Here is a 72089-nt window from a genome sequence, read left to right as displayed (position 1 = left end):
TGATGGCTGTCTATACGGTGTAAAATTTCGAGCCTTCGGCTCTTATCGGCTTCTATTTTCTGGACCACGCCTTTCAAACTTTCAATTTCCTTTGCAAATACAAGTAAGTTCTTTTCAAAAGTACTCAAAACTAAAGCTATTTCTTCTGGGTTATTCCTGCAGAAATGAGCAAACGTTTGATATTTATTCTCCGACAAAAACTTGAGGCAATTATTTAGACTTACAAAAATGTTTGACTCAAATTTGGCGATAGCCGAAACAAACTCGCTGAAATGTTTCTCATACTCTTCGTCACTCAAGTCCATGTTTGTAAAATGCGCCGAATCGTTTCTGAATTTCTTGATGGTTTCCATTTTCTCATCAAATTTTACGCACCTTTTTATCCCAAAAGGCGGATAAGTCGCAACTCTTTTGAAGAAGTCGTACAAAACTGTCGTATCACATTCAGTTAAACTTGGAATTCTATCAACAAACCGGTGTTTGAAATACTTCATGAAATCTTTCCTGCTATTCGGGTCGTTAGCAAAGGTTTCCCAATCTGTGGAATGAAATTCCATTAAGGTGTGGGTCATGAGATCGCGGGATAGTTGATCACACGTTCGGCGAACCAGGTAGGTAAGCCTCATCAGCTTTTCATCGCCTGCTGTCATCACGGCGGACGTCGATTCAGGTTTTCGATCAGAGCAAAAGGCCATTTTCAACAATCAGTTACCATAAAAATTTGTGACCATAAAAGAAAAATAAAGTAAAAATGTGGTCCTCAGAAACTTATACAAAAGGTTGATTTTAAAAGCAACATGTGCCATACACGTCCAGACACCGACTTTGAATTGAACATTTCTAAATTTGATTGCTTTCACGCCCATAAAATCTTTTCTCCAATACTGTAGAAATCATAATCAAGTTACTTCATATTGTGAACATAATTTGAATTTATAACAACAAATAATAAGTCTATTGAGTCTCAAATTCAAAATTTCATGCTTGCAAATCAACTCTTCATCAAAGTCATTCAAATGATTATGATGCTATTACTATTTTTGGAAACACACAGCTTGCACTGCAAGTTTAAAAGTCCAATTTGGATAGATAAACAAGTTGTTTGTACCTGTGATTGACTAATTTTGTCAAAAATAGCTGACGCAATTTTAGTACTATATTACAAAAAAAAACATAGCTGGCAGGTTGCCAGAAAATAGCCGCAATAGATTCGTAGATCGGCAGTCTCAAAAAACAGTAAAAAAGACTGACAAAAAATTCGTCTTTTCATTGAAGGCTGATCTGTTATATTTTGATTAAAAATCTGTATAAGTTATTGCAGCCTCTATTAGCTGATCTCAAATAACCTTCATTTAGAGTGACACACACCCATTTGACCTTATCTCTTTGAATTAAAGTAAATAAAAGTCAATTTTAAAGTGAGGAAGTCATTTTTGAGAGTGAGACCAAAAATTTAATCACGCGCATGAACAAAAAACTCGCTCCACTAAGAGCGAAAAATGACGTCACACAAGCAATTCAGTTAAAATTGCATGAACGAATGAACAAAAAGTGGCTGTGACGTCATATGGTCGTCCAAAAATCATGATGAAATAAAAAAAACATAGCAGAACAAGTCCTGAAATACAATTCAAAGAATTCGATGAAAAACTCAGACGTACTCTACCTGACCAGGAGATCAATTGAACAATGCCAGCCAGAACACAAACAAAATCATCAAATAATTGAGAAACTGAAAGAATCAAAACTGAACAAAAATATACTCAATGCTAAAACTCTTGAAGCTTTTAAACCTAGGGCAAAATTTTTTCTCTTTAAAAATACCTATTTCAAAAATATGTTCGAAACCAATTTTTGTTTCTGAAATTGGTCCAGTATTATATCAGCAAGACCTGAGAAATATTCATTGGCGCTTGAAGATCGATTAACTCGAAAATGACCAAAAAATTTAAGAAAAAAAATCAATTGCAAATTAAAGGGAAATGTTGCTGAAAATTATGATATAAATATCTTCAGAATCATTGCTGTGTCTCTAGAGGCTATCCAGTAACCCAATTCCAAGCTTTAAAAAACTCGTAGATCGATAGGCAATAATTTTTAGAAAAAAATCAAACTTCAAAAAAATAGAAATCCTTCTATTAAAATGTTGAAAGCCATTCAGTTGCCCCTAGCAACTATTTAATAACATACTATCAAACCCTGGAAGAGGTTACCTGGCTACTTAGGCGAGAAGAAATAAATAAAATACAAATGTTTTGAAAAAACTTGAAAAATTGCAAATTTTATCAAGAAACTTCTAAAAGTTAAAGGTTAAATTGTTGAAAACAAATGCATTGAAACTAAAAACCATGCAGTAACTTTTAATCAGAACGTGGAATATGTTTTTTCGCACTTGAGAATGGACAAATATCAAAAACCGACAAAAACATTAGGAAACCTTACAAAAATTGCAGACTTTAAAAAAAAATGCTAAAATTCGAGACATTAAAATGTTCAAAACCATTCCATTGTTACTAGAAGCTATGCAGTGTCCTATTAGCAAACTTCAAAGGAGATTACCTGGTCTCTGAATCTGGAAAAACTAGAAAAAAATACGAAAATTTTGAAAAGCCTGAAAAAATGAGAACTTTGTCAGAGAAAATTGCCAAATTTTTTATATTCAAAAAAGTTGAAACCTATTCCATGGCAACCAAAAACATTTCAGTAACTTATTAGCCAACCCCTGATCAGTTTTGCTGGCCGCTGGGACTCAAACAACTTCAATATTAAGAAAAAAAATCAAAAAATATCAAAAAAAAATTGCAAGTTTTGTCAAAAAATGCTAAAATTCATAATGACAAAAAGTTGAAAACCATTCAATTACCACTATAAACTAAGTAGCCATCTATCATCAAAACCTTTATCAAACCCTAAAAGCGGTTTCTTGACACCTAGGGCTAAGAAAAACTCCAAAAATGACATTTTCAAAAAACCTGAAAAAAATTGCAAAAATTAGTATCATTTTGCGTGTTTGTGTTTATGGTACCAAAACATATCGCTCATGAAATGGTCATAAAAAGCATCTTTGTTTCGAAACCGACCTTCATCAAGTTTTAAAAACTTCAGCATAAGACTAATCAAACAAAAAACTCAAAAAAATCACAAAAAAAACATGAAAATTGCACCATTTTGAGACCAAAAACTCCTAAAAATGACCTTTTAACTTCAAATTAAGGCCATCCCAGCAGCTGCACCACTATAAGCACTCACAGGACTACTAAAGCCCAATTTGGGCTTCTAATGAAACTTGATGCCCGCTGGGCTTCACCTGTTTATCCCGTTCTGAAAGATCAAAGTCATTGAAAAATGTGTGAACACATCTTAAAAAAAAACACAGCGCACCAAAACCATTCAAATTCTTTGAATTGTAAAAACCACGAGAAGGCCAATAATAGCCCCAGCTATCGCTGTGCGGCTATTAAAAAAGAAAAACATTGTTAATTCCTTTGAGTATGAACTATAAAATACAGAACATAGTTTAAAGGCAATGTAGTGTTAAGAAGTATAAATGAAACAAACGTCACATATTGTGAAAGTTTAAAATTGTATAAAGTTTACAATGTTCTAAAATATCGACAAATTAAAAGATCAATTATAATTGAGAAAAATTTTAAAAAAATGCTAATTCTACTATTAACATTTTCGAGAAAAGAGAAAATTTTAAAAAATGCTAATCCTCCAATTAAGATTTTATAGTAGAATAAATGACGCCCTAAAATTAACTCAAATTAAAATTGAACTTGAAAAATTTGAGATAATATTTCAATTCAGAAACCGTTGGGTCTTTTAGAAACTCATTCCAGAATTGATTTTCTATTGCAGTTTTGAGAGCCCGCTTTTTAGGGATATTCCGCCTCAAGGCGAGAGGTAAATCGTTATACCAGTCAATTGCTTTTTTTGAAAAACAGTTTTGCACTATATTTGTTTTTTTTCAAATGACAGCCTGTTTGTACGGTCATTCATTTTAGCACTTAGGGTGGCTAACTTGAGTTCATCGAAAGTTGGTAGATCTGCTTTTAGAAGCTTTATAAAATATATAATAACCTGATACTTTGAGGTATTCTACTGGTAAGCTTTTGTGTTTGACCTTGAGATCAGTGGCCCTGTCAAATTTGGTTCTATTGAAACATGCCTTTAATCCCCAGTTAAGTTGTTTATTTTGAGTAACTGGAAGTGATTTTTTAAGACCTGAGAACAGAACAATTGGGTAACGCAGATGACTTAAAACCAGAGCGTTCAGTAAAGCAGATCTAGTTTTTTCTGGAAATATATTTTTGATGGAGTAAATGACCTTTATGCCAACAGCCATTTTTCTTAGTACATTTTTTATTTCATCGAAAGAAAGATTACAGTCAATATGAACTCCCAAGTATTTCACAACTTTTTTCTCGAGAACTGTACATCCGTTAACAACTATTTTATTCGATTTTGTTCCTTTTAGGAGCTCCAAACATAACGAATGCGGTTTTGATTTCATTTACATTTAACTCATTTTTCCTGAAATTAGCTATACATTTTTCAAGATGTAACTTTGATTCAGAAATTGTTTTTCCACTGCAAAAGACAAAAGTATCATCAGCGTACTAGATTATATTAGAATTCACATCAGTATCATCATTCATATCATTTACATATATGTTGAAAACCAGTGGGCCTAGCACAGTACCCTGTGGTACTCAACGGCTAAGTGCTATCCAATTTGATTCATACTTCGAGAATTTGACTTTTTGAACACGGTTTTCTAGATAAGATTTTAGAATTGCATTTGATTGTTCACTAAAACCTAAAAGTTTAGTTTTGTGCAGAAGAGTAGGATGTGATATCGAATCAAAAGCTTTTGATAGGTCTAAAAAAGCTCCTGTGACGATGTTTTTTTTAATTGAGATCATATCTGATTTTTTTCAGTGCAATATAAAAGAGCATCTGTAGTTGACACTTTTTTTCTGTATCCAAACTGTGCTGTTGCAAGCAACTTATTTTTCTCTAAATAAGCTAATATTTGATCTCGAAGAAGGATTTCGAAAATTTTAGCTGGAGCTCCAGTAAGCGAAATTGGTCGATAATTTATCGGATCTTCCGGATAATCTTTCTTGAAAGAGGCAACAATTGCGCACGCTTAAGGTCGTCAGGAAAGCGTTGTTCAGTTAAGAATTGTTTAAACAAAAAACAGAGGTTCAGCTATGTGTTCTCTTGCATCTTTTAAAGCCCAAGCTGGAATGAGTGATGGACACAACGGTTTTTTAACAAGGATAAAACACGAAAAGAAATATACAAAACTGTACTTATGTAGGAGTGTTTATAAAAAGCCATCAAGACGCTTAACGTTGTCCGAGAACTTCGGCAAAGTTTCTTTCTCTTATGCAGTATTTTACGAGAAATTTTAGGAAGACAACAAAAATCTCCTCTCCCAATTTTGCGAAAAGAGAATCATTCTTAAATCTAATTAATTAGTGCTTAAAAAATTCGAAATTCTACTGAGTATGTTTTTTTAATACACAGAACTTCAAAAATCTTACTTGACACGGCCGAGGTAAACAAATTTTATTTATTTTTGCCGTCTCAAGTCTACTGCTTTCTTTTGAACAGTTAAAAAAACCGAGTGAAAATGTGTCAAAGGAAAAAAGCATGTTCGACAGATTGCCGAAGGAGCTGCGAGACAGAGTTAGGTACCGTAGAAAACAAAAAGCAACAGGAATCGAGCTGCAATCATCAATTGTCGATGCAATCTAAAAAAAAACTAAAGAAAAATTCAATTTTCTTCAAAATGACATTTTTCGACAAATATTCAAATTCCGTATTTCACTTTATTCCCAAATTTTTTAACTAACCTTATCAAGCCGTTGTTATTCATCGATCTTGAAAAAAATGATGAAGTCATTAAGGAAATGAGATATTGATTAATGCTCAAGAAAAAGAAAAACACAACTCATCCAAAAACGCACAACTAATGGACGTACCAAAAAAATGACAGGCAAGTAAAGGCACTTGACGAGCAGCATGAAAGAATGAACAAAACCTCAATTGAAAAAATGTATATCGAAACATGAGCATCAAACGATAAAAAGAAAAATCCAGGAGCACCACAATATACGCATGCGAAACTCATACCTTCGCATCTACTAAAACGATCACTTGATCAAATCTACACATCGTAAATTTTTCCGAGCCGCAAAAGAAACGAGAGTTGATATTGTTGGCGCCACTTCAAATCAGCAACAAGAGTCATCAGATAGCAAGAAAAAACTTTTTAAACAGAAAAAACTTCGAATTTGTCAAGCCCCAAAATGGTCAAAACAGAAAAACTTTACAAGTTGGGACCGAAAATTTGTACAACCCCCTAATTTTGGGAAGGGAAAACCTGAGCAACCCGAAGATGTGGCACACGTCTAGGAAAACCTTTAAGCTATTCATGGACTCAACGAACGTTATAGCATCAGACCCACAATTGTGGCTATTAGCAATTATATGGTGCAAAACTGACATTTTTTGATATTTTGTTCTTTATTGTCAATATTCTTAAAATGTTAATTTTATGATCCTTTAGGTGTTTATTTATGGTCGAATCCCATACATTTGAGGCATTTACAGTTACGTACGTATCGGCCTTGCTTATGTCAACAAAAGCAAATATTGCAGTAAATTGACATTCACTATGTAGCAATGGATCTAAATCCCATACTTGATTAACCAATCAGAAACGAGCAGCAATGATCTTTTAAATGATATTTACATGATTATTTACTTTAACCGAACTGTTTGAATAGTGAAACCATATTGTATTTAGAACCATTAGAAACTATCGACAAGAGCAGTTGGCTCTCAGAATAGACTAAAACTTGATTCTTCATCACTTTCAGTCTATTATTCTAAGTTTTGTTAGATCTTAAGATCTGTAGAGTTTAAAATAGTTGAGCTTTCTTATAAGAGTTTAGCAACAATACTAGCAATTAGCTGAACCCTTAAAAACTTCAGCACGAGATTCAACATAGATTATCACTGAGGATTTTCTTCACTTCAATCAACAAAAATTAAAATTACAGTCCTTTAAACGTCCGAGCGACTAATTATTTCCAAGAAATCATTAGACAATTGTAATTTCAGAGCACGGATTTAACTTCAATTCCGCTGATAATCTTGAGCAGCCGCAATATTTGGTCCGCCGACCCGGACAACAACGACAGTGACACGAACAGCAACGATTCTTCAATTCAAACATGTGCACCAAAGCACAACCAGTAACGATGGCCGGCACAAGTTTCCCAGTAGACACGGGAAAACAGTTGATTGGAACTTGAGTGGTCAACTCAAGACGTTAGAGAAAGAGCAAGATGACCTACTCAAGATATTCTCCAGACACACCACCGAGCTAGCAGACTACCTGAAGTGCCTATCGATGCTTCTTCGAGACGTACAGCAACTTAGAAAACAGACAGCAGCAGAGTTTACTGTTAAAACCATAAAATTTTGAAAATTTCGACAATGACATCACGCGTACGTTAGAAGAAAAAAGTAAAGTTTTGATATGGGTAGTTGACAAAGTACCATTTCTCCGAGACATTGGACGTTGTCGCACAGGCGTTTCTGACTGTCGGAAAGACACAATGCGAGCATTCAAATAGTGGAAGCCGCTGCTCCCATTCTGATTGAACTGTCAAAATTGAAGAACTTGAAAGAAGAAAAATTAAGCGACTCCGAAAAAGAGATTGTGTAATCAGCTGGAACAGCTAGAAGAAAAACTAGATGAGGTTTACGCAGAATGCAACCGAATAATAAAGCCAGAAGCTTGCACCCAAGGGTTTTGTGGATCTCAGTGATACTAGGAGCAACTATTGAGACCTGATCAAGCTGTCCGGGCACATCAAGGATTGTGGAAACCAAACATCCTTAGTGGCGTCCACATCGAGTAGCAAAAATGATCAAAACAAACATTGATTGACGACTATAAAGACGCTTCCAATGCAAGCCGAGAAACTGAAGGTTTCTTCTCAGAAGTCGCTACCAACAGGAGTAGAGAAGAACTTAGTGTTGCCAAGTCCCGCTCTTCGGAACAACGTGAAGTTGAGCATATGGTACTTGAAATCTTGATGGTTAAGCAAGAAGCTGAGAAAAATTGAGACCAGCAAATCCAAATAGAAAATGAAAGTGAAGAAACTGAACTACGTCGACGGCAAGAAGAATTACGTTTAAAGCAGCAACAACAAGAACAGGAATTACGTCTAAAGTTGTAACAGCAAGAAGGCGGACTAAGCCTGCGACAGCATGAGCGAGCTCTAGAAAATTAACGAAAAATGAAGCCGGCGAAGAACAAACACTTCTAAAGCTCAAGAGCATCTGGATCAGTGGCAGATGAGACACAAAGTCCTTGTCGAGGACTCCAAGAAGAAACCAAGAATCATCCATAAAATCATCCATAAATTAATCAGAGTAACGGACTCGCAAGCGCCATTGACAAATTCGACGTATTAGCAGCAAAGAACGTCAGTAGAGCAAAACAGAAACAGGAGTCCCATTTACAACTCTCGAAACAGATGTGCCGAGAATAGAAATAGGAGCACAATGAAACAAACCACTCCCCAAGTCATTTACCAACAAGTACAGAGTGGTGGTGCCAGTGGCTTGCCAAAAGTAAAGCTCTCTGAATTTTCAGACCAGAGTGCTCAAGTCTTTTTGATGTTGTTCATCAACAACAAATCAGCGATACTGAAAAGATGCAATACCTGAAGACCACTCTCACCTGAAGCGAAAGAAGCATTATCTGGCATGGGACTCAGCTCAAAATCGCACTGTCAGCAGTATGGCAGATTAGATATCATAGTTAATGCTCAATGCAAGAAAAAACATACTCATCCTCCAGTTTGGCGCGACGATTCTACGAGCATTGTAAAATTTGCAAATGTGGTAACAAACGTGGTAAACATTTTAACTCAACTGGGATATACATCCGACCTAGAATCAGGAGGACTAAGTTCAACAACAATAAAACTTTCTCCGTAACTTAAAGAACAGTTGTTGCAGCACAAGCAGGATCGTCAACTACTGAGAGGCAAAATGATTGTTTTCAAAGAGTGGCCTGCCTTCAAAGCATAAAATCATGAGAACTTGTTAGCACAGACCAACTCGTTGTTTGACGAAAATCAATTTCAAAGCCGTGATAAATGGAAGACGAGTACTTTCGCTTCAAACGCTGAGAATTCAAGAAATACTAAGAATCCTGAGTGTCCAAGGATGGACAACACCCTATTTGGACCTGTGATGTGAAAAGTTCAAATCAAAGAAAGTAAATGAACGAAGAGATGATGTTCAGAAGTTCCGACTGTGTTTCAATTGTTTGAGAACAGGTCACCTGTCGAAGTACTGCAAAAGCAGGACATGTAGTGTACCCAACCGTGGAAGGCGACACGAAAGACTTGTACACAGCGACTTACCCGAAGAAGGATACTACAACGAATGTATCAGATGCTACAACGGCAGTAGCAACTAACATCCCTCAAGGAGGACTCCCAGTGGTGCGGATTAATCTGACAAACAGAGACTTAAGCCTAAATGAATTAGTAATGTGTGATTTGGGTTCCTCAATCTCACTTGTAGATAGGTCAGTGTATCTAAATATCAACTTAAGGCCGCAAAGCGTCCTTATCAGTAGCAGAGATGCATGGCTCACAGTATGTCAAGACTGAAATAGTGCCGATAGTTGTTTCAGCTCATGAGAAGTCTCGACCGTTGACAACAATGCAATTCTATGAGCACGAGAAACTGAGGCTGGGTGATCAGATTCTGGAGGCGCAAGAGTTGAAAGACTTATCTACAATTGAGGAACTTGCCAAATCAGACAAAATCTAAACGAGGTTCAAGTGATTCTTGGACAAGATTGTTACGATATCCCTCATCCCTACGATTTCACAAAATCAGAAGACAAAACTGCACTTTGGGCAGTGAAATCAAAGAATGGCTGCGTCTTAAGTGGTCCATTACCAGCGACGCAAATTCCAACAGAAACATCAATTGAAGACGATAAATAAGCAAACCAGTTGAGTAACTGGTGGGATATCGAGTCCTATGCCTCAAAAAGCGATGTCAGTTGTCATTCAAAAGTTGATCAAGGAGCAATCCAGACGTTGGAGCAAAGAAAGCGACTCACCTGTAAGACACGAACTTGGGCTTCTGCGGCGAGAGGATGAAGTGAAGTTTCCGAACAACTTCTACTCTGCAATGGGGCAGCTCAAGTCCCTGGAACGACGCCTGCAGAACACTGCTAAAGAAGCGCTACCAAGAAACCATTGACACAGATGGCAATGCTGGATACGTTCGGAAAGATGATCAAATTGAACTGAGGGAAACCCCATACAAACTGCGATGGTATTTGCCACATCGTGTCACTAATCCACATAAAGCTGAAAACTTCAACCCTACCAAGGTGTAGCCCTCAACGAAAAACTTCTATGTGGACCGCACCAGTTACAGAGTCTGATCGGAACTATTTTTGGCTTCCGAGAACACCAAATACTGCTTTCAGCCGACATATAAGCAATGTTTCTTCAAGTTGCTGTCCCATGAGTTAGGCTTTGCACCATGTGTTGAAAGATAATGCAGTTAACGACAAAGTCTCGTCAGAACGGTTCAGCAAAACCTCTACATGAACAACTTCCTTAATTCAATCAGAACTCCTCAAGAAGCAATTGAAACCTACCAGAAAGTCAGAAATCCTCAGCAAAGGAGATTCAAATTGAAGCAAGGGAAGCTGAAATGAAAACTTTGGAAGCTGGAACACAATCATCTTCAATCCTTGGACTAAACAGGAATGTGGACCCAGAGAGTCTCATTGTCTGTCGCGGAACTGAGCAAGAAGTTCCAGCAAAAATAACTCAGAATTGTCCTATCGTTTGTCTAAGCAGTGTTCGACCCCTTGGTATATGTCCACCATACAAAAGCGATTTCTACTTAACAGCATTTGGGCAGCAATGGTACAAGCATGGGACAAAGAGTTGTCAGCGGACAACTTTAAAATGATCATTGATTGGTGCTCTGAGTTAAGAGAAATAAAGACAATGTCAATAAACATATTTTAATTCAAAAATGGATGCACAAAATTGAGACTTTACATCTTTCCAGATGCATCTGCAAGATGAAGCGACGTTAAGACAGACCTATATGATAGCGAAACATCGTATAGCATCCACCAGACACATGACAATACCGAAGTTAGAACTCCAGGCCGCAGTTTACGGAATTGGTCTCAGAAAGCAGATACTTGGCGAACTTGTCAGAATTGACAAAATCTATCGTTCGACAGACTCATCAACGGTCCTACAGTGGCTATAAGCAGCGCACAAGGAAAACAAACGTTCATTGCGAACATAGCAGCGGAAATATTAGAAAACTCATCGATGAATCAATGGAAACCCTGCCGACATCGGAACCCGAGGAAAGTACATTGAACGAATACGGGAGTCTGTGAAGTTAAACGGGCCGAAATGGCTACAAACAGATAAAGATAAGTGGCCAAAGCCGTGGTGTTAAGAGAACGACGTCAATCGTGGGCAAGCTATCAGTTCTGTAGCAACAGAACAACAAGCTAAGCAACCTTCTGACTGGAACCGCTACAGCAGCTTCAACAGAATCAGAAAACTTATCGCCTACTTCATGAGGTTCAAGACGAAGCAGAAGGGACCTCTCAAAGCAGACGAGATCCACCAAGCAGAGCAAACACTGTTTTGACTTGTTGAAATCAAAGGCTTCCTGAATTTCTCAAAAATAATAACAAGCAGCAAAGAAATCTCGAAAAAAATGAACATCGCCAAACTGTCACCCTTCGAAGATGAAGGAACAATTCGAGTGAAAAGTTGACTGAAGCATTCGAACCATGATTACCATGCCAAACATCCAATACTGTCAACTGCGAAGCATCCTGTTGTACAACTTCTGTTGGCTTTCAAATCAAAGGCTTCCTGAATTTTTCAAAAATAATAACAAGCAGCAAAGAAATCTCGAAAAAATGAACATCGCCAAACTGTCACCCTTCGAAGATGAAGGGACAATTCGAGTGAAAAGTTGACTGAAGCATTCGAACCATGATTACCATGCCAAACATCCAATACTGTCAACTGCGAAGCATCCTGTTGTACAACATCGCAACAACCTACATGAAGGCACAGACTACGCGAGAAACATCCTTCAGCCAGAGTTCTGGATTGTTGGATTCAGAACTGCATTACGAAAAATCAAGCCGAGATGTATCAAATGCCGACAAAGGAACGTTCCCATTCACTAATACCCGAGTCGATTACTTCGGACCCATCGAAGTGAAGTTCCTACGACGTACCTTGAAGAGATGGTGTTGCCTCTTCCCTTGTCTAACAACAAGAGCAGAACACATCGAAGTCGCACAGTCGTTGGACACGGAGTCATGTCTAGCTTCAGTTACAATATTCATTGCAAGGCGCGGCTACCCAAGTACCATCATCAGTGACAACGGCACGAATTTGGCTGGAGCAGTCAAAGAACTGAAGGCATTTCCGGACAAATGGGAAAAAGCTAAGATTGAAAGTGACTTAGCGCAGAAAAAGAAAGTTTGGAAGTTAAACCCTCCCGGAGCCCCACTTTGGTGGAATTTGGTAAAGACTGGTTCAAAATTGCAAGAAGGTCATGAATGCAATCTTGGACAACCGAAGCCTCACAGACGCGGTACTCAGCACAACAATGTGTCTCGTAGAGCCAACTCTCAACGCAATGGCCCTGACAGCAGTAAGTGATGACCCAAAAGACTTGACAGCAATCACGCCTATATGGACAGCACACAAGAAAACGCTAGTGCCCCATTCATGCAATCCAGCGAGCGCTTCAATGACTTGAGGAAATCCTTCAAAATGGCTCAAGCATATACCGATAAGATCTGGAAAAGATGTACTCGTGAATATCTATCTCCCCAATGGAACCACAGATCGAAGGGGTCAAAAGGAGATGTGGAAATACTGAAAGAAAGAGAACTTGTTTGGATGGCAGATGATTCAATAAAAGGATGTGAATACAAAATGGGACGAGTCATCCAAGTCTTCATAGGCGACGATGGCGTCGTACGATCAGCGAGTCAAAAAGACACATGGCGAATTCAACAGAACCGTAGTGAAATTGGTGTCAGTATTCTGAGATAGCGTTTCCCAGACCAAAACAGGACCGGCGGTGTTGGCGCCACCTCAAATTGGCAACAAGAGTGATCAGACAGCAAGAAATAACTTTTAAAACTGAAAAACTTAGAATTTGTCAAAACTCAAAAATGGCCATGGCAGAATGCGGCATCGGAGCCATGACGGACACAGTACCTTGTCTCATGTTTAAAGGATGGACAGCAGCTGAAATATCTTGGGAGGAGAAACGTCAATCAACTGAAAATTAAAAGGATCTATTCTGTTTCGGCCCCCAGTGTTTTTATGACCACCAGTTATTAATTATGTGTTGTTATATAGCGCGTTAATATGTACAAATAATGCACGTCCACCTGGGGGTCAAAAAACATATATTCCCACTATGCACTATGCTAGGGGCGAAACAGAATATATCCAATTAAAGAGTTAAAATGTGTTCACAAAATATGTGTGATTTGACATTTGAACGAGATCTACAAAATAATTGACCAATCCGAGTCGTTGGGGATAACAATTATTTTCTGGAGATGGTTTAATTTCAGTCGCTCTTGTCAGGATGTCCATTATTGGTGCAATTTTCTGAAGAAAGATTCAGCGAAATTTCAATTAGAACTATTCCAAGAATTTGAGAAATACTGTATTAGGCATGGTCAAATAATGAGTCCGCATAGGAAAAATTCTGATTCTATTTCAGATTGTGTTTTAATAGGGGGAAATGTCGATTGCAGACATTCCAGCAAGAAAGGGATCAAAAATTCAGTACAGATTTTTCGGCTCAAAAGAGCATTCCAGCGTACATGCGGGTGGTTACGAATTCAAGGACAATTTTATTTGTCGAAAAGGGATGAAAAAAGACCTTGGGTTGTACTCCAAGATGGATATAGAACGTGCATAATATAGTCGTCAACGGTGGCCAGCTTTGTCACCTCGGCATGGGGGGGCATGAAAAACATTCATATACCAAAGGGCAGCGAATGATAAAAGGCATGAAGCTGTCTCCAATCATTCAAGTTTTATCACTCGAATCACGTTCACGGCCTGATATGAAGCAAAAAGAACAGCGCGCTGAAAAAAGAAATCAATGGGTGGAAATTACAGAATCGAGGCTAAACAGTAAAAAAGTTAGAAATAATTATTCCGAAAAAAAACGTACACAAAGATCGCGCAATTAGCAGAAGCCGCTTGGAATAATTAGCGTTAAAGCAAGAAATTAATTAACACAAAATGACTGACACTTTTAATAACAAAAAGCCAAACACAATCAGATCAAAACAGAATGATCTTTTCCAAATTTAAATCATTGTGTGACTAGATATTCTGAACCAATCGGGTTGAATATTATCTTGTAACCATCGCTGCTGAGCAATTTCTCAATTAGGACCACGTTAAGTTCTCTAATCAAACCGATCAGTTTTGGATTACATGGATAATTTTAGCACTAGAATAATGCACTTTCTGCTGAAAAATTGTAAACAAGGATGACATTCGAAGCAATCTTCCCTTCTCTATAAATTGAGTGTCTTCGAAAAAATCGAGCTAAACTTTTCTCAGTTCAACCCGTGAGACTTCCAGATCGATCACTAACACTTACAGATATCGCTGTGGCTCTAGAAGGTAAATTACAATCTTTTCAGCACTTTGTTCACTTGATATCGCTCGCAATAGATGTTTGATAAATGAACAATAGAGCACCATTGAAGCAGCGAGATACTAAACACGACTGTCGAACAAGACGATGCCAACTCAAAATGTTTCTTGTTCGGATTAGAAAAGAAACGAATATTGATTGCTTTTAGATTGGTTAACATCATTGGAAACATCAGCTAATCCTATTTCTCCAGATCATTCATGAAGTAATAGATAGTCATGAAGATTGACTTGTTTCACATGTCTCACGTGTTTCACGTAAGAAGAAAGTTATTGACAGCTTTGATTCAGAGAAAGCTGCTCTTTATCGAATTGCAATCAGTCGGGCTTCAAGATGTTTTAACGTCGACCAACAGAACACAAAGAATAAGAAGTCTTTGCAGCAACGTTTTTATTCGCACTGCAGCAAGGTTTTTATTCAAACTTTTTCAAAAAAACTGCAAAAACGTAGATTTAAGATTAATTTTTCTATCTACATATTCTCCAATTGTGAAACTGTATAGAACTTTAAAGCAAAGTATGTTTTTAAAAACAAATGTGTTTTTTAAAAGTGTTTAAAAAGTTTTTTTTAAAGCAGGAGTTTAAAGACTGCGTTCAAAGCTGTAGAAAAAATGTAGGGAGGTCACGCTTTGTAATAAGGGGCAAAAAGATGGAGGGGGACAAAATGTCTGGTTCGGAGGGTCCAAACCTACCTTAATTTAAAATTACCCTTCAATCCATGAAGTTCCGCTTCCTCACCAGTTTGGAGCGTGATGATCTGTAAGAAGTACACAGGTACTTTATGCCATAATACTTTACCAATTTATCATGCTTCTCAAACTCAAATCACTCGAACACAATAAAATTTTAGAAAATGGTACAACGGTTAAGCAAAAACTTACGCATAAGAACGATACACCAGTCTAAAATAATTAATTAGCCCTTCGATCAAGAGCAAATAGATATAAAATTTTCCAAAAAAGGATTAAAAAATTCACATTATAACAGACAATAAATACTCAAACATGATCCCTTTTCCGTATTTGTCTTCATAATCGTAAGATCTGATGATCTCTATTCTCAAAAAATATAAATCTTAGAACATTTTCTATGTAGCTACAGAATTTATCAGTTCAACAACCGAGTATAAACCCTCATTGCGGTTAACAAACTAAAAAAAACAATATTTGAGTTTTGCTGAAAATTTTATTTTTTGGGCATTACGTCAGCAAATTGTGTCTGACAATAATGTCACTAAAGGCTTAAAATGATATAGAAAATAAAAACTGCTCAAAAAGAAAAAAATTTAGAGTATTTTTTATTTGAGTTTTTGTAATCGGCCGCTAATCGAAAAAACGGGTTAAGTTCTAGAAGAAGAATTAATTCCTCATTAAAAGTATTAACATCAAATAACTACAAAAAACAAACACAAACAGAGAGGACAGATAACGGTGCAATAATGCTCACTAGAGTTCTGCCCTAAGAAACATCATGAATTACTAATACTTAGCGTTTGCGATTATCAAGTTATGAGCAAAAATCATAATAAACAGATAATGGAAAAAGAAATTGACAATGAAATTGAAGAAACTTAGTTACACTAATTTCAAACATGAGAACAATAAATTTAACAGGAGAAAGCCGCCAGCACTTGGAGCCAGAGGAACCAAACGCTGCCTCGCTTTGTTGAAAATTTGTAATATCAAAATTTGACAAGTAATTGCTTTTTCATCTGAAAACCTGTTTTACTCTCGGAAATTTTGCTATTTGACCCCAGATATGAAACCTCGACATTAGCAAAGCTAGTGCCGCAACAATTTTAAGTTGAGTTTGTAGCTACTATTATTCAAAAATAAAATCGACAAGTTCCCAGTTACCTAATATGCAATCATCCCGTATTTTATGAACAAAACCTTGGAAATTGGAGCGATTCAATAGCATTCGTTGGCAGAATATATCATTAGCTACCAATAAATTTTAAAGTTTAGCATCTCTGCAGAAAGAGATTGTCTTTGAAACAGTATTTTTTGATGGAATAATTAAAAGACATTTCTCTGACTGTCTTTTTGTACGCAGCGGAGACCTATGCTGATAAATAATATTTAAATGTTCTTCACAACGCAAACCAGAAACCGATCTTAAAACGAACTTAATAAGTTCATAGGCATAAAGCTGATGAATAGTCAAGATGCTATTTGACTCCAAAAAAGATTGGACACTCTCGTAGTTTTTCATGAAATAAATCAGTCTAATTATCTTCTTTTGCAGAATATAAAGAGGGTCCAGCAACTTTTGGACACTGATCCGAAGATGAGCAAACCATATTGAATGAGTGGCTTGATATTTGTTTGATACTAGCGTAGTAAAATCTTCCTAGGAAATAATGTCTTAACTTACTTACTATTTGACCTTGCACTCGTAACTTTTTGCGTACAGAAGCGATATGATAATCAAACTTAAACCTATTGTCTATATTTTCACCAAGATATTTAACACAAGATTAGGATTGAAGGGCAAACTTGAGCAACTTAGTAGAACTGGAGCCTCTTTTAAAGTTGAAAAAGACTGTTTTCTTATCATTAAGATATAGTATTATTTGCCAGCCATATTGACTGAGGCAGCTTAAATCTTTCTCAAGAGAAGGCAAGTCACAGGCCATGCCGCATATATTTGTATCATCAGCAAAAAGAAACACTTCACTGACACTACGACAGCTGGGTAAATCGTTCATATAGATGAGAAATAAAAGACGAACAAGAATAGACCCTTGAGGTACACCACATGAAACCCATTAGAAAATCTCCTTTCACTTAACACACTGCTGTCGATTCGATAGATAGCTACGCATCCAATTGAAACAAGGACCCCCTAAACCATATGATCTGAATTTACTAAGAAGAAATGACTGATCAATGGTGTCAAAGGCTTTTTCAAGATCTAGGAGATCTAAGTTGTGAATGAGAGCAACCTACATCACGCACAAATCAAGAAACCAAGCCTCAAAAGGTTATTCAAAAAAAAACAAAGCATACCACAAAAATTGCTCAAGCAATAGATTCCATAGAAGCTAGTTTGCGAGAAATAGAAGTACATTTTCTAAGGGATAAACCCTTCAGCCTCCCGTTCTGTTAATTCGGCGATGATTTTATTGTTGAGATGCCAGTCTTTACAAGCAATATCTTTATGTCTGTCTATACTCAACGGAATAAGAGAAACGGGAAAATGGTGTTCCACCATTTTGTATCACGAGCGTTTACTAAAATAAAGCTACAAAACTGCACTTTAGAACATTTTCCTCTGGCTTATCTTTGCACACTTTTTCGTATGAAGGGCACATGAACTGCAAGGAATTTAGTTTGAGGGCAATTAAAAAAGTCCATAGACTCGAATATTTCTTTTTTTTGCGCTGTAATGGGGATACATGCTATGAACGTGTTATTTTGAAAGCTTTCAAAACTAAATAAAAAGAAAAAGTTAATTTCAAAATCTCCAATATCATGAAACACTCGTCCATAAAGTTGGCATCAAAGTTTACATTAAAAACTAAAATCGCATCCATTGTAATTATAATTGAGGTGTATTTCAACTGCTCATATTTTCAGACAAATTTGACTTAATATAGTCAGTTTTTGTTCACAATTGCCTATTGTTATTGCTTTAAAACTACCTAGAACCACTAGCAAATCAAAATTATCCAAAGAAACCAATAATCAATTTATAGCACCAAATTTTACGGACTGCACCTGCAATTTGCATATGACACCTGAATATAGCACTTGTGGTTTGTAGCACCTATAAAATATTGCAATGTACAATAATGCTAAAATGATAGTATTGGAAGCGATTAAGGCTGCAAGTTCTATAGCATAAAACAAAACAATTGATTACGTTTTGGGTAACACTGCTCCAAAGGTTATAGGACAATTTTCCCAAGTCAAAAACCCAATGCCATAATACCAAACTTAGTACTTTTCATCATTTCGTTCGATAATCCGATTACAAATTAGAGATAAATTGACCTCATTTCTGTTTGTGGTACTTTATCAAGTCCTATGGTTCCAAGAGATGTATTACTTACTGCTCAAATAGTATTGTTGAAAAAACAAAGTAAAACAGAGGCAAACGATCAATACTCAATAATAATTTTATCAACAGTTAAATCATGGTCAAACTAGATAAAACAGAGCCAAAAGATCAATACTCAATAATTTTATCAACAGTTAAATCATGGTCAAACTAGATATTCTGAACACTTGTGGTTCGACTTTTTGTCCTCTTATTCGAGAAGATGCAATTTCCCAAAGAGGACCGTCATCAAAATTACTGATCAAATTGAACAACTCTGGTTTCATCGACATTTTCAGTACCAGGAATATACACCTCCACCTAAAATATTGCAATGAGTGATGTGAGTCAAGAATTTCTCTGCAGCAGTCTAAAATTGTAGCAGCTTCCACAAAATTTTGCTCAATATCAGCTGGGTCCAAATCATAGGATGGACTATTGCTATCGATCGCTAATATCTTCAAAGATGGCTGTGACTGTAGAAACGGAATCGCAAACTTTTCAATGCTGTCTTTATTGGACGCTTCTTTGTCGTGTACATTTTTGTATACAAAAGTTTCTAATTGAAACTTCATGTCATGAATACACATAGCCAAATTATTTATTTCATCTTCTAGTCCCCTTTCACGTTCTAACATTATGTGCTTGATAAATGGGAGATGAAGCACGTATTTTAGCATGGAGGTATCTAATTTGACGATCTCACACGACTGTGGCAACTCGAAAATATTGTCGTTCGGGTTATAACCTTTCGAAATACTGATTGATTTCAGGTTTGTAAATATCGTCGGGAACATGAGCTTCTCTTGCTCTTCGAGATCACTTATTAAGCAATAAATTTCCAGATGCTGAATATTTCCGCATGTGATAGAACGTACAGAATTAAAAAACGAACCTTTAAGTATTCCTACTGTGAGCGTAACTAAACTTCTACATGACTTTATTTCTTTCCAGATACTAGGTCTCATCTCTGGCACGCCAAACTGTACCAAGTTTCTAAATTCAAGAAAAACATTTCTCATTAATCCAGAGGGCAGCTCTTCTGGAAAATCAACTCTCGAATCAAACATTATTCTTTTCAGACAGTGTGACTTAGACACGAACATTGGCACATAATTATGAATGAAGTCGAAAGAAAGTCGCAAATCAATAACAACTTCTGAAGAAAGCAACCAGGAAATGCCGGCTATTATTCTATTGTAATCACGAAAATTTTGGATCTCATCGACAAAAAGATGTTTTACTTTTGGGGAAAAGACCACGGCATATGTTCTCATCATAGGTATTATTTTGTCATGTAGGCGCTGCCATTGGGCATCCTTATTGCCCAGAATTAGCATCCGATCGCATCTCCACGATGATTTCTTCTTCGCCCATTTCAGAAATTTTTTAAGACAATAAGTATCAGTATAATACCATGACCGAAAATTGAAGAGAATCGCGAGGTGAAATCTGAGAAAACTGTTCTTGACGAGATAATTCATCAGCTTGCAAGTAAGTCCGAGATTCAAGAGGTCCTTCACTCTCCCTAAGATAAAAGTGCAACAAGGCCAATATAAGCTATCCAAGGAAAATTGACAAATGCGCTCAATGATTTCAGGGGGTAAATTGTAGAGATTTATGCTCTTCACAGCCTGAGCCATTCTGATTATCTAAAAAATTCATTTTTTTCTGCCAAGCAAGAACGCTAATATTGCCCAATGAGAACATCGTAATAATCTATGCAAACAAACTACTCAATCAGAGATCTTCCTAAAATTATAGTGGACAGAAATACCAAATAACCGCTACCTGTTTATCCCGTTTTTGAGGACCAAAAGTCAAAAGAGTCAGACAAAAATCGGTCAAGCAAAAAATCGCATAAAACAGACCACATGACTAATATTATCGCTACAAACTCTGTTTGAGAGCAATTAAAAAGGAGCCAACCCAGTTTAACAAAAATACCTTTCTCCGTACAATAGATGGCTTCAAAACATGTCTCATTTGCAAGACAAAAACCTGCAACACATTCAGCTTCTAATCAAGCGCTGAAAGATTGTCAGAAAGGTCGATATTAAGTAACAGAAAAAAATGGCAGGCAATTAATTTCCTTAGATCTCTTATGGAATCTTAGTTAATCGAAAATTCTTTGCAGTTCAAATAAAGAACAGATCTAGTTGTCAATTGGACTCATCTTCGACTCACACAATCAAGTTTTTAATGTTGAGGTTTCGTCCTTATGACCGCCCGGATCTTGCAGTTTGGTAGTTGAATTCAGTCTCGCCGCTCATTGGGTGAGACCACAGTGTAATGAAAATACTGATTGCCTTTTTACTGCTTTGTTGATTTTGAACCCTGAGCACTTCGTTAGCTAGTGGAACAAACAATGCCGCTTCCAGAACAATTTCCTTCCTGTGCGCCATATTCGCTCTTCTGTTGTATGGTTACAACAACGGAGTCAAGGTCACGTCGAATGCAGCCGGCCTAAATTCTTGCCAAGATGGAAAATAGATGTCGCCCGGCCTTGAGTTGGTGTCAGTTATAAGGTTCTTGTTTTCTAAGACGCCGACGAGCTGCGGAGCAAGCCAATATAACTATCGCGAAATCTATTGTGCCTGGCTATTTTACCATCACTCCCGTGACATGAAACAGCGTGGTCAACATGTAAATCCAGAATCCCGGTATTGCCATACGGAAATTGTCACTCTGCATTATAGACAGGTACACCCCATCGGCACTTTGCACTGACCCGAAAATCTTGCACAGTCAAATGCAGAACGAGAGCGGATATTGGTGGTGTTGATAACCAGGCTCCCAAATAACAAAGACAGAGATTGAACTTCCGCTTTTTTTGGTAAAAACAAGATCCTAGTGAAATACGACCACTGTTTACCATAATCATGCGTTCCAACAGCTGTGTGTGCGCGGTAGTGGGGCGGCATATGACTGTTTTGAGTGGAGTCTGAAATAGACGATCTTGACGAGCGAGGTGGTGTTCTATCTTGGCTAAATCTTAAATCAAAAGGGAAATTTTTTGTAGTATCTGGTCCTTGCTGTAACGTTCTGATATGGCGTTCCTCGCACATCAGAACCAAATCCACATTCAACCTATAATATAAGATAGTACTTCGTTACTTTCCAACAACAATAACAGCGCAAACGCATAAGATAAAATGTTTAAGCGCCTTTTGTATAATAAGATTTGATAAAGAGTAGAGACTGACCATGACGAATTTCATGTTACCTTAATTATAATAAAAAGCTCAATATTAAAAAAAATCCCAAAAGAACGGCTAAACTAGGGCACAAATTTATGTTGGAAAAATTGCTTGCCGGGAATGAAAATTCAAACAATCAAAGTTACGCACAGTAGGGTTCTGAACTGTAGTTCCTCTGGTTCCTCAAATCTGCCAAACAATCAACTTAAAAAACATTACCTACTAATGTCGAGCGAAATGCTCTCAAACGACAGGCAAGCCCACGGGTTTCGGTTGCAACGAGGTGTCAGCAGGGTTAAGGGTAAGTGGTGGCGGTGGTTGAAGTGTGTTTGTGCTTGGGAGGGGGTGGGTGGAAACTGCCCTTGACAATATGTCTCAAAAAATCGGTGAATTACATACTTAGGAGTCTAGTAAGCTTTTAGGCTCTAAATTATTCAATGCACTTAGGGCACTCTGTTCACCCCGCTTTTGAGGACGAAAAATCAGAAGTGTCGGACGAAAAATCGATCAAAAAAGACCACAGGACTAATAATTACTACAAACTTTGTTTCATAGCAGTTAGAAAGTACCAACCCAGCTTTCAACAAAGCACCTTTATCCCTACACAAGCTGGCTGCGTAGAACTGTCTGATATGAAATATAGCATTTTTTGACTCGACTGTCATGGTTCAAGCCAAAATGTTATAAAGCAAATTCGGCCGGGGGATAAAAAGAACACTTCCATTCCCACCTAGTTACAATTTATTTAAAAGGCCTATATTCATGTCACTACTTACTATAAATTTATTATTTTTACTAGCTCAAACAAGGGCCAACAAGAATCTAGATGAAAGGACCTAATTGAGATCTGCTTTCTGGTCAGCTAATGATACCAAAAGACGAGTAGTTACAATTTACAAACTGTCGTATAATATGGCTTTTTATTTCTGACGCAGCATTTTCTGTTCTAGGGCATTTAGCTGACCGCGTAGATTATTGCAGCCTTCAAAATTTTTGACAATTGAGCGTCCAAGTCTTTAGAAACCAAAAATAGGTTAATCTTTTCCATTTGAGGACGTTTTCTATAGACAAGGAGAAACATTTGTTTTAAAGGTCTCGCGTTGAATCCATCTTTTTACGACCACGCTCCAATTTATTTGTCTCTACAGTTGAAATCAATATTTTGTCTACAGAAGAATTTTAATGGTTCAATATGAAAGCTTCTAGAAGTGATGACAGGACGCCGTGCATCATGTATGGTTTTCGAAGTGCATCATTTTCGAAGTGCATCATGTATGGTTTTCATTCAACACGCCATTTTTTTCAGGTGTCTTACTTCTTGAAAATTTAAGTTCAATTCAACTTGAAAATTTAACTAAATTTAAATAAAGTTGTACTGCTAGGTTTTTGACAAACATTATATCCGATTAATTTTAAGTTTTCTAATCAAACTTTATGGTCAATAGAGTCAAAAGCTTTAGATAAATTCAAGAGTGCAGCTGAAACAAGATTGCTTTTTTCAGTGTGATGTCTTGTAAATTCGGTTGTGCATACTAAGGCATCAGTTGTTGAGCGAATTTTTTACTGAAACCCAACTGGGTTCTACTCAGTGACCTGAATTCGTTCAAGAACTCATCAATTTGTTCAAGAACTCATCGATTTGTTCTTTTAATGAAAAGTCAATGACCTTACATACATATGGGGTATATGATGAGCCTATGACTATCCGGTTCCTCCGGATCACTTATCTTGTGAATTGGGTTAACATGAGTAGCTTTGGGCATTTCTGGAAAGATTGACTATAAAACTATCCTTTTATTATGAAGCACATATGTTTGCTGGCGGCTGATCCACCGTGCTCCAAAGCCCAAGGCCGAATACGTGACGACCCTAGGGGTTTCCATTTGCCTATTTTATTGAGGCTACGGATACATTCTTACTCAGATGAATTGAAGCTTTTTTCGTGATTTGAGTGACTCGAATTTTGCGTGTTTTTTTGTCTTTGTTTTGGCTGAGTTACGGATTTTTTAAATTTTTCTTCTGCAATTGTTGGATGAAGAGAGTAAAGACTTCAAAAATTGACAAAAATCGCCACTGGAATACGGAGAAAACTTTGCCTTTAAGTTTCTGAAGGCTTGATATTTAATTTTTTTAAAAAGAATTGCATTTAGTTTCTAGAATTTTACTTTTAGTTTTCAAGATTTCTTAAGTGAAATCTTGTAATGTGTGTTTGGAAGATCTTGTAAAATAGGATTTATGGTTCCCTATGAGAATTTTTTCCCGGAGCCTCTTATCCAAGGATACTCGGAGACAAAAATTTTGAAAACCTATTAAGCTGTTGAAAAGGGTCATTACATCGGTAGAGGTCTGCCAAGCAACTTTAAATATTATGTTTGAATTCTTCTTTGTGAAAAGACTGGTCCTAAATCTATTGGTGCTCAACACCGTTTCCTGATCGGATGTTGTCTTTTATTATGGATACTTGAGCAAAATGATCTGATGACAGGGGGTGTCAAATAAAAAAAGTTTTCTGAAGGTCAGAATACGAAAACACAGCCAATAAGAGTAAAACTACAACTCTTTACACAAATGTGTTTACCTTCAGTTTTATTGTCATCAGTTAAACCCCAAGGAGAAAGAACCGTTTCTAATTTTTCTTTCTCACTTTTGTAGAAACAGTATGCTATAATCGTCAACCAGAATTGTACTCTTCTAGTGACAGCAGTATTAATAATTAACGCCAATAGCACTAGAAACAAGTTCATTTAAGTTTTATTCGGAGACGATGGTATCCTTAGACGACCCTTTCATTTTGGTTATATTTCTACACATAAGCTCTCAGGTCCTCCGAGAATTTATTAAGATCTGTTCTAACTTGGGCGAAAGCATTTTTGGTAATAGTAACATCCCTTCTTTCAGTGTTCAGTGGCTCTCAAAGCTCCCATTACATCAATAGCATGCAAAACGATCCTTTAAGGTATTGTAGAGTTCATAAAGATTAATTTCTGAAGGCCAGGTTTCAGTGAAACATTATTGTATTAGCAGGTAATTCTTTCAAGTGTATGCAGGCTATGCTTTTTATTAAAGACTTCTGCAGCTTAAAAGTCTTCATTTTGTTCAGTTAACAGATACTCTCATTATCATTCTAGGATAGAATTGACCCAGCCTGATCGATCGAAATAAACAAATTATCGGGGTTGCATCCCTATATCTGTAGAGTTCAGCAATTCAGATAATTAAAATTAAAAATACATTGGTTTCGAGGTATTGAAATAACTAGCACAAGGCTGCAATTGATTCCTTAGTATAGCATGAGGAAAATTTACAGCTTCTTGGAAAGGCTGATATCTATTCACAAGACTGAAGTTTGCATGAGGAGCTTTATAAGTAGGCCTACATCGTAGTTTATTATTAGGAGCAGCGACAGATGAATGAACTTTTGTAGCTATGAGTCCGTTCGAGGACAATAGATGTGATAACAGCCAATTTTTCAGCAATGGAACCTCGTGTTGATTATCGAAGTGTACATTGTCAACGTAAAGGTAATTCTAACAATGGTTGTCAACAGAACTATCAGCATTTTTAAGATAAGCATTTAACGGCAAAATTTGTAACTGAAAAATGTAAACTTTTCTTGAAGCAGTGCATTAATTTCATTGATTATTTTTTTTTCCACGTAGTGGCCAAGAGTTTTCGAAGGGTTAATCTAGTAGAAAAGGAATCTCGATTAAATTCTTGAATACATAACAAGTCAGTGAGCTGCATGTATTCTCCAAAGCTTGCTTCGAAGTCGTTTCGTAGACGAGCTCATGTAAATCTGTATGCCAATACCAGTGTGGATTGGGGCATCGTGCTATAATTTTCCTATTATGCCGCTTCTAATCACCAAATTTAGGTTTGTCTTTTCAATCCCATTTTGTGATCAATCTTACTTGTTCTGTGTAGAAGGTTTGAGTTGATTCGCCCCCTTCTGAATATTATTTTTTTATTATTTTTTTTTTGTACTGCACATACCAGATTGTTGTTAAGCACTTTGTCAGCCCGTTTAGTAACGTTTTGAATAAAATTAACTTTTACCTGTAATTTTGTCCAAAACTTCGACATAAATTTTGTTTAATTCTTGCTCATTTAGCATCATGGAAGTGCGTTCCTTGAAAATCGCCATGGTTCTGGTTTTAGTATTAGAGCTGAATGTATTGATAGAGATTTTTTGGATTACAATTGTTTTTTCATGAGAACTCAAAAATTGCATACGTTTAAATTATTAGATACGAGGTCAAAATTTCAAGGTTATTTTAAGTTGCACATGAAATTTTACGTTAGATGACGTAAGAAAGAAGCGACTCTTTTGAATAAAAGTTCGAAACAAGCGCAGTGGATCTAATAATGGAATAACAGGCGCGGTGGCTCTAATGCCGGGATATTTGAGCCACAGCGCCGATAATCAAACTACTCTCAGCACGACTTCGTCCAATGAGGCCAGCATTTATATAAATTTATACCGAATGAGTGCTTCGGCACACAGACGAGAAGCAACATTCGTTTTCGTAAATAAATTTATCGAGGTATATTCCGCAAGCAGGCAAAAAGCATAGCAAAGTTCTCGACAAAAAAAACCAGAGCAGTAAACGTTGCCACGGGTTGAGCAATTCCAGTTGCGCGCTTCCAGTTTGCGCAACTGAGACCCGGATAAGGCCCCCAAAAACAAATATGGAGATGATACAACAGATGAATACACAGGGTTCATTTTACAGCTCATCAATTTTCACGACAATTTGCAATCGTTTGATCAATTTATTTCGTTCTAGTAAACTTAACGTAAGTTTTAAACTACTGAAGGCGGAGTACGAGTATAATGGTATAACTTTTCTGTCTCACAAGTAATTCAAAACTTGCTCACTTGGTTTAAGATTCGGAGACAATTTTTGACCCCATCATTTGTAAAATAAAGGGCTAACTTACCTTTGATGTTGTACATTATGCGTGGAGCTGTTATACAATTCCACTCAAATATGTGGAACTTAAACTTTAAGTTAAATTTGTCTACTAGTCTTCTTGTTCTCGGTACTAGTCATGCACAAAGTCCTTCACAAATAACGAAGTCGAAGCAAATTGACAAACAATGAGTGAAACCCTTTCGGGAGTTAAGAGTGACAACGCTCTATAATGGACGGGACCAATGACAAAACGTGAGCCCTCAAATCTCGCATTCAGAAAACAGTATGGGTTTATTGAACAATATCGGTATAAGAAACTAAAGCTGCGATAAAACTCACACTAGCGGAAAAAGTCCCAATATTTTTAATTGCTCTCAAAGGAAGTTTGTATACTGTTTGTATCAACATTCGTTCGAGAGCAATTCACACAACGTCGGTTGATTACCTTTATGAGAAATAGAACAGTGAACACAGTAGTTGAGTGAAAACTCTACAAATAATTCAAAAAGAAACGAAGAAAACCTATAAAATTTGCAAAAGAGAGTCAAAACCAAATACACAATTTAACAGAAAGAGGTCACATGAAAAATAAATATACACGCCAATTAACACTTTATTTCCGCTATCATTATCAAGATAAAGAGACAATTCCATGGCACAAACACCAGACGTAAGAATCAACAAGAAGGCGCGCTTGTTCTGTGCGTGCCACAAAATGTTCTGGCAATCGCATTTGACAGCTTAAGATATATCATATTAATTTAGATCAAAAAGACATTGCAGAAACGTTTGTTCTAGCATCAAAATAATGTTTTTCTGAAGCTGCTACGAACAACTTTGTAATTTGGCCGAAGTTTGAAAAACAAAATAATTTAGTTTTCAGAGGAATAAAACACCTGAGTATCCATCAGACCATTGGACAGCTGCTCAGTCATTCAAAGCACTACACTCTTAAAGTTTTATTTTGTTTTTTAAGCACAAAACGATAGAAGCACCGAACAAACAATTGGTCAAGCGAAAAATCGCACAAAAGACATATAATATAATTGCTACTATATATAATTGCTACTAATTAATATAATTGCTACAAAACTTCCTTTGAGAGCAACTAAAAAGGACAGACCCTGAAAAATAGCCTTTGAGAGGCTAAGGTTGAATGTCAGTTTATCATAAGATATCGAAGTTAAAACAAAAGGAAACAGGTGAAAACATTACAATTACATTTAACAAAGCGCCCTCGCAAATCTAGGACCAAATGAAGCACGTTGTTACATCGAGCCCAAATTGATAAAGAGCCTTAAGTGAACAACAGCAAACCAGGGCATAAATCAACCACCGTTCGTATGCACAGATAAAAAAGCCGTTTTTCAATTAATTACGTTTGCTATCAAGCAACACGTTTCAGTACGCTTGTATCTTTTCGAAGCAATTCGTCGTAATGAAAGTGTTGTTAAAAACAAAAAAAAATCAGTGAAGTTGAAATAGCATGAGAAAACTAGCATGACTGTTGGACTATATTGGACAAAATTAAGGCTATATTCTGTTGAATCCAAAGCGATTTTCTCATTTTGGTCAACATAAATACTTAGTAACTATTATTAGTACGTGATTATCATAAAAGGAGAGAAACTAAAGTCAAGTTTGAATTGCCTCAATATCACCAAATCATCATTCCTTCGTTTTCTTGAAATACCAAAATCGAATCGATTAAAGCAAAGAGCTCAAGACGAGTACGCTACCAAATTTGGTTTGCCAGTTTGTGAATCTTACGATAACCGTATCAATTGAGAGAGCGCAGGGCACCGAATAACGTGTTTCAAACCCGGAAAGCAATGCATTCAGAGATTCTGAGGATACAGTTATCTCCATCTAATCTTACCAACAGATCAGAATGGACATGCAGTATTAATATAGCTCGAAAAGCCACCAAACATCAGTTGAAAATCAGCTGAAATTCGTTAAGTTTGTCGTAATAAACTGTCCAACGGCGCGTATTGAAGCAAAATGCCTTTAGCGTTAAATTACTTGATATCGTCTCTTGTTTCTGTAAAAACAATTTAGTGATTGTACAGTTTAAATAACTTGAAAACAGAATTAGCTTTAATATTCTCAAATTTTTTCTGAGGTACAAAGTTGCCAGGTACGAAAAACTTCTGCAAAGCATTAGGTTAGTTCCTCCAACTGGCTTCAATCAAGCCTATCATCGCTTCAACATTGGTTTTATTCAGACCAATTGAAAAACAAAGATTTTTATTAAATTAACTCTAAATTTAATTTTTAAATCTGAGTATAAATTTGTTATGTTGTTTTTCGAAGACCCTTTAGTCAAAACAGTTCCCTTCTTTTTCGTTTGATATGTATAACCGTGTTGTTCACTGCCAAGTTTGCTCAAGTTAATACTACTAAAGGACATATTTAAAACTGAAGCTTTTCCCATAAGATCGGGTAAAAAATAGAAAACTTAGCCCCACCAACACAGTTTACCAAGTGCTGTTTATACTTCCCTTCGACAGTGAACCTAACCAACATTCATAAACCTGTGAAAGGCATTTGGGGTTAAGGAGATAGCAATCAAAAACCTATAACTTAGCGACTCATTGGTTATTTGAAAATATATCTTTTCTTAAATCAAGCGAAGCAATTTCTTGAACAACAAAGCTGAACGTTTAGTTCTTGTGACTAATTGAGTATAAAGTAACGCAACGGTTATCTACAGTAACGGACAGATTTGAAACCGCAGACGCGAACAGGGTGGTGTAAAGTTTTCCTTGTATTTGATGGGAGAGCAGCCGTTACAAAGGTAATTGAGCACATGCATTATTGAGAATATTCGGTGTTAGATGCATTTCAAATATTGAAACCATACAAATATGCTTTCCCATAAAATTGCTAGGCTACTATGTAGGTTATGTCGCATAAAAAGTCATTTAAATTTCAACCACTAATTTCCTTGTTGTTAACCTACAAATACTCGCATTCGCAGGTATGCCTTCACTAAATTGGTTTGAATTTTGCAGACAAGAATAATTGTGACGAGAGCAGCGGGAGGGAGGCTATAATGGAATTACCCAAAAAAGATATTATGCTGTATTATCAAACACGTGCTGATCGGTCAGATTCATGAAGCGACACAACACACGCGACATTTATCACTATAAATAAAAGGTATTAAAACATTAAGGATTCTTGAACCTCGAAGGGGTAATTCTCATACTGATTGTAGTCTTTCTGTTAATCCCATGTTAGGAAGTGCATGCAAACCATAGAAGGCAGCTCTCACGCGGTCAAGGACTTCTCCTGCAACGACATAGGACATGAGACAATGAACATTGCACTTGGCATTTATGGCTCAACAACCTAGCATAACACTAAACATGAAATATCTTGAAACATTGCAAGAAAAATAAAACACAACTAACTGACTAAACGTCGAAAGAATTGCTCTCGAACTAGTGGGAGCTTTAATCAATTGCAGCTTGCTTCAGTCGGGTGGGGGGGAGCCTAAATGGAACCGCGAAGTACAATAGTGGGCTTCAAATAACCACATTAGCGGTTAACATATACCACTATTAAGATTTAAAGTGAAAAATGGCATTAGTTTCTGCGCACTTTTCATTTGACTTTCAGTATTAAACTTCCGCCAATTGAGTTCAGCTGCTTGAAATTGTGATTCAGAGAGAATTTTAGATCACGCGAAACGCAAAAAGTCAAGGGCGTAAAAGTCACTCGAAAAGTCAAAATCGTCAAGCAAAAATTTTGCATAGAAAAGACACACACGTTTACAATAATTGCTATGAACTTCGTTCAAGAGCAATTAATTACAGATGATAGCACAAATGCGGTAATTTTGGGGCCTTTTCCAAGCTAGCTTCCGACTTCCTATTCTTCAATGATAGTTTCTTCAGAGAAACATGAGATCATTATCATAAGATATGAAAAAGCCAAAAACCATTAAAGAGAAAGTTGTCTCAAATGTGGTTTGTTTCACGTTTTTCAACTAATGTTCAGTTTGCATTTGCTTTTAACATTAAAGATGTGAATATAGTGAAATTTTGTATCAACTTACTTTTTCTTGTGAAACTTGGAAGGAGTCCATCAACTTTACATTGCTGTATTTTGAAAGTTAAAACTGTGTATTATCTTAATTTAATAGGAAACCCAGAAATTTTTGGGGGAAACATGTGGGCACACCAAAAAATTTAGTATTCATATTTCCTAAAAAAGACAAGAGCTTAGCACAGGTGTGATCACTTTCAATACTCTAAAATGCACACAACTGGACTTCTTTCTAGTTCCTCTTGCTTCAGGCACTTAAAAGAGGCGAAATAATCCCAGTGTCACTCAATGAATTTTCGCTACTGAAACAAAATGATCTACATTTTAAACAGAAATTTAATAGTGAAAAGAGAAACTAGAACATTCCTGACTTAATTGGCTATCAAATAATTAAGAGACAGAAAACTTTCAAACATAGCTGGCAGATTACAAGAAAATAGCCGCAATAGATTTGTAGATCGGCAGTCTAAAAAAACAGTAAAAAAGGTAACAGTTTTCATTGAAGGCTGATCTGTTATATTTTGAATAAAAATCTGTATAAGTAATTGCTGCCTCTATTAGCTGATCTCAAATAACCTTCATTTAGAGTGACACACCCCCATTTGACCTTATCTCTTTGAATTAAAAAAATAAAAGCCAATTTTAAAGTGAGGAAGTCATTTTTGAGAGTGAGGTAAGTCAAGTGTGACCAAAAATTTAATCACGCGCATGAACAAAAAAACTCGCTCCACTAAGAGCGAAAAATGACGTCACACATGCAATTCAGTTAAAATTGCATGAACGAATGAACAAAGTGGCTGTGACGTCATATGGTCGTAACAAAAATCATGACGACGAAATAAAAACATAGCAGGACAAGTCCTGTCGTACAATTCAAAGAATTTTCATTGACTAAACAGAAAACTAGACCAAACACAGACTATGAATGGATTGTTAAAACCATTTAGAAAAAAATCCGATCCACAAAATCGACAAAACTATAAAAATCAAAGTGAAATTGCCGCATGTGAACAAAAAACCACTAGCGAGAAAGCGAATTTTTGTTCAAACACCGTTTTCTCACTCTATTTTAAAATTGGAGCAAAAAAATTTCAAGCCGCAAAACCACTCGCTTTTTCGCTCCACTTCCTGTTTCGGCGTGACCAAAATCACTACTCCAATTTGACTTCGAAAATCATGAAAATGTGTGAACAGATCTTAAAAAGAAAGACAGCGCCCCAATACAATTCAAATTCTTTGAATTGTAAAAAACCAAGAGAAGGCCAATAATAGCCCCAGCTATCTCTGTGCGGCTATTAAAAACATACACATCGTTCAATAAACAACCAAAGAGACGCGATAATGCCAAGCTAGAGGGCCGATGAAATTTGTTGATAATAGGACTACTAGAAAGGATAAAAATAAAAATCAAACAACAAACATTATTTACGACCAAAACTATAATGTATAATATAATAACCAAATCTATTAAAAAATCATAACAAAATCAAACTCGCGTCAGATAAAAACCAAAACAGTTTAACCTTTACTTCATTAGAAAAGATATGGGAACTGTCCCAATGCGACTGGTTAACAGGTCGACAAAAAAGAGCAAACAGGTGCAAAGTTCAGAATTTTTTTCCATTTTAAACAATTAATTTGATAGTTATTAATTTCATTAGATATCAACTGAAACCACTAAAATGTTGATTTATATCTACATAGGATGCAGTTGAGAAATGTCATTTTCCAATGTTCGATTGCGCAAAATTTCAAAGCCAATGGGACCAACGATAAATGTAATAGTTTAAAAAGAAAACAAAAATCTTTTGAAATGTACAATACAAATAAATATCTAACATTAAGAAATCTCGTAGTAACAAAGCCGAGAAACAAACGTTTGATGCTAAAACAGTTATACATTATAGCTCACTGGGTTGTGACCTGTGTTTACAGAGACTGAGCTATGAATCGACCAAAAACCAATTTAGACGAAGCTCAAAAAGCCAAATTTATTTTTGAAAACAATTGCAACAAAAATTGACCGATTAAGTTTTAACACCTCAGGAAGCAAAGTGGGCCTGTTAATGAGGCTAAGTCACGAGCCCACAAAAAAAACACTCAGAAAGAAGACAAAACTTCAAACAATTTTAAAACATGACACTGTTCAAGGCAATATAATTATAAGGTGTTACCTGCAAGAACTGTAAATAGTTATTTTCCCTTCATCTTAACATCAACTAGTCTTCTTTTTAAAAGGACTACTTAGACATGACAACAAAGAAACCCGAAAATTGAACAGTATAGAAAACTCGAAATATTTTTATGAAACTAAATGGTCGAAGCAGTCAGTCACAACGTTTAACCAAGCGCGCAAAAAAATTTGAATCAAAAAAGTAATTGAGACTTCTAATGAGTGCGATTGAGTTATATGGTGACGAAAATAAAAGCAAAAAGGACAGATGAAAAAAATCTTGTTTTTAATTTAATTTGAACAAACAGCTATAAACTGGAACTTTCAACTAGCTTGAGTTATACGTTGTGGGGACGCAATTAAGATCTATCGCTACTTGGTATATGGCTTACAACAATGAAAAGAAAGACAAACTTGAGCAAAATCAAAAATCCAAATTTTTGCTAGATAACTGTCTCAGTCCAAAAAGCATAAACTATTCAACAAAAACAATTAAAATATTCAGATACGCCTTTTTCCAACGCTGTGCATTTTCCCAACTATACTTTTTTCCTTCCACTGGATTTGTCAAAAATTTGATAATTTGGCAAGGAAACAAAATGAACATAAAATATGCAATTATGCTCAAAAGTAAGGGCGTAGTATCAAAACAAAAGAGACCATTAGTTAAACACAAAACCGTTACGGACATTAAATTAAAACCCAAACGAAATCGTTTTCTGCCTGTTTTTACCGAGACTGCGCCCGGAGTTGAGAGAAATAAGATAAAATAGTGGCAAAGTTCAAAGATTAACCAATATTTTCTTTAAACAAATAGATATTAATAACAACTTAAAGAAGTATTTAAATTCAATTATACATCCTAAAAACTGGATCTTTTACTGTGGACAATAAGTCATTGGGCTACAAAAAAGAAAACAAATGAAAGCAAAATTCAAGAAGTACATAAAAAAATTTTTACGAAAACAACTGGTCAGAGCCATAAAAATCATAAGCGCAACTCTAAAACCGTAATATAATCTCGCTGGGCCTCTTTTGTTGTAAATAGTATCTGCCATTAAGTGAGCCTTGTTTAGAAACTTGTAAGTAAAAAAAAACTTACAAAAATCATTTAAATATCGGAAAATTTTTTGGAAAGGTCGCGCCACATTAAAATCTAAAAAAATTTATCGTAAGAATCCATGGTGAGATCAAGAACAGCCAGATATTAATGAGCGTCTAAAAAACCATTCAATTGTTGAAATGGTTGCGAAATAGATTAATTCTATACAAAATTTTTGAGTGTCAAAAAATAAGGCATTTTGTATATCGACTTTAAATTTGCAAAAAATTGGCAAAAATAGAATTCCAGAAGACTCTTAAAGCCAGCGGGAGCACAGCTAGGTCTTTTCTGAGATTAAGAAGAGTATGGCCGCATTTTAAAGGTTTCTACTTCCAGCAAATTTAAAGCAAGTGAGCTAAAAGTATTTTTTCGACGGAAAAATTCTCGAATTTTGAAAAATTTAGCATAAATTCTAGACAAAAAAACTCGGATCGAACAATTCAGCAACCCTCCTCTATCTTCAGAGATAAAATCAATAACACTACAGGTAACAAGTTTAACATATTTTAGCAATATTGACGAAAATTTGGTCAAAAATGTGAAAAAAAAGCTGAATTACGTCTAATATTCACAAACTTTAAACCTCGATAACTCCCTATAAAAAACGAAAATTGAAAAAATCTTTAATTCCATGTTCTACGCTGGACGGGCTTTCTAATGATACCACTCACAACTCGATCGGCCAACGATTATCATATCGATCGGCCAAAATTGTTTGAACAAAAAAAACCCATTTGAGTATATAGTTCCTCCTCCCTCACAGAGGGGTCGGAACAATTACAAGTTCCCGATTGCCTCAGACACCTGATAGTAATTTCCGATCCATAAATGTCTTTTAGACAAGACTATACACATTTTTTTAAAGACTTACCATTTTTGCAAAGGCTTCAGACATCTACATTGATCATTGCTTCTTCATGAGAACAGAGGACTTTGTTAAACTGCTCTGCCTTTGTAGGTTTTTGACTGTTGTATGAAGCGTGCAGTCCTGTAAGATGTCAGCTCCGGATCAATCACTTCAGATCATTTTGATTACCAAGCTATACTCTCATGTAAGAAAATTAACTTTCAGTGGTATATTAGGCACTGCTTCGAAAGGTCTCGTTTCAATTGCTGTCTTCAAAATCTGAGTCGAATAATCTTCAGAGGTATGTTGAGCATTCCATGAGCCGTCTTTTTATATCAAACCTGAATCCATCTGTTTTCACATCATTTGAACCTATTACATCAGCAACACAAAATAAACGTTATTAATAATTAAATAACTAAATATTAATAACTAAATAAGGAAGTGTTATTTATTATCATAAAAGTTGTGTCACTTACCGATGAAAAAATGTAAACGATCGCTTCATAGAAACATCTCTGATTATATTTCAACATAAATCTTTGTCGCCCAAGGGACATAGTACCCTGAGCCTGATACGAGGGCACATGTGAGCTAGCGCGAGGCACAACACACGAGGCGGGCTAGGATTTATATTCTAGCGTATTTAGAAATTCCAAGGGTAAAAAATTATGCGCTCTTTCTCGACACATGAGAAAGTCAAGTGATTTTTTATAGCGAGAGGCTAGCTAGTGCTCTGACCTACTTGAAATATTGAGAAAACAGGCACTGGTAGCTTACCATATACCCCAATGTAAAGTTGATGATTTCTATCCAAATTCCACAAGATAAAGAAAGTTGTCTAAAAATGTTTGTTTTCACGTTTGTTAACTTTTTATTGTTCAAACATGTAAAATACTCAGAATATAACCCTAAGGTTAGATATCTACTGTTAAAATAAATTAATCAGTATAGTTATATAATATTAAAATTTTGGCTGTTCGTTTTCATAGGTAAAAATAGGATTTGAAGGCTATTTGTCTATTAACGGGAACATTTTTGTGCTGGTCGAGCAAAAACTTGGTTAATACGTTTTTCAAGCAAATTTTTAATGAAGAGGGCAATTTGTTCCATTTTTCAACGCTTTTCAAGATCAAAGATTTGTTACTCCACTTCGTTCTCTTTTTTATGATAATTTGATTTGTTCTCTTGTTCTGTCTAGCGTTATGGCGACTAGTAAACATTTGAAAAATTTCGGATGTTTCAGTGTCTTATATCTGTTTGTAGCTTTATTAGGCTCACTTTTGAGATGAACAATTCGGCTGGCAGGATACAATCCTTAGTGAAAAGATCAATGGAGTGGTCAAACTTTTGTCGAAAAACACCAAACTTTTATTTTCCATTTAATTTGCCTGTTTATGCGATTTATGTTTTTTGCTGCAAGAGTTTGAAGGAATACTCCACTGAAAGAGACAACAACTGACTTGAAAACATTAATTCTTACTTTCGAAGGAATTTGATTTCTTACAAGATAAAAAGAGCGAATTGCATTAGCCATTTTACTTAAAACTGTGTTCACGTGATTTTCAAAGGATAAGTTTGAATCAACTTGTACTCCCAGATAACGACAAGTATGAACTTGTTTGATAACTTCACCTTTAAAAGTAAACTCTGGATCCAAATTAGTATGATTTATAAAGAATAACATCTGTTTAATCGGCATTTAAAGTGAGTTGATTCTCTCTCAGGAATTTGTCTGTTTGTTCTAATATATTTTCAATTTTTTTGTGGAATATTTTCATTACTTTCAATTTTGCACATAATACTAGTGTCATCCGCAAATTGAACATCACTTTCACCTTCCAGTTTTTCAGGAAAATCGTTGACATACAACAAAAATAAGAGGTCCTAACAGTTCTTTGTGGAACACCATGGTTTCAGTTTGCATGATTATATTCAGTTTGCATCTGCGTTAGAACATTAAAAGAGAGATGTGAATATAGTGAAATTTTGCATCAACTTACTTTTTCTTGTGAAACTTGGAAGGAGTCCCTCAACTTCACATTGCTGTATTTGGTAAGTTACTACTGTGTATTATCTTAATAGGAAACCCAGAAACTGTAGGGGCAATGATGTAAAAACTATCTTCAAAACTTGATTGCAATGTTGAGTAATATTGCGTCAATAAAAAACTTATAGTAGCGTACTTTTGACATTCCGTATCGATTGTGTTTGTGTTGTTTACGTGCGTTTCAATGATTTAAATGCAACCTCATTGACTAAGTAAGTTAATCTGCCTCAGAAATTTAGTACCTGAATATTTTCACCCTTGATTCTCTAAGTTGCATGCCACATCGTTTGCAATTACACTCCGAAGTCCCTTTTATGAGTATCTCGTGCAACATAGCGTGGCCAAAAAGAGTGGCGGAATTTTGTGGTCGTATCAGCACGGTGGCGTAATTTATACAAACTTTGTAATCGCACCAAGACTTGATTATATAAAATTTACCACCCGTTTGCCAGCGCCCTCTAAGCTTTTCCCAAAGTTCGGTTTCGGTGTGTCGTTTAATGACTTCTTCAGATGGCAACAACAATCGTGCGGAAACATTCGCGAATACCTTGAAGATCTCTGTACCGCTGATGTACCTGTATTGATTCTTGCAAGCTACGACAGCTGAGCTCTTCATTTGGTCTCATATGGTCAAATTACATCGAGTAACTTGTTGATTAATGCCATCGCGCTCTTTCAATCTATCAGCCCGGTCAAAAAGTATCACAAAAAGTAGCAGCCTGATTCCTGCTTCAATTTTCAGGCTTTCGTGAGGTACAACTTCTGCTTTTGAACTTCGACAATGCACATAATCTTTTTAAGCTCTTCCTTTTGAAGGACCAAATGCATTCCAACCGACTGCTATTGATATTCTTTAGTAGTTTGATGCTTATACTTGGACGAATTTTGGTGACATCATTTGGACGAATCTGAACCAACAAACCCTTAATTAATTGGCCAGAGACTAATTTCACAACACAAAGCGAAAAGTAAGGAATGCTCCCATAATTTTCAGTTATTTAGCAACTGACCTTGAGAGGGAATATGTTCAAAACGTTAACGCTGTGAAGACTCAAATTAGCTTAAAAAATTGTGTAAAAAATAAGAGGAAAACTTGATTAAAGTCGCCTTAAATAGTCAGTCCCATAAAGTTGCAACGTTATCGGACGTTTCAAAGGTCAAAGTTCAAATTTAAAGCATGCAGAGATCAGCAATTCGTTGTTCATTTGCAGGTCGGGAGTTTTTCGAACATTCGCTTGCGTTGCAATTTTATGGGACTGACTAGACTCTTGTTGAGACATACTTAAGTGTCTGGATTTATAGTCTGTCCCATAAAGTTGAAATAAGCGAACGTTCGAAAAACGTGCAATTGAGCATCAATGTGGTTATTTGAATATCAACGTTTTTTCTAATAAGCATTCATTCATCAATTTTTTCTACATGTTTTAAAATTGAACTTTGAACTCTAACCTGTGGCTTTTGAAACATACGCTTATAACTCTATGGGACACGCTATATCTTTTTTTATCTCTTTTTTAAAAAATGAGAAAACACAGTTCTAAAAATTTTATTAGGAAAGTTATAAAACGTTATAAAATGGACAATATGTACATTAGAACTGAAAATATACAAAAGGTAAAATGATGCTAATCAATTTTGAATGATCTTGATAGAAAAGTTCGTTTGTAGGCGATTTCCCAATAAAAAGGCTAATCTATTCTGTTTCGGCATCTTAGTGGGCATATATCTTTTACGCATCCCCCCCCCCCACCCCCAGGCGCACGTGCTAATTTTTTACATAGTAACGTGCTATATATAAACACATAAATTGTAAAGGAGTGGGGGCATAAAAAACACCGGGGTGAGGGCAGAATAGATCCAAAAAAGCAACTTTCTCGTGACAGTAGATTTGAGAAATCTGCTACAAAAAATATTTGTACTTCTGATATGTAATTAACCAACTGATAGAGAAAATTTGAAGTATATACAACGGAAAACAATCTTCAATAATTTGAGCAATATTTAAAAACAAAAAGTTATATAAAATCTTAGCAACATCGAAATGTTAATACTACTTATCATTCCAGGCATCTATTACTTGGAACGATAACCAAAGTTGATAAAACGTTGAAATGCTTCTTAGTTTGCCACGAAAGATATGCCAGGTTACAATGTTACTTTAATCGCAACCCAGTTCGTTTTGAAATACAAAAAGCAGATAAAGAGAATTGGGAAAATTGACAGATATGTTAATGATGTGCTAACTCAGCGGCTACGCTAAGCCTTAAAAACAATAGATATTTATAATCATGATACGTCGGAAAGAAATGAGTCCTTTTTTACACATCGAAATCGTCATTGTCGTCGTTCGCAACTGGAGTGTAGTTAGCTGGAGGCGGTGGAGGAGGAGGCAACTGAGGCCTATAATCAATCTCCCTTTTAGTTGACGATGTAATCGAAGGCTGCTGGCGATACTCAGGCTGAAACGGTTGCGGCGATGACTGATTCCTGAACCCATTGGTCGGATTTCTTTGTCCGTCATCGGATCGTTGCACGCTTCCTGTTTCTGACGGCGGGGCGTCAAAGTTTCGTTGTAATGGTCGCTTTTGACTTCCGTAGCGACTTCCCACAGCTCCAGACATTTGAGATTTCATTGTTCCGGAGTAATTATTCAAAGTCGGAGCAGTGCTTGGAGGTGGCTGCATTGGATATTCCGAATCATCTTTGGACAGTTCCTTGATCATAACCCAAGAAGCGATAGCCCCGATAATTTCACAAATTGAACTGATCCCTAAAAATCCAACAATTATCCCGATAAACATCCAAGATAGTTTATTCACTGCAGCTCTGCATCCTTGTGTATAATACAATGATGGATCACTCATTTGTTGACAAGAAGGTTCCACAGGCTCTGTAGTTGCGTAAGCTATGCAACAGCTCCTAGGAATCAGCTGGTTTTGATCACCATTTTCGAAAAACGGGGTGAACTTCCAATCACCTGGTCCATCAGATCCGCAACATTCTCGTTTCTTCTGGAAGAAATCCCAGGAATCCGTAATTTCTTGAAACTCTTCTTGGTTATACTGTCGCATGATTTCGTAGATTTGATCATTGACGTCTTCTTGTGCTCGGAACTCCAGTACGAATGCCACGATGATGCAAATTATGTTAAGAACAAACGCCACCACGATTACAGCAATCGATATTTTGAGCAATTTCAGATCCTCCTGTAATAGCAAATTGTTTAGAAACAAAGAAAATCAACTATAGAATTTTTTTGACCATATTATTTAAGTATTAGGTGGGCTAAAGTAACCAGAAAATCAAACTTAGCTGGCAGACTGCCAGAAAAAAAGCGGCGATAGCCTCGTAGACCCGCAGTCTCAAAAAGCAAAAGAAAAAATAGCTGGCACACTACAAGTAAAAGCCGCGATGTCTTCGTAGTTTAAAACATAGCAACCAGATCGCCAGAAAATAGCCACAAAAGCCTCGCAGATCTGCTGTCTCAAAAAGATAGTAAAAGAAAGAGACGAAAAAAGATATTTCTTTCTATTAAATGCACAGATATTATATTTTTAGTGCAAATCTTTATACCTTATTGATGCTTGTATCGTGTGACAACACTTAATCACGCAATGAACAAAAACTCGCTCCACTAAGAGTGAAAAGTGACGTCATGCACGCAATTCAGTTGAAATTGCGTGAACGAATAAACAAAAACCAGATTCAATTAGATGTGATGTCATTGTCGTGAAAAAAGGGGAAAAATGCAGCACGAAAGGTCCTAAAGCAATTCAAAAAATAAATTGTCACATGTGATTACAAACAAGCAAGAAAACTAATTTTTGTCCAAACAATGCTTTCTACCTTTATTTCAAAATTGTAGTGAAAAATTTTCACTCCACAAATCATTCGCCTGTTTTGGAGTGTCAAAAATCATCACTTGAAATTGACTACAAAACTCAAGAAAAATGTGTGAACAGATCTTCATAAAGACAGCGCTCCAATAAAATTCAAATTCTTTCAACTGTATAAAACCAAGAGAAGGCCAGAAGTAGACCCAGCTATCGTTGTGCAGCTATTAAAAACAACATAGCTGGCAGATTGCCAGAAGAAAGCCGCAATAGCAGCGTAGATCTGCAGTCTCAAAAAAACAGTAAAGACAGACCGAAAAATTATTAAACTCTTTTCATTAAAGGATGAGATGTTATATTTTTTGATGAAGAATGTATAAATTACTGCTGCCTCTATTGGGTGCTCTCAAATAACCTTCATTTAGAGTAACACACACTCACCTGACCTTATCTCTTTGAATTAAAGTAAAGAAGAGTCAATTTCAAAGCGAGGAAGTCATTTTTGAGAGTGAGGTTAAGTCACGCGTGACAAAAACTTAATCACATGAATGAACAAAAAACTCGTTCTACTAAGAGTGAAAAATGGCGTCACGCACGCACTTCAGTTGAAATTGCACGAGCGAATGAACAAAAAGCAGATTTGAAGTAATGAAATATGGTTTAATACATCTAAGTAACCTATACGAAACTAGTCGATTCTCAGAGAGCTCTTGATTTTGCATACAGTGTGTGTGGTTGGGGGAGTCGTAGCAAACACAACAGATCTTATATAAAGAGCTAAGTAACCCATAGGCAACATCAAAAAACTTTTTAGAGACCCTGAATTCCAAGAACACTCAGGAAACAACATAAGATTACAAGATGAAAACGGAAACGTAAACCCCTATCCACGATGACTATAATAAAAAAACTATAAAAACTGCGTAAGAGTGATTAAAAATCAGAAATTATCACATCTCCCCAAAATTTCTAACATAGCTGGCAGATTGCCAGAAAATAGCCGCAATAGCTCCGTAGATCTGCAGTCTCAAAAAAAAGTGAAAAAAGACAGACCAAAAAAAACTCGGTCGTCTTTTCACTGAAGGCTGGTATGTTATATTTTGAGTAAAAATCTGTGTAAGTTTTTGCTGCCTCTATTAGTTGCTCTCAAATAACCTCAATTTAGAGTGACACATACCCATTTGACCTTATCTCTTTGAATTAAAGTAAATAAATGTCAATTTCAAAGTGAGGAACTCATTTTTGAGAGTGAGGTAAGTCAAATGTGACCAAAAATTTAACCACGCGAATGAACAAAAAAAAACTCGCTCCACTAAGAGCGCAAAATGACGTCACGCACGCACTTCAGTTGAAATTGCACGAGCGAATGAACAAAAAGCAGATTTGAAGTGGTTGTGACGTCATATGGTCGTAAAAATCGCGACGAAATAAAAAAAACATGGCCGGAAGAATTCCGGAAGTGACTCGAAGCGCCAAAACTTCACAAACAAAACCGTAATTGCGACGGAATCCATTACCTTTTGTATTAAACCCTTAACTCATTACGTCCCCAAGTCTGATCTAAAAATTGGTGAAACTTAAACCACTGTCACCAAGAGAAACTAGTGCAGCAAAATTTTACATTATTGAAAACGTTTGGTAACGTTAAAAAAATCCGGAATAAAAAAGATGGTCAAAAAAACTGTCATATGGTTGTAACAAAAATCTTGACGACGAAATAAAAAACAAGAGAAGGCCAATAATAGCCCCAGCTATCGCTGTGCAGCTATTAAAAAGACCGATATACGATAATTATTAATTTTGAGATACATTTTGACAACGAATCTGATTAACCCAATGCACTAAGTGTTTAACTCAGTTAAAATAGGTCCGGGACTTTATTGGTTTTTCCAACCTCTTTTGAGCCAGCTTTTTTTACCCTAACCTATTAGCATAGAATCAATGAAAGAATTCAAATTCTATTCTGCTGAAACAGTGATTGAGGTAAGTCAAACGAGAGTCAAGTAAAACATAAACGGTAATCGAATGGTAGAAATAAAAATAAAAAGGAGTGCCAGATATTAGCCCATGAAAGGCTGACGGCGGCTATTAATAATCCCGATTAATATTCAGAATTTTGAAAAATTGCTGAAATTCGGTTTTATCTTTAAAAGAAACATATCATGAGTTACTTCTTTCAAGTGACCAGAAATAACCCTCAATTAAATTTACATATATTGATTTGAACTTACTTCCCTCAATTAAAGCAAGTAAAAAATAATTTGAGAGAAAATTCAATTTTAGAAGGAGATTAAGATCACGTGTCAACAAAAACTCATAAGATAGGAAAAAGTGTCGCAGTTTTAAAAATTAAGAGCCATGAATTTAAATAGCTTCAACAAATCTCCTTTAGAAAACAAAATTGACTTGTATCAATGGTACTAAACTCCAAGACAACAAAAACAAATCAACCTAAAAGAAAACAGATTGAGAAAGCTTATAAAAACCGATATTTAAAAATATTAATATCTTCAAAACCATTTTATTGTCTCAAGAGACTATCGAGTATCCCCATTTCAAGCCTTAAATAGTTTCACTCATAAAGATCCATAAACTTAGAATTTGATAATTTTCCGGAAAAATAAAAAATTCAAATTTTTTCATAAAATTGATAAAGCTGGAATCATTAAAATATTGATAACCACTCCATCATTAACTCTAGAAACTAAGCAACAGCTTATTATCAAACCTTGAAGGAAAAAAATCAGGAAGATTCCAAAAATCAAATTGCAAATATTTTCAAAAAAACTGCTTAAATTTGTGATAAATTGTTTCTCGATCTTGAAAAACATTTCATTACATTTAGAAACTATGCAGTAAACTATTATCAAACTCTAGACGAGGTTATGTGGCTCTTGAGGATAGGCAAACCTAAAAAATAGCAAAAAAATTGTTTTTATCAAAAATGAGTAAAAAAATTGCTAAAATTTATTATATTAAAAAGTTGAAAACTATTCCATGGCCCATAAAAACTTTTCAGTAACTTATCCCTTAAACCCTTAAAGAGGTTTTCTGGCCCCTGCGTCTGGAGAGACGTGCATTATGGAAAATAAATGTCATTAAAGTAAATTGAAAATAAATTGAAAATAAATTTGAAAATAAAATTGAAAATAAATTGAAATTGCACGTTTTTTAAAGAAATGCTAAAATGTTAAAATTATTCCACAACCTTTAGAAAACATGAAGTAACCTACTCTCAAACCCTAGAGGAGGTTCCCTGACACCTAGGGCTAATAAAACAGAAAAACGACAAAACCTTTTAAAAATTTGAAAAAAATCTGAAAATTAGTATAAAATTGCGCGTTTTAGCGAGCGGTTGTTCGTCGGTAGCTAGCCACGTGGGGAGGGCTGCACCGGGGGGGGGGGGGGCTGATGAGGGGGCGCAAAAGTGGGGTAGCAGGGGGGAACAGCGCGGTGGGGGTGGGGGTAATAGTGGGGGGAGGGGTCAACAGCGGGAGTGTCTTCAACCTCTAAGAACCGCCCTTCACACCATAAGTATAAGGCTCCACAAGTTTGAGCTAAAACAGAGCTATAAGGCTCTAAGAGCATTTAATACCCGCTGGGCGCTACCTGTTTATCCCGTTTTTGAGGACGAAAAATCAGAAGCTTCGGGCCAAAAATCGGTCAAGCGAAAAATCGCATAAAAAAGACCGACAGGACTAATATAATTGCTACCAACTTCGTTTGAGAGCAATTCACAACATACTTAAAAATATTATCTAAAAGGACAAGAAATCCACTATTTGTTGAAACCAAATACTACAAAACTCATAAAAGTAGCTGACAGAACATTAGAAGCTAGCTGCCATAGCTTTGCAGATCTGAACTCTAAAACTTCACACTTTGCTGCTGCTTTTACTGTTGGCTCTGAAATAATGTCACAGCTTCAATCAGGGTAACACATATTCAATTGACCTTAGTTATTTGGAGTATAAAAAGTCAATAGCAGAAAGAGAATCAATTTAGAGGGAGAGGTTAGTCACGCGTAACCCAACACTTAATCATACAATGAACACAAAACGATCCATTTAGAGTGAAAAGTGACGCCATGCACGTAATTAAGTTCAAATAGTCGGAAAGACTAACCGAAAAGCAGATTCGAATTGGATGTGACGTCATATGGTCGTATCAAAAATCTTGAAAAAAAAACAGCAGCAAAAATCCTGTAGCAATTCAAAGATTTTTCATTGACTCAATAAGAAAAGTAGATCTAGAATAGACTATAAGGGGATTGGCAAAACCAATTTTGATTAAAAAAACCGAAAAAACAAAACTAGAAATCAAATTGCCACATGTGAAGAAAAAAACAAGCCAGAGAACATAATAATCTTTTGAAAATGACTAAATAGGTAGAAAAATCAACTAAATAGGTTTGAAAACTCCTTTAAAAATGAAATTGGCATCAATGAGACAACTCCAAGACAAAAAAGCAAAATAACCAAAAAGAAAGCAAATCGAACAACCAATAGTTACAACTTTAAAATGTTAAAACAGGTCTCATTAAAAAACCGAGAGCCAATGAAAACTGTTCTTGAACTTTGTAGGACATGAAAAACAACAGAAAATAGGGCAAACGTCAAAAATTTTGAAAAAGGCAGTGTCAGAGTTAAGAAACTAAAAACACTATACACTGAAACAATTTTTAAATGTCATTATACCTCATTGACACTAAGTTACAAGATAACAAATACGAAAAGATTCACTATTATTTTTTAATAGGACAAAAGCTTCGCTAGTATTTCTTCAAAGCAATAGTGCTAATCATAATCATAGCTGACTGACTATTAGAAAAAAAGCTGGTATAGCTTCGTAGACTCCTGTCTCGAAATAAAAAAAATACAGACCAGAAGAAATTCCTCTTTTTATCATGTGCTGAGAAGTTATGGGTTGATTTAGATGTATAACTTACGGCTGCTTCTAATAGCAGTTCTCGAAAAGACTCAGTTAGTGACATAAACTCAGCTAATCTTATCTTCTTGAACTCCCGCTAAGGAGTCTTTATGAACATTGTGAAAATCAAAAGAAAGACTCGCCAAAACGGAAGCAGGTTGAGCCAATTAAAAAACTAATAGCTACGAAAACTTTAAAAGGTTCGATTAGGTCTCCTTAAAAAACCGAGAGTCAATGCAAACTGTTTCTAACTGAACTATGTGATAAGACCTGAAAAAAACAAAACGGTATAACTCAAAAGCGCACAAATAAATATGGGAAACGGCAGCGTCAGGATTACAAAAACGAAATTCTGAAACTACACTGAAACAATAAATGTCAGTTAAGCCTTATTAACAGAAAAGGACAAGAAAAAGGAGACACATTCACTAAATTCTTTAATAGGGCAACAGCTTCACTGTCTCTTGAAACCAAATAGCGCTGAAAACTAAAATGTAGCTGACAGAACATAAAAAAAGAGCTGCCATAGCTTCGAAGATCTGCAGTCTCAAAATAAAAAAAAACCTTTTCGTATCAATCACTGAGATGCTATACTTTGAATAAGAATATGTATATCTTACGGCTGCTTCTATTAGCAGTCATCACTTCACATTCAATTAGAGTGACGTACACTGTAGATCTTATCTTCTTGCATTCAAATTAGGAAGTCTTTATGAACTTGGTTAAAGGAAAGTCAAAATACAAACTCACCAATATGAAAGCAGATTGAGCAAGTTATACCAATAGCTACAGCAAACAAATCTTGAAAAATTCAACTAGGTCCTCATTAAATACCTAGAGCCAATCAAACCATCTTAAAATGACCCATGTAATAACATCAATTAAAAAGAGCAGAAAAGGGTAAAACAAGAAGTCACTAAAATTTTCGAAAAAAGCAGTGATTAGAACAAAACCCTATACACTGAAAACATACCCGGCAGATTGCCGGAAAATAGCCGCCGTTGATTCCAATAAGCATGATTGGGATTGAAATAACAGAAGATATTGAAAAAAAAAAGAATTTTGTACAAAAACATTTTTTTAAGTCCGATTTATTTTGATGGCATTTCGTAGTTGAACATACTTCTGTTTCTTAGAGAGAGGCTACAGGGGCTACTATCAATAACAATAAGCATTAGAGATGGTAAATAAGACTTATAGGAACGACGTTCAAATAGCGGGCATCTAAAATTGGGCTTTATGGGTTTATCCCGTTTCTATTTCTGACTTCAATTTTTATACTGACTCTGTTCATTTTGAATTGCTTTGCTGAGCAGCTGATGTTCAAATTCACTTTTAGCAGAATGAGAGAAGAGAGAAACTAGCCTAGAGAAGTCAAAAAGATTTCACGCAAAATGTTGAAAAGGCGGCAAAATGAGGTAAAGCGAAACATTTTTTTATTCGACGAAGTAAAAAAAAAAATAGGAGCGCTATAATAGCCGGCTGAGAAGATGAGGGCGGCTATTAACAATTAAAAAATGTCAGTTATGCTTCATTGACACTAAGTGACAAGATAACAAATAGGACAACAGATTCACCAATATTCTCTAATAGGACAAACACAGTATTAAATAGTGCTAAAGTCAACTTAAAGTGAAGCCAATAGTGCTAAAGTCAGTCATAGCTGACAGACTATCAAAAAGTAGTGCCATAGATTCCTAGATCTGCAGTCTCAGAATAATAATACACCGACCAGAACAGAGAAATTTATTCGTTTTAACAATTACTGAAATGTTATATTTTGATTAAGAATGTGAATAAGAAGTTGATTTAGCAGATCTCGAATTAGCAGATCTCAAACAACATTCAATTGGAGTGACGTACACTCAGTTGATATTATCTTCTTGAATTCAAGTTGGGAAGTCTTTATGAACGTGGGAAAAAGTAATGTCAGGATGAGGTAAGTCATGGGTGACCAATCACTAATGGACGAAAAATGGGGTTTACTAAGGGTGAAAAATGAAGTCACTGAACAGAAAGCAGATTTAAAGAAATCGTTAGTGACGTCGTTTATTGGTAACGAAAATCTTGCCATCCAAGAAACCAAGTTAAAGACAAAAATAGCCCGCTGTCGCAGCTTTATGTATCCTCAACAGTTTCGATGAATCGCATACTAAGAGACTGGCAAGGCTCCAAGGTAACAGCTCAGCAACTTATAGCTCTCAGGGTTCACCTGCTCATCCCGTTTTTGAGGACAAAAAGTCAAATGGTCAGAAGAAAAAAAGATCAGCAGGACTAATATAATTGCTGCAACTTCATTTGAGAGCAATTAATTATCGAAAAAATTCTCTTTTAAAACTCATATGTAAACACATACGCTAGTGGTGAAATATTAAAAACACAAATGAAATTTCCGCAAGCAGAAAAAAATCAAAACGCAAAAACCTGTTCAAACATCAATTTCTCACTCCATTTTTAAGGCAGTTTGAACAAATTTTGGATCTATTCTGTCCCCCCCCCCCCTCCCCAGCTTAGTGAGCATAAATTTTTTATGCCCCCCCCCCGACGCACATGCTATTTTCTTACGAAGTAACGTGCTATATAGCAGCATAGAATTTGTAACTGGGGGTCATAAAAACACTGGGGAGGGGGCCGAAACGGAATAGATCCTAAATTTCAAAAACCGGATCTTTTCCGTTTGTGCCCCCCCCCAACTTAGTGGGTGCATATTATTTGCAACCCCCAGACGCACGTGCAATATTTTTACATAATGATTTACTATGTAATGACACGTGCTCTGTCACTGGGGGGGGGGCACAAACGGAAAAGATCCCAAAAACCATAACTCTCAAATAATACTCAAAATAATACCTCCGCTCAACTATCGCATTCGCATTAGAGAAAATTATAAATCAACTCACCAACACTGTGGCCGCAAAACTGAGTGCACCTGCTACAATGACTAAGATGGATAACACTACGGCAAATGCACAAACCATCTTCACCTTGGAAATACTGATGTACTCTTCTATAAAGTTGGGATACGTCAAGAAAGTGACTGTCATTACAAATAGGGCGACACCTAGTAAGACACAAATTGCAGCCATTGGTACGGCAACAAATTTGCGCGCCTTGTCGTAATTAACTGCCATAATCTGAAAATTTTAAGTAATTTACGTTTAGAAACTAGCCTAATTGTTGTGATAAGCTTATTAAATATAACGTGTTTATTAGATAAGCTTATTAAACATCACGGGAACCCGTGACAGAACACACCCTTGCACTCCAGTCAGTCATCAACATCATCAGGATCTTTTTTTCCATGTCAAAATCCGGAACACCCGGAACCACGCAAAGCAAATTTGAATAATCTAGTGAACAATTAACATCCAGAAGAGATTACCATTCCATTAATCCATATTTGAAAAACTCAATGCCTCAATGGTTAAAAAGTCCGATGAAGACCCATGGACGCCATGGCCCTTTCGGCTTGGATGCCAACGAACGGTGAAGACATCCTTTAAGTCGTCCTGAACTGATCTATGCAAAACAAACGATTGCTTAACTAGCAATACGCATAGCTACGCCTCATTGACTTTCCTTCTTCCGTATAATTCATGTCGCTTGATAGCTCTTGATAAATGCCCCGGTGTACGACCGATAGGAATTGGGGAAGCCCTCAAGTGAATTATTGGAATAACTATTGTCAAATATTTTAAAACCGACCTTAAGATATTCTGGGGTGATCAGCAACTATGTTATGATGCAGAGAAGTAATTGTCAATTAAAACTTAAATTGATTACCTAAAACGAACGTTCATCGTCAGGTTTAAAAATTAAATGAAATCATTTACAAAGTATATAAAACTGTCTCTGACTATAATTCTAAGAAATGATTTAAAATAACATCGAATTTTAAAAAATATTTACAGTTAAAATCACATTTACAACATTTTATAAACACTTACTACAATAAAATCAATTCATTTTATATTCCGGATTTTATGAAAATTCCGGGTATAATGCTTTCTATTCCTGAAAAGGGATTTTTACTTTCATTCCTATGTTATGGGTTAAAAGGGACGAATTGAACATAAAATTCAATCATTGAGAGCTGCTTTCGAAAACAGAGATTCGTAGTCGATCTTGCTTATCGACACAAAAAACTCTTTCAATAGTCTCAACCGTAATCTTGCCTTACAAGAAATTATTCTTTTCTCTTTATCACTCCAAATGTAACTCCTATAGTTAACCATCAGTTTTATTAACAAACAAACCATATTCTCTCAGGAAGTTACAACCCTAGGCGACTCCCTTGCGATGTCGCTGTATTGACTCGCCATGATCCCCTTTATTGAAATTATTGACGATTGCTTCACAGTTCAAAAGTGTTATGCGGACAACAGCAACGCTGTCTATTCTCTTCATAAGTTGAAAAAGACATTTGACTCATTGGAAAAACACGGTCCTGCTTTCGGTTACATTCTCTTACAGTTGCCACATTATTATCAAAGAAATCCTTTATGAAAAAGCACAGCAAACTTTTGTTCACGACGAAGTGGGAATAGTTGACGTTTGTAGAGTACTTGGTCGTACAATAGGTTTTGATAATGCAGAGAAAAACTTGTAGAAAAATCCCTCAACCAGCAGAAATTATTGTTAAAACAGCTGGCAGTTCACGATAATGTTTCACCTCAAAATCTTTATAAATCGTCCATTCAATCGATTCAGCATTAACTGAACTTCCTGGCTCGTAAAACAGCTAAATTTCAACACCTGTTAGAAGAATGTGAGACATTACTTAATCTATCAAAGAATCCCGACTTTAATCAAAATTTACGAAATATGATGGCCGCCCGTGCGAAATACTCTAAGTCTTTGGCTAATTGAGCGTGGTACTTGGTTAAAATGCAAAGTTAGAAGTTAAATTGTTAAGTAGATTTTGGTTAAAAAAAGTTCGTTTAAATAGACTAAGAATTAATAGCGTGGTTAGCTAGAATTAATAGATGCTAAGTTTGGTGTTCAATGAATGAGTTTGATCCTCGTTCTGGTCGGTACCCAATATCGTTTCTATCATCGTGGTAAATTAAACAACTCAACAAAAATATGTCAGTTTCGCTGATTTTGCTTGAAGCCCGAGCTTTGTCTAATCACAGGTCTCTTTTCTTTTCTGACACCTATCAACATTGTGTCAGCCATGAATCAGGTAAAGAAAGCTTACTCCCCTCTTAACAAGAATAGAGTGCACCACTCACTCAATATTGAGCAGTATGTTCATTCAAAAATCTTGTTATGTGAACGTCTTGCAATACAAAAAATTTGTAGATTCATATGGACAGTTTAAATATCAGTTTTGATTGTTCATAATTTTACTGCCTCATCAAGTCCAAATACCGCCTCATGTTGTACGCTTCCCGTTCCGCAATATTTGTCAGAACTTGATATGCCCGGTTGATGGTCTTGAAGAACACTTCGTCTCCACCAGCATCAGGGTGCGTCAACAGGCTTATTTTGTGGTAGTGTTTCTTGACTTGATCTTTTGAAGCAAAAATTTTACCAACAAAATCTCGTATAGCACTGCAGGCCGGTTCATAATGTTTTTGTTCCGAATCTCGGATAAACATTTCTCCGTGGCCTCTGTTTGGGCTTTTTTTCTTCTAAGAGTACTCTTTTGTTGATCAATGAGAGAATCTTTTTTTTTCGGCATTTGTTTGACAAAAAATTGATTGTAGTGTTCCAGCTGCTCAAGCTCTGACCTCAATTGGTCATTCATTTTCTCGGTATTTTTGATGGCTTGCCCTTCTTAGCAGCCCTGACTTTCAAATCGGCCAATTCTTGCTTCAAAACCTTAATGGATTCCTCCTGTTCAGCAATTCTGGCTGCTGCTGCCAATAAGTTATCTAGTAACGCCTCACATTCGGCGCTCCATCTGCTCATAATTTCTTTTGTTGCCTCTTTGGTCTTGTTGCATTAGTTATCCAGTTCCTGTGGAATCTCGACGAGGACTTTTTGAAGTGAAGAGTTAGTGCTGTTCAACTTTTCTAACTGTAAGCACTCATTTTGCAGTTGCACTTCGGTCTGCAGAGCACACGACCGAAAATTGGCTGGTGCCAGTTGTTCCAGCGTAGATACTTTACGAGTTCGCGACAGACAAGATTCCACTCAACACACTCCCGGTGAAATCTCGGAAATAAATTTCCACATTTCTGGCATGTAGCACACATATTCACCAATCTGTGGAATCTCGTTACCAGCTATATTGGATAAAAAACCCTTTTTGCTTCTAAAGTCTCTCGGTATTTTCAATCTTGAACTCAAGATTTTTCTTTTTTTCTTTTTTTTTATTTGGTCTCAATCTCGAGACATTCCCGTTTTATTGGTCTTGAACTCAAGACACTTTTTGGTCTCGAACTCAATACGATTTTTTGGTCTCGAACTCGAGACGTTGCCCTTTCTTCTTTTTTATTGGTCTTGAACTCTAGACATTTTTTTGGTCTCAAACTCGAGACGTTTCTTCTTTTTTTGCTCTTGAACTCAAGACAACTTATTTTTTTTTCTTTCCTTTTTTTTAACAACTGACTCTTTTAAGGACTCTTTTTCTTCAATCATTTTCTTTTGTTCTCCGCGTTCAATTATTGATATAAGTAATTGTTTATACATAGGTGTTCCCGTTATGGAGTCAAGTTACCGCAATAGTTGTCGCCAAGACGCTCCACTTATAACTAATCCTAAATAGATGAAGATTTTAGGAAAATTTTTCACAACTTGAAAAATGAGGTAGACTGTTAAGACTGACACTGCAATGTCCCTCGCTTTTAACCAAAATGTATAAGCTTTCGGTTCCTAAATTTTGAAAAATTGTTATTACATTTGTTAGAAAAAAATGATGTTGCAACTGGTCGTTCCACTGAATGAAATTGTTATGACAGTATTTTCCATCCAAATCTTGGAATGCTTCCCGACTGATAATTCCTTTACTATTATGGCGAATTCTTCGAGCAATTTGATTCTGTTTTACGTCTGATGCGGAAAAAAAGCGCGATGCAGATTTTCATCACTCATATTTAATTTACTATTCATCGACCACTGATATATCTCACGATTTAATTTCTTCAGCGTTTCTCCATATTGTTGAAAATTGCCGTCTTCTAATTTGACAACATTTGGGTACAGCTGGTTGCATGCAGCGATTGTATAATTATGATACAAAATTTTTATAATAGGGCCAATATATCTAATAGAAGAAAAATTCCGACCCTCTACTAACACAGGAAATTCTTCTGTGCAAAAAGGAATCTTAGTTATTTTTGCTACCATCTTGGCACTTTTTCGAACATATAACACATTTCCTGCTCCTTCGACGTGAAATTCTTTTTCTCGAAGAGCGTTACTGATGGACTAACAATGTTTTTTTTTGATATTTCAACCTTTGCTTGAATTTTTAGTCGTTGAATCTCGCATTGGAGCGTTCCAATTCTCCATTAGAAAATTCTGTTTCTGAGAAGTTCGAAACTAAAGTTGTCAACAACGCTTGAAAGAAACATTTCGATGGTTATTTTAAGATTACCAGTTTCCAATTCTGAACTTTCCTTGGAGTAAAAAACACCTGGAACTCCGGTTGTTTTTGCCTGCTGTCAACAAAAACTAATTGCTTTTTCCTCTAAGATTTTTATGCAATATGTTCATATTTGTTTCTGACTAAAATTTTTCCGCTGATAAAACTGGTCTTGTTGTTACCAAAAATTTTTGCAGGGTCCTCTTTATTAAATTGTTTGATCGTATTTCAAGTTTGCTCACCTTGATTTCAAAAAGCAAGTTTACTAATTCGTCTTCAAAATATGTGGTTTTGATGAAAAAAGTTTTTGAGAAACCTTGGGGATCCTTAAATTTTAATAGGTTTCTTTGTAGCAGCTTCCCCCAAATTGTTCCAATGTAAATTTTTGCATTGATTACCCCATTTCCAATAAGATTTTTTTTCTGTAGGTGAAACCCACTCTACAGTCTCTGCATACATAGCGCCGTCGCGCCTTTTTTGCCGTGAAGCTTTGACTATGCTCTTCGACTTTTGTGATTTCTCTGGCCTGTCGTAAAATTGATTCAGTTACAGACCTGCTGACTGTAAATGTCATATCTCCAAAACCTGCTATGGCAAAGTTTTTGTTCTGCCAAATATTTCTACAAACTCCCTAATTTAAAGGGTATATTGTTTTTAGTAGTCTCGAATTTTCTGTAAGGATAAGGAAATCGTCATATACGTTGCTTTTTCGAAGTTCCAACACTGTATATACCGCTTCATACATGCAAATTTTTAGTTTTATCCAAAGCTTAACCTCAGCATATATCAAGCTACCTTCCTCTTTTGTTTTCGATAATCGAATTTTGTAATCACAGTTTGTACTGTTATCTAGAGAATAGGTCTTTGTTGATACGATATTGTCAAATTTATAACCGTAAAACTTGATACAAGGTGATGGAGAAGAAAAAATGGCTAGAAATGCCAGATACAAACATATTGATACTCCGTCACACGATGCTCTGGACGAACTTGCCTTTCTTTTCGATTCCATTAAATCTTTCATGATTTTCCAGAAACAAAAACACCATCAGTTTCCTGAATGCTAAAGTACTCTTCATCTTGCTGAGTGAAGTAAATCTTTAAATTTCAGGCACCAATTTTAATCGGCTCCTAGACCTTGTAGACATTTTGGATGCCTTGGGATCACTATTAATGTTTTCTTTAGTACTTTTTGTTTTACTACTAGATTCGTTTGGTCTTTTTTCCTTTTTTGGAATTTTTGTTTCTGCTGGTTTTTTTCCAGTGTACTAAGGAAAGTACAAACCTAGGCAACTCCCTCGCGATGTCGCTGTTTTGATTTGCCATGATCCCCTTTATTGGAAATCTTGACGATTGCTTCACAGTTCAAAAGTGTTATGCGGACAATAGCAACGCTGTCTATTCTCTTCATAATTTGAAAAAGACTTTTGACTCATTGGAAAAACACGGTCCTGCTTTCGGTTACATTCTTACAGTTGCCACATTATTATCAAAAAAATTCTTTGTGAAAAAGCACAGCAAATTTCTGTTCACGACAAAGTGGGAATAGTTGACGTTTGTAGAGTACTTGGTTGTACAATAGGTTTTGATAATGCAAAGAAAAACTTGTAGAAAAATCCCTCAACCAGCAGAAATTATTGTTAAAACAGCTGGCAGTTCATGATAATGTTTAATATCAAAATGTTTATAAATCGTTTATTCAATCGATTCAGCATTAACTGACCTTCTTAGCTCGTAAAACAGCTAAATTTGAACACCTGTTAGAAGAATGTGAGACATTACATAATCTATGAAAGAATCCCAACTTTAATCAAAATTAACGAAATATGGTAGCAGCCCGTGCGCAATTCTCTATGTCTTTGGCTAATTGAGCGTGGTACTTGGTTAAAATGCAAATTTAGAATGGTGGTATATTAAGCAGGTCAACAGAAAAATGTCAATTACGCTGCCTTCGCTCAAAGCCCGAGCTTTGTCTAATCACAGGTCTATTTTCTTTTCTGACACCTATCAACCTTGTGTCAGCCATGAATCAGGTAAAAAAAGCTTACTCCCCTCTTAACAAGAATAGAGTGAACCACTCAATCAAAATTATGCAGTATGTTCATTAAAAATCTTGTTATGTGAACGTCTTGCAATACAAAAAGTTTGTAGATTCATATGGACCGTTTAATTATCAGTTTTGGTTGCTCATAACTTTTACGGCCTTATCAAGTCCAAATACTGCCTCATGTTGTACGCTTCCCGTTCCGCAATATTTGTCAGAATTTGATATCCCCGGTTGATGGTCTTGAAGCATTCTTCGTCTCCACCAGCACCAGCGTCAACAGGCTCATTTTGTGGTTGTGTTTCTTGGTTTGATTTTTGAAAGCAAAAATTTTTCGAATAAGATCTCGTATAGCGTTGCAGGCTGGTTCATAATGTTTTTGTTCCAAATCCTGGATAAACATTTCTCCGTGGCCTTTGTTTGGGCTTTTTTTCTTCTAAGAGTACTCTTTTGTTGACCAATGAGAGAATTGTTTTTGGCATTTGTTTGCCAAAAACTGATTGTAGTGTTCCAGCTGCTCAAGCTCTGACCTCAATTGGTCATTCATTTTCTCGGTATTTTCGATGGCTTTGCCCTTCTTAGCAGCTTTGACTTTCAAATTGGCCAACTCTTGCTTCAAAACCTCAATGGATAGCTCCTGTTCAGCATTTCTGGCTGCTGCTGCCATTAAGTTATCTCGTAACGCCTCACACTCGGCGCTCCATTTGCCCAAAATTTCGTTTGTTGCCTCTTTGGTCTTGTTGCATTAATTATCCAGTTCCTGTTGAATCTCGACGAGGACTTTTTGAAATGAAGAGTTAGTGCTGTTCAACTTTTCTAACTGTAAGCACTGATTTTGCAGTTGCACTTCAGTCTGCAGAGCACACGACCGATTATTGGCTGGTGCCAGTTGTTCTAGCGTAGATACTTTACGATTTCGCGACAGACAAGATTCCACTCAACACACTCCCGGTGAAGTCTCGGAAATAAATTTCCACATTTCTGGCATGTAGCACACATATTCACCAATCTGTGGAATCTCGTTACCAGCTATATTGGATAAAACACCCTTTTTGCTTCTAAAGTCTCTCGGTTTTTTCAATCCTGAACTCAAGATTTTTCTTTTTTTCTTTTCTTTTATTTGGTCTCAATCTCGAGACGTTGCCCTTTCTTCTTTTTATTGGTCTTGAACTCAAGACACTTTTTGGTCTCGAACTCAATACAATTTTTTTGGTCTCGGACTCGAGACGTTGCCCTTTCTTCTTTTTTATTGGTCTTGAACTCTAGACATTTTTTTGGTCTCAAACTCGAGACGTTTCTTCTTTTTTTGCTCTTGAACTCAAGACAACTTATTTTCTTTTTTCTTTCCTTTTTTTTTAACAACTGACTCTTTTAAGGACCCTTTTTCTTCAATCATTTTCTTTTGTTCTCCGCGTTACAATTATTAATATGAGTAATTGTTTATACATAGGTGTTCCCGTTATGGGGTCAAGTTACCGCAATAGTTGTCGCCAAGACGCTCCACTTATAACTAATCCTAAATAGATGAAGAATTTAGGAAAATTTGTCACAACTTGAAAAATGAGGTAGACTGTTAAGACTGACACTGCAATGTCCTTCGCTTTTAACCAAAATGTATAAGCTTTCGGTTCCTAAATTTTGAAAAATTGTTATTACATTTGTTAGAAAAAAATGATGTTGCAACTGGTCGTTCCACTGAATGAAATTGTTATGACAGTATTTTCTATCCAAATCTTGGAATGCTTCCCGACTGATAATTCCTTTACTATTATGGCGAATTCTTCGAGCAATTTGACTCTGTTTTACGTCTGATGCGGAAAAAAAGCGCGATGCAGATTTTCATCACTCATATTTAAATTACTATTCATCGACCACTGATATATCTCACGATTGAATTTCTTCAGCGTTTCTCCATATTGTTGAAAATTGCAATCTTCTAATTTGACAACATTTGGGTAAAGTTGGTTGCATGCAGCGATTGTATAATTATGATACACAATTTTTATAATAGGGCCAATATATCTAATAGAAGAAAAATTCCGACACTCTACTAACACAGGAAATTCTTCTGTGCAAAAAGGAAGTTTAGTTATTTTTGCTACCATCTTGGCATTTTTTCGAACATATAACGCAGTTCCTGCTCTTTCGACGTGAAATTTTTTTTCTCGAAGAGCGTTACTGATGGACAAACAACGTTTTTTTTTGATATTTCAATCTTTGCTTGAAATTTTAGTCGTTGAATCTCGCATTGGAGCGTTCCAATTCTCATTTAAAAAATTTTCTTTTTGAGAGGTTCGAAATTAATGTTGTCAACAACGCTTGAAAGAAACATTTCGATGGCTATTTTAACATTACCAGTTTCCAATTCTGAATTTTCCTTGGAGTAAAAAACACCTGGAACTCCGGTTGTTTTTGCCTGCTGTCAACAAAAACTAATTGCTTTTTCCTCTAAAATTTTTATGCAATATGTTCATATTTGTTTTTGACTAAAATTTTTCCGCTGATAAAATTGGTCTTGTTGTTACCAAAAATTTTTGCAGGGTCCTCTTTATTAAATTGTTTGATCGTATTTCAAGTTTGCTCACCTTGATTTCAAAAAGCAAGTTTACTAATTCGTCTTCAAAATATGTGGTTTTGATGAAAACAGTTTTTTGAGAAACCTTGGGGATCCTCAAACTTTAATAGGTTTCTTTGTGGCAGCTTCCCCCAAATTGTTCCGATGTAAATTTTTGCATTGACTACCCCATTTCCAATAAGATTTTTTTTTCTGTAGGTGAAACCCACTCTACAGTCTCTGCATACATAGCGCCGTCGCGCCTTTTTTTGCCGTGAAGCCTTGACTATGCCCTTCGACTTTTGTGATTTCTCTGCCATGTCGTAAAATTGTTTCAGTTACCGACCTGCTGGCTCTAAAGGTTCTATCTCCAAAACCGGGTATGGCAAAGTTTTTGTTCTGCCAAGTATTCCTACAAACTCCTTAATTTAAGGGGTATATTGATTTTAGTAGTCTCGAATTTTCTGTAAGAAAAAGGACATCGTCTTATACGTTGCTTTTTTGAAGTGCCGACATTGTATATACCGCTTCATACATGCAAATTTTTAGTTTTATCCCAAGCCTTACCTCAGCATATATCAAGCTACCTTCTTCTTTTGTTTTCGATTCTCGAATTTTGTTATCACAGTTTGTACTGTTATCTAGGGAATAGGTCTTTGTTGATACGATATTGTCAAAGTCATAACCGTATAGCTTGATACAAGGTGATGGAGAGGAAAAAATGGCTGATACTCCATATTGATACTCCATCACACAATGCTCTGGAAGAACTGGCCTTTCTTTTCGATTCCATTAAATCTTTCATGATTTTCCTGAAACAAAAACATCATCAGTTTCCTGAATGCTAAAGTACTCTTCATCTTGCTCAGTAAAGTAATTCTTTAAATTTTCAAACACCGATTTTAATCGTCTCCTAGACCTTATAGACATTTTTGGTGCCTTGGGATCACTATTAATGTTTTCTTCAGTACTTTTTGATTTACTACTAGATTCCTTTTTTCTGTTTTTGGAATTTTTGTTTCTCCTGGTTTTTTCCGGTGTACTCAGTAGGTTTTGATGAAGTTGCACCTCCTCCCTCGGCAACGATTTCTGCCTTCTCTTGTCCTTTAGAAATTTCTTGCTCTGATCCTTTAACTTCTTTCTCAGACGTTTCATTTGTAACATTTAGTGATTCGATAGCATCCTCAGCTTCGGACTTATTTTCTGTGTTTAGATTGGTTTCACTGTCTCTTGAAGATTCTATTTCAGTTATATAACCATCTTCTGAGCTGTTCAAATCGCTATTCTTCTGCTCCTTAACGGTTGTTTTTCGTTTCGCCTGAGGCTCAGGCGTGAATGGCTTTTCCCGTGTTTTATATTTTTCAGTCGGTCATTATGAACCATAACGGTTTTCCTCGACTTTTTATCTTCTACCTTGAAATTTAAATCGTTTATAATTTCAAATATTATGTTTTGTCCTCTATAGAAAAAAGTAAATTTTCTTGTTTCTCCTTTTTTAACCGTTGGGTTGAAAACTAACCCTTCTTCGACAATTTTATAGCTCGGTTCATGCTTACTCTGATCACAATAGGTCTTCTGGGGTTCTTGTTCGACATGCATATTTTCTCGCATCAACTGATGCGTTTCCAGTAGTTTCTGTTTCATTGTGAGAACAGTCACTTGGTGTTGCGTATATTGCGGTCTGTGGTGTGCCATAGATGCAGTCTAAAGGTAGCAACAGTGGAAAACCCAGTACCACATACGCCGGGCTGCATTTTTTTACACTATGAATGATGATCGATAGGCCATCATCGCTAAACGTAGAAATTTGTTCCACTCATGTTGATATTGGTCTATGTTTTCTGAGAGATATTCTTCTATTGTCCAATTTGTTCTTTCACTCATCGCGCTCCCTTGTGAGTGGTAGGACGTTGTTGATGTCCTCTGAATTCCTAGTTCACTGCAAAGACTACAAAATAATTTTGACATAAAGTTCAACCCTTGGTCACTTTGCAGGTTACTTGGGCAGCCGAATCTCACTATCCAGTGTGTTCAAAAAACGCTCTTGACACGGTTTCTGCTTCTTGATTGGGTAAAGGTACGGCTTCGTACCACTTAATGAATTGGTCACCGATAAACAAAATGTACTTGTTTCCCTGATATTCGGGAAGTGGACCCATGATATCAAAAGATACTAGGTTTCCATTTTGTGATTGGTTGCCGATGTTTCTGCTTAGTGCCTTTCCTTTTTAGGCAAACGTTAAAGCATTCTATCCAGTTTCTTACGTCCATTCTCATTTCTCATGCACGGCCAATAAAACCTTAAACAACCCCTTTGGTATCTTTTCTCAATCCCAAAGTAACCTGCGCTAGGAGAGTCGTGCAACAGCTCAAGCACGTTGGACACTCTCTCTCATGGTACAAGCATTTGGTAAACAGTCTCAAAGTGTGGTTCTGTTTGATGTTTACGATTCAAAATCCCGTTTATGAGACAATAATTAGTATACTGAACCCAGTATTTCCATAACTTTTTTGATGCTCCATTTTTCATTTTCCGTGGTTCGGGTTTTTCTGTTTTGTAACCAGGAGTATACTTATTTGAGTAGATTTTCATTTTGCGGCGAAACTCGCAATTTTACTCTCTGCAGTTTGTCTAACTGCCAACCTCAACTAACATGATCGGTATTGTCTTGCTCTGCGTCAATCGCAATAGCGTTAACAAAAGATGTTTGTTCATCGTCTTCTGTGTTCATGCGCGACAGACAGTCAGCGTGTGGGATTTTTTATGCCTGCTCTATGCTTGATGTCAAAGTTAAATTGCCAAAGTTTCTCTATCCATCTTGCAAACTTACTGTCTGGTTCTTTAAAACTATAGATCCAGACAAAAACCCGGTGGTCCATCATTATTAAAAAGTGCTAACCAAGTAAAAAGTTTTCAAAACGATGAGTAAAATGAACGATTGCAAATAATTCCCGCTTAGTGGCCGAATAATTTCGCTGACTTTTACTCAGAATTTTGCTAGCACATGCAATAACTCTATGATCAGTTCCTTGCTTTTGGGTAAGAATTGCTCCAGTTTCTGTCAACGAAGCATCCATAGTTAATGTATACTGATCCCTATCGTTTGGATATCCTAAAACTGGGACGTCGAAAGCTTCTTTTTTATCTCAGTTACTACATTTTTGCACTCTGTATTCCATTCAAATTTGTTTGACTTATTCAATAAACTGTAAAGAGGTTCTGCTGTTTTTCCGAAACCCAGAATAAATTTCCGATAATAGACCACAAGGCCTAGAAAGGCCCTGACGTCCTTCAGGGATGATGGTTTTTTCATTCTTTCTACCGCTCCTACTTTCTCTGGGTCGACCTCGACTCCGATCTCGGATATAATGTGCCCCAAGAAGCTGACCCGTTTTTGGAAAAAACTGCATTTTGATCACTTAATCTTTAATCCATTCTCCGCTAAACGTTGGAAAAACAGTTCTAATTGCTTCAGACGTTCGTCGAAATATTCTCCGAAAACGATAACGTCATCTAGATACACTAGAGCCATTTCGTAAGAGAGGCCAGCAAAAATTAAATCCAATAGGTTTTAAAAAGCACCCGGAGCAGACGCTAGTCCCATAGGGAGTCTTTTCCACTTATACAGGCCTAGAGGCGTTATAAAAGCTGCTATATTCTGACTCTCTTCCTCGATCGCCATCTGAAAGTATCCCGACAAGAGATCTACGATCGAGAAGTCCATATTTCCCCTCTAGTGAATCATTAACCTCAATATTTCTTGGTAATGGCCAGCATGTTTTTTCTATTTGTTTGTTCAGACCACGATAGTCTACAAACAAGCGATAGGTTCCATTATTTTGGTACAAGTTATGATGATGCTGCCCAGTCGGATTGTGTGGGTTCCTTAAGTCTCGTTCCAAGTCTCCAACAATTTTTTTTATGGCTTCTCTTTTCTCAAAGCTCATGCTGCCGTATGTACGTCTGAATGGCACAGCATCCTTTCAATTTTTTTATGACAAATTTGGTCGCAAAATCTCATATCAGTTGAGTTTTGCAAAAATATTACTTCATATGTTGTGCAAAGTGAACTCACTTTTTCCATTTCATCACAAGACGATCTGGCTATCAAAAACTGTAATTTGTTTTCAAACTCTTTCATGGGTTCGACAATAATTTATGTTTGCTGTGTTATGTTACCTTCTTCATCAATAAATTTGCATTTAATGAAACCTTTGCAGCGACGAGGTAATTCATGATCCTCAGCAGCAATTTAAAACAGATTCTTATTACATCGTTGTGATGGGACAATTGTGAGGTTTTCCCAACTGTCCCGCAAAAGAGTTCGTTCTTTCTGAGGTTCAAAATACAGTCAAAATTATATAAGAATTCCATGCCCAATAAACAAGGCGTTATCTCAATTTTGGTCACTAGAAACTCAATTGTTATCTCAGATGTAAATTTTGAAGTTGGACCTGAATAGCTGTTGACCCTTTTACAGGCATTTTTCCATTGTTGACAGCTATTATTTTTTATTGCACACTCTGATCTGGCTCGGTTCTCCCACTAGCTGGTAGAGTGTGTCGCTTAAAAGATTAACACAACTTCCACTATCAATTAAGGCCATTATCAGTTTGTCTTTTATCATTTTTTGGCAAACAAGGCCGCCACTGGGCTATTTCCGCCACGCAAAGTTTTTACGTAGCTAGCTGAAAATGAAGCCCTGCCATCTACAGCTAATTCTCGTTTAATTACGGGCAATTTTGTTTGAAATGCTTTAGACTCCCAGATTCAAAACAATACTTGCATTCCTTAGATGCATGATTTCGCTGACCGCAACGGCAACATTTTTCACTTTCAAAACTCACCGCTGTCTTTGACTGCTCAGCACGACTCTCGTCCGACCAATCTCGGCTTCTGTTCTCGCCTCCTGGTGTTGGCGATTGCGCTCTACTGTTGCAATTGGTTCGTCTATTATCAGCGCTGCTTCTGTTATAGCTATTATAGTTTCTATTTCTATCTTCTCTTGAACTATGCTCACTTCCGCGCAGAAAATCTTTTGGCCTCGCTCCTTGCGACTAAAACATTTGATTATCTTGCCTGTTAGATTGGTTAATCTGCAGTGTTTGCAATAGATTTTTAATTGAATTAACTAGTTGAGTGTTTTTATTCGGCTGGAAGGCAGAAACCCGCGGCTCATTATCCTCCTCCTCAATTCTCGTGACTGCCTCAGTATTTAGTGCTCTTTCTGAAGCTTTCTCTAAAGTCATAACCGCGTCACCCAGGTTCTTTCTCAGTTCGAGTCGCACCTGACTTTTTTCTATGCCTTCGAGGAATCCCCTCAAAATGAGATGTTCTCTTATCTCATTAGACTCCTGAGGGTATGCTTTCAAGGCCGAAGTTTGCAAATCATGAAGAAAATCTGTTAATTTTTCACCCGGCTGCTGGATTCTCCTAGCTAGCCTCCCACAGAACACTACAGGTTTCACAAAATAATGTTTTCTGAAAGCTTTTACGGTCTCTTCCTCATAGCTCTTCCTAGTGTCAGCCAAAAATGTACGATAGAAATAAATAGCCGACTTTTGTAGCCTTAAAACAAAATAATGCGGCCGTTTATCAATTTCGGTTTCGGCGTTGTTTATTGTTTCGCTTCTTGCCACTTCTCAAGTTCTGACAAGAACTCAAAGTGTGTAACATAACTTTCAAAATCTTTCGAACCCGTAAAAGGCTCCGGTAATTAACTCCCTTAGATTTTGAAAAGCACCCGGAGCAGTCGCTAGTCCCATAGGGAGTCTTTTCCACTAACACAGGCCTAGAGGCGTTATAAAAGCTGTTATATTCTGCCTCTCTTCCTCGATCGCCACCTGAAAATATCCCGACAAGAGACTACGATCGAGAAGTGCATATTTTCCCCCTAGTTAATCATTAACCTCAAAACTTCTTGGTAAAGGCTAGCATGTTTTTTCTATTTGTTTATTCAGACTGCGATAGTCTACAAACAAGCGATAGGTTCCATTTTTTTGGTACAAGTAATGATGGTGCTGCCCAGTCAGATTGTGTGGGTTCCTTAAGTCTCGTTCCAAGTCTTCAACAAATTTTTTATGGCTTTTCTTTTCTCAAAGCTCATGCTGCCGTATGTACGTCTGAATGGCACAGCATCGTTTCAATTTTTTAATGACAAATTTGGTCGCAAAATCTCATATCAGTTGAGTTTTGCGAAAATATTACTTCATATGTTGTGCAAAGTGAACTCACTTTTTTCATTTCATCACAAGACAAGCTCATTGAATTTGAGTTCACATGCTTCTCTAAATCAAATTCATCTCTATGTTTTGTTTTATTGGCAGGGTTGTTTTGTTGATTTCTTGAAATTTTTTCAATGTTTTCTGCATATGAGATTCTCGCATTTTTGTAAACTTTCTTTGGTTCTAATGTAGGTTTCAGAACCAGAACCCATTTGACATCATCAACCATGTCATTCAGCGATCTGGCTATCAAAAACTGTAATTTGTTTTCAAACTCTTTCATGGGTTCGACTATAATTTCTGTTTGCTGTGTTATGTTACCTTCTTCATCAATAATTTTGCATTTAATGAAACCTTTGCAGCGACGAGGTAATTCATGATCCTCAGCAGCAATTTAAAACAGATTCTTATTACATCGTTGTGATGGGGACAATTGTAAGGTTTTCCCAACTGTCCCGCAAAAGAGTTCGTTCTTTCTGAGGTTCAAAATATAGTCAAAATTATATAAGAATTCCATGCCCAATAAACAAGGCGTTATCTCAATTTTGGTCACTAGAAACTCAATTGTTATCTCAGATGTAAATTTTGAAGTTGGACCTGAATAGCTGTTGACCCTTTTACAGGCTTTTTTCCATTGTTGACAGCTATTATTTTTTATTGCACACTCTGATCTGGCTCGGTTCTCCCACTAGCTGGTAGAGTGTGTCGCTTAAAAGATTAACACAACTTCCACTATCAATTAAGGCCATTATCAGTTTGTCTTTTATCATTTTTTGGCAAACAAGGCCGCCACTGGGCTGTTTCCGCCACGCAAAGTTTTTACGTAGCTAGCTGAAAATGAAGCCCTGCCATCTACAGCTAATTCTCGTTTAATTACGGGCAATTTTGTTTGAAATGCTTTAGACTCCCAGATTCAAAACAATACTTGCATTCCTTAGATGCATGATTTCGCTGACCGCAACGGCAACATTTTTCACTTTCAAAACTCACCGCTGTCTTTGACTGCTCAGCACGACTCTCGTCCGACCAATCTCGGCTTCTGTTCTCGCCTCCTGGTGTTGGCGATTGCGCTCTACTGTTGCAATTGGTTCGTCTATTATCAGCGCTGCTTCTGTTATAGCTATTATAGTTTCTATTTCTATCTTCTCTTGAACTATGCTCACTTCCGCGCAGAAAATCTTTTGGCCTCGCTCCTTGCGACTAAAACATTTGATTATCTTGCCTGTTAGATTGGTTAATCTGCAGTGTTTGCAATAGATTTTTAATTGAATTAACTAGTTGAGTGTTTTTATTCGGCTGGAAGGCAGAAACCCGCGGCTCATTATCCTCCTCCTCAATTCTCGTGACTGCCTCAGTATTTAGTGCTCTTTCTGAAGCTTTCTCTAAAGTCATAACTGCGTCGCCCAGGTTCTTTCTCAGTTCGAGTCGCACCTGACTTTTTTCTATGCCTTCGAGGAATCCCCTCAAAATGAGATGTTCTCTTATCTCATTAGACTCCTGAGGGTATGCTTTCAAGGCCAAAGTTTGCAAATCACCAAGAAAGTCTGTTAATTTTTCACCCGGCTGCTGGACTCTCCTAGCTAGCCTCCCACAGAAAACTACAGGTTTCTCAAAATAATGTTTTCTGAAAGCTTTTACGGTCTCTTCTTCATAGCTCTTTCTAGTGTCAGCCAAAAATGTACGATAGAAATAAATAGCCGAATTTTGTAGAGTTGACGCAAAATAATGCGGCCGTTTATCAATTTCGGTTTCGGCGTCGTTTATTGTTTCGCTTCTTTGCCACTTCTCAAGTTCTGACAAGAACTCAAAGTGTGTAACATAACTTTCAAAATCTTTCGAACCCGTAAAACTCTGCAGTAACAGCGTTCTTGAGGAGTGCCGCGCCATCAGTGTTTTATTTAAAAGCTGCTGTTTATCAAATTATTTCAATAGTTGTGATCGAAACCCGAGCTTTTATTGACACTCTAACTCAGCAGCTTTTGAATCTTATTGGCATTGTATATTTTGTCTTGAATTTTATTTGAAGTTTATTGAAGTTTATTGGTGTAATTTAAGTTTATTGGTGTATTTTAAGTCAAATTATGTCGAATTCAAAATCGCTTGATTTTGAATGCTATTTTATTATCGAGAAAGCATGTACAAAACGATTTAAGATAATCGAAATTTTAGGGAGTACTCACTTGAAAATTCGAAGATGGCAGTGTTCCACGTCGAATCCCGACACCAGTTCAAAATTCCGCTTTCGGTTCGTGATGTTAAGACGTCAGACTCGTGTCGAAAGTTGATTTTCAAACAAAGAAAAATAGATTTCTTTTAGAAATCAGTAAAGCGCTCAATATAATAGGGTGGTGGTTTTCTATTTACTTTTAATCTCTGTGGCAACTATAGTAGCCCCCTGTGCGCAATATTCTATGTCTTTGACTAATTGAGCGTGGCACTATGCAAAGTTAGAAGTTAAATTGTCCAGTAGATTATGGTGAAGAAAAGTTGGTTTAAATAGACTAAGAATTAATAGAGTGGTTAGCTCTGATGGTAACTTTGGTGTTCATTGAATGAATTTAATCCTCGCTTTGGTCGGTACCCAATATCGGTTCTATCATCGTGGTAAATTAAACAAGTCTAAAAAAATATGTCAGTTTCGCTGATTTTGCTCGAAGCCCGAGCTTTGTCTAATCACAGGTCTATCTTCTTTTCTGACATCTATCAACCTTGTGTCAGCCATAAATCAATAAAAAAATCTTTTAACTAAATCTTCAACCTTGAAACCCAAAGTTTTTAGTACATCTTTTTTCTATACGTGTGACACTCACAGGAATACATTTTTGTTGCTGATAAAGGAGACTGGCCTGAACATTCTTAACCCTGAAGACCTTTATAAGGACCATGAACAATTAGTTCAAATGTCCTGTCTTTTGTCCTTATCTGTGCCTGAAGCCGAACTAAAGCATAAAAAATCATACATGAAAAGGAGAAAAAAGTTACAATAAAATCAAAAAAGACGTCAATTAAGAGCGAATTGAACAAGTGAGATTCGTTCATTTGACTTAGCTAGTGAAAAGGTAGCATCGAGCTGCTTGAACCTTATGCCATTGGAAAGATATCACTTTGACCTAACAAATATTCTGTGATTGCATTGCCCTGGGTTATGGCTGGCAGCCAGTAAAGATGCCTTCACTATGCGCATGCAATGAAAACATTACTGTGGCACATGCCCTCCACTGTCCGAAAAGAAGATACAACCACCTAATGAAGATAAAAAAATTTGTGACTTCTCTGCGATCTTGTTAAGTAATGTTTGTCTTGATGTCGTGAGTGAACCTCATCCTCATCCGATGCAAGGGAAGAATTTTGCTCAGATTAGATATCAAGACGAACGGATTTTGGGAATCAAGGTACAACAAAACTGTTTTGATGAGAAAAATTTAAACCCACTGCTAAAAAGTTGCCCTGAAAGCACCTGCAAAGTCTGCAAATATCATGAATCTCTTAAAAAGAACTAACATGAACAAAGAATAACTGAGTTTGAGAATGCAACATTTTATCCGCTTGTCTTCGCATGCACTGATGGAGCTGGCCCTCTAGGTTCAAAAGCGCTAAAACAAAACGCATCAGCGCAAAGTTCTCTTCGCAAAAAAGGACAGCTACGCTTTTATCATAAATCTGAGGACAAACATCAGCTTTGCCCTCTTAAGGAGTTCCATCCTGTGCATTTCTGGGTCAAGGACGCCTGGGTGGCGCAAAAATTTTGATGCTTAATTGGGAGCTGTGTTTGAAGAAGGGTGCTGTTAATTTGACTAATCTGTTTTTGTCGTTAGTGGGATTTTTTCTAATGCTGTCTGTCTTTTGTTTTACTTTCTCAGCTGATGTTTGTATTTATTATTATCTTTTTGATAAATTTAAACACTTCAAACTGGTCTTTGATGACCTATTGCTAGGAGGGCCCCGTCCAGCCAATAACCAATAAGAGTTGGGGAGGAGCTTATCTTAGTTTAGGTTTTTTTTTGAAAAAAAGAGTTTGTTGCATAATTATAAAAAAAACTTGTATATAGTTTATAAAATAACTTAAATAATTATGCATCCATTTAATGTTTCCATCATTGTATATGCCATAGGTTTTCTTAGTGAATATTGATTCCGTGCTTCAAGACAAGGAGAATTCGTAGCTTCTCAAGGAGACTAATCATAGGAGCATCGCGGACGCAGTACCTGGACCCTAAGCAGACAAATGCGAAGATACACTTATTCAACAGTGCTAAACGTAGAGACCCGACCAGATCAAAAGGACAGAATAAAAAATGACACAATTTAAATATAATCCTAAACAACCATAATCTTAAAGTTCCCTAGTAGTGCACCGTCACAACGCATGAAAAAAATGTTTTTCATTTAAACTATACATAGGATTTTCAATGGAACCAGTGACAGGCAATCTTCTGATGTGTAGCTCTTAGAAAATCAGATGTGGACTGCAAATCAGTTTCCAACTGATCGGCCATCCGGTATTCTTATTGAGACATTGGACAAAATAGTCACGAATCACTATCACCAGAAACTTAGGATCCTGCTTGTCTAAACTCAAATGATCTTTTGATAAAACTCTGAAATCGTATGTGACATATAAATTTAGATGCTATGAAAGCACTTCACTCTATTTTTGCCAAACCAGCCAATATGGTACCACATAAATTCTGGAGCATCAAAAGAACGGTTCTCCTGTGGGACAACACCTTGTGAATTGTAGTACAGCGCATAATATTGAAAGGAAGGTTCTAGATGCATGTCGTGGTCGAAAGACTACTGACAAAAAAAGCAAAGTATTTTGAAATACTGTAACCGCAACTAAACACGCGTGACGAGTACTTGAGACGGGAATTGACATTGAAGTATTAGTCTAATTGCAAACGATATGACATTTGAAAATCAAAATTTATTTCATTACATGCTAATCGTTAACTTGAAAATTTTTAGACCCCAACAAATAGAGGACGGCAACAGCTAAAAAAATGAAAACAATTTATTAGAAAGAGGAAACAAAATACCCGGGAATTTCATAAACTTTTAATGAAGAATGAAATGTATTTAGTGTAAAAAAGATAAAATAATGTAAATGTGATTTTAAATGTAACTTAAATCAAAAAATTGCTGTTATATTAACTCATTTCTCAGAAATTAAAAATAGAGTCAAAGACTTGTGTTTGTAATTTTTAATGATTTTATTCCAAAGTTAAACCTGACGATGAGCGCAATGTTTGAAGACGTTCGTTTTTTTCAAATCAATTTTTTTAATGGACAATTCGTTCTTCTCAGCAGTTTACTCAAATTAAATGTAATTGCTTGTTTGAATGATTACGACGCAAATGCAAGTGACTTTTTAAATCACTGGGCAATTTTTTCGAGCATAAACATCTTCTGTAACGAGGGTCTGGTCCACAAGCACTGATGACGACGCTCGATTGGACATGAAAGCGAATGGATTCTGGGAAACTCAATTTTCTGGAAGTATTTTTGATATCAATATTTTCAAACACCTTGCATCTTCATTCCCAAAAACCATCAAAAATGCCTACTCATATCACGAACAGCTTAAAACCAAAAATATGAGAACAGCATTCTCGAAGTTGAAAACAGTTCTCTTAATCCCCTAACTTTTTCCTGCGCTGATGGTGCTGGCCCCTCAGCTACCAAAATCTAGTAAAAGTTAGCCAAAAAAACCAAAAAAGAGCAATATTCAGACACAATAAACTTAATCCCAAACAAGGTAAGTTTTGCACTCATGCGAAGCCGTCTCCTACGTCTAAGGGGATGTAGAGCCCGCAAGAAGTCCTACAAAGTAGCCAATTTTTGGCGTCTGCAATTGTTGAAGAAGGAGGGCTGCACTGTTCAAAGGCACGCTTCTCTAATTTTATGTTTTCTTCCTTTTATTTTTGAGTACCTCCCGTTATAAGTATCTATTTGAATCATTTAGTAGCTAGACTTAATCAGTAGCTATTTGATTCAGCTTAGATCAATGACCTTTGCTATAAATTTTATTGTGTTTACATTCTGTTCTTCAAGGATATGAGCAATTATTTGGTTTTTTACGTCGTCTCATGCTTGATTGTCTTTCAATTTGTTTTTTAATCGTAACGATGCTATAAATTTTTTGGCTTTTTCCCATAACTGCAAACCCTAGCTTAGTAGTCAGTTTACATATAGCCCCAAATACCATAAATAAACCAAAGCAGGAGGGCTTGAATTACTTGGGGAGCGGACTATAATGGGAAAGGCCCCTTTTTTATATTGTAACAACATGTTTGCTAGTTATTTAACCAGTATGTTTGAACTCTTCACTCGTGAAATTATTATACTTTTTGAGAGTAATAACAGCTTCGTCTTTTATGTACAACCCAAGGTCCGATCAGACACACTGTTCCAAATGTTAAAACTATTTGAGGGGAGGGGATCTTTGACATTACTCCTGATCCTCATCGGCACGTTAAGTAGAACGAACATAGCGCTATGCAAGAGCATCATGAGATTCTAAGCTCAGAAAGCGCTGAGCGCTGAAGGCTTAAAGTTCACCTACAGCTTGTTGGAATCCTGTCTACCACCTCAATTCATTTTAAAGTTGATGCTTCATCTCATTTTTGCACGACGGAGAGCGGATAACGCATCAAAGAACAAAAACCTTGCTAGACTGTTAGACCAGTGGACAAAGTGAGACATAAACTCCCTGTTTCTTTAAGCACAACTATAATAGAACGTGTGACTACAAAAAAGAGAAGCGATCTGTTGATTATTAAAAAATTTGTGATAAATACATGGCAACAAGATAACATATTAATGCTTTTCGAATTCTTATTGAAGAAACAACGGGTGGTGCTTTTTTAAACTGTTAAAGTTGACAACAAAACATTCCTGCTGTCTGAAGTGAAAAAACACTCAGAGCCATGCAAATGAACTCAACTATCGAGTTGTCAAGGACCATCCAAAACAACTTGGCAAACGACTATAAGTTCATATTTGAGAACCTTAATGCTTGAATGGTTAGAAAATTTGCCATAAAGAACCATGGATCCTATATGAAGATGATGGTGGCACTGTTGGCTCTCTTGATAGCTAGAAAACATTTTTTAACTCGTTGAGAAAACCTAACCCTGCTTTCGGTTATCATCCTACCAATGGCCATGATGGTAATAACTAACATTTTTTTGAAAAAACAAAGCAAATTTTTTGTTCATGACGAAGCTGAAAGAAATGAAATTTCCAGATTACTATGTAGTGCAATAGGTTCTGAAAATGTAGAAAAAATTGCATAGATATCGCTAAGACAATATAATTCGATGTCAAAAACCAGGACTTTTATGCCAATGTTTCACCTCAAGATGTTTTTATCGTTTCTTTTATCGGTTTAGCATAATATGGCCTTTTAGCTCGTTAAATCTAACATTATTCAACAAAAACGTATAGCCTGCTGCGTAGTAGTTTGCATCACTGACTCTTTCGGTTTAACATCTGTTTTTTTCACTTTCAGAGATGAAATGCATTCTGCCACCAAGCGAAATATAAAACTTCCGGCATTTTTTGAAGTATTCTTGAGTAGGGAATGAAACAGATTCTTTACTCATTAATTCGACGAAATTCTGGAGAATCACATTTAAGTTAGCGATAAATATTGAGAAATATAGCATACAACCAAATATTCCACGCGCTTTATTCAATGCTTTAGTCTTTAAAAAAATGTAATAAATTGTCCACGTTTTTTTCTGCGGGCAACG

At 36.3% G+C, this 72089-nt stretch overlaps 1 protein-coding gene and 1 long non-coding RNA gene across 2 annotated transcripts; both read right to left on the bottom strand.

Annotated features, from left to right (window-relative positions):
• Positions 1 to 30185: 30185 nt before the first annotated feature.
• Positions 30186 to 38375, bottom strand: LOC142350693 (uncharacterized). The gene is made up of 3 exons (XR_012760897.1): positions 37456 to 38375; positions 35188 to 35535; positions 30186 to 30282 (listed from the first exon to the last, which is right to left on the bottom strand). It is a non-coding gene; the product is annotated as an uncharacterized LOC142350693 (long non-coding RNA).
• Positions 38376 to 39194: 819 nt separating this feature from the next.
• Positions 39195 to 49137, bottom strand: LOC142351040 (uncharacterized). The gene is made up of 2 exons (XM_075403100.1): positions 48876 to 49137; positions 39195 to 40419 (listed from the first exon to the last, which is right to left on the bottom strand). The coding sequence occupies exons 1-2, from the start codon at positions 49104 to 49106 to the stop codon at positions 39532 to 39534; spliced, it is 1119 nt and encodes a 372-aa protein (XP_075259215.1). The 5' UTR covers positions 49107 to 49137; the 3' UTR covers positions 39195 to 39531.
• Between the last annotated feature and the right edge of the window lie 22952 nt (positions 49138 to 72089).

Source organism: Convolutriloba macropyga, chromosome 12 (assembly GCF_964194025.1).
Source record: "Convolutriloba macropyga chromosome 12, txConMacr16.3, whole genome shotgun sequence".
Classification (NCBI taxonomy): Eukaryota; Metazoa; Xenacoelomorpha; order Acoela; family Convolutidae; genus Convolutriloba; species Convolutriloba macropyga.
The sequence above is the reverse complement of the archived record's forward strand: the minus strand, read 5'-3'. Positions and strand labels throughout refer to the sequence as shown.

Coding starts and splice junctions, on each gene's coding strand:
- LOC142351040 (XM_075403100.1), bottom strand. CDS start 49,106: ATGGCAGTTAATTACGACAAGGCGCGCAAATTTGTTGCCGTACCAATG. Junction 40,420..48,875: donor GTTTTGCGGCCACAGTGTTG/GTGAGTTGATTT, acceptor TTGCTATTACAG/GAGGATCTGAAATTGCTCAA.